This window comes from Lactuca saligna, chromosome 9 (assembly GCF_052625555.1).
Source record: "Lactuca saligna cultivar CGN05327 chromosome 9, ASM5262555v1, whole genome shotgun sequence".
Taxonomy (NCBI): Eukaryota; Viridiplantae; Streptophyta; class Magnoliopsida; order Asterales; family Asteraceae; genus Lactuca; species Lactuca saligna.
The window spans coordinates 142,318,583-142,390,671 of NC_136425.1; the positions used below are offsets into that span (position 1 = coordinate 142,318,583).

At 41.0% G+C, this 72,089-nt stretch overlaps 1 pseudogene across 1 annotated transcript; it reads left to right on the top strand.

The window, feature by feature from the left end:
* The first annotated feature begins 39,595 nt into the window (after window positions 1-39,595).
* On the top strand, window positions 39,596-41,484 carry LOC145013912 (scarecrow-like protein 18 pseudogene; annotated as a pseudogene). Its single transcript, XR_013665313.1, has 2 exons — window positions 39,596-39,696; window positions 39,816-41,484. The product of XR_013665313.1 is annotated as a scarecrow-like protein 18 pseudogene (transcript).
* The last annotated feature ends 30,605 nt before the right edge of the window (window positions 41,485-72,089 follow it).

The following is a 72,089-nucleotide window of genomic DNA, read 5'->3' on the forward strand; positions in this document are numbered from 1 at the left end:
CTTACGTCTCAAAAGGTGCGACTTTGATGACGGTATAATAACTATTATTATAGGAAAAATCAACCAAAGGTAGATGAGTGTCGCATATGTTTTCAGAGTCTATCACATAAGCACGAAGCATCTTTTCCAAAGTCTGGATGGTCCTTTCATTCTGACCACTGTGTTGTGGTTGATATGTTGTGCTCATATCCGATCATGTTCCTAAGGACCATTGTAACATTTTCCATAATTGTAAGGTGAATCTAATATCTCTATCTAAGATAACAAATATAGGTAGTCCGTGAAATTTGACAATTTCCTTGAGATGAGTTCTGGTTAGCTTCTCTATCTTGTCGGTTTCTTTGATTAACAGGAAGTGGGTGAAATTATTTAAAAGATCGACCACTACCCACATAGTGTCATAACGACTTGATGTCTTGGGTAATTTTGTTATGAAGTCCATTTCGTTCTGCTCTCACTTTTATTTAGGTATTTTGGGTTATTTCAAGAATCCCAAAGGTTTCTGATACTCTTCTTTGACTTTTGAACAAGTCAAGCATTTACCTACATAAGTGGCAATTTTGGCTTTTATATTTTTCCACCAATATAGTCTATTCAAGTCAAGATACAACTTGTCAGAGCCTAAATGGATATAATCCCCCAACTTATGTGCCTCATTCATGACTAAGTTGCTTAAGTCACAAAATTTTAATGTCGAAATTTGGTTCATGAAGTATCATGTTTCATCATCCTTATGTTCGAATTGCTTATCCATACCTCGTCGGGTCTTGTTTAGAATGTTTTCTTCCTTCATATATTCCAGTTGCGCATCTAAAATTTATGTAGTGAGGTTTGAATGGATTGTCATTCTTAATTCCCGTAGTCGATGGGGTTCTGTTTATTCTTTCCTGCTCAAGGCATATGCTATAACATTTTCCTTGATGAGATGATAACAAATTTCACATTTGTAATCGTTCAACATCTCAATCCATCTTTATCACCTCATGTTGAGTTCTATCTGATTAAAGATGTATTAAATACTTTTGTGGTTGGTGAATGTGGTACACTTAGTGACATATAGGTAGTGTCTCTAAATTTTTAAGAAAATAGCTATGGCTCCCAACTTGAGATCATGGGTAGTGTTGTTGTCTTTTGTGCCTTGAAATGTTTGGAATCATAAGAAATGACATTTTCTTTTTTCATATGAAAAAGTCATCTATTCCCGGTGGAAGTGATAAAATTGGTGCACTACACAATATTTCTTTAATCACTAAAACATAGAATCTTTTTTATGTTACTAGTAAAACTTGTTGTCTTTATATGTTAATATGGTGAGGCGTTTGTCTATTTTGGAGAAGTTCTCCATCAATCTCTAATAATATCCCGCAATACCTAAGAATCGGTGCACTTCAGTCTATGTGATTGTTGCTTCCTAATACTTAATTACTTCTATCTTTGATGGATCGACATGAATTCCTTTATTGTTGAACACATGCTGTAGGAAATGTACTTCTCTAATCCAAAACTTTCCTTTACAGAAACTTCTCTTTTTGCAGCAGTTCCAAGATTATTTGCAAGTGGTGAACTTTTTCTTCCTTGGTATGTGAGTATATTAGTATATTTACAATGAATACTACCATAAATTGTCTAAGTATGGTTTGCATATATGGTTCATGATATCCATAAAAACTATTGGTGCATTAGTTAGTCTAAACGACATAACCAGGACTCGTAATAATCATAACGAGTCCTAAATGTAGTTTTTGGAATGTCTTCTTCAAGCATTCTAAATTGGTGGTATTCATATATTAGATCAATATTCGAATAGTCGTTGCATCCTTAAAGTTGATCGAACTGGTCATTGATTCTTTGGAGTAGGTATTGGTTCAGGATGTTCCTCTTGTTTAACGCATGAAAATCAATGCCTATTCTGAAGGATCCATCCTTTTTTTGAAAAAAAAAACAGTGCACCCTAATTTGAGAAGCTTGGACTGATATTTGTCAAGAAGTTCCTAAAGTTAGATAGATAACTATTGCATTTCGGATGGTGCTAACCAATAAGGAGACTTTGCTGTTGGTGGTAACCCTGTGTCACACCCCGACTGTCGGCGGAAACACCGAGTGGTGCAACATCATTCTTCGTATCACAGTTATATAACATATATTAAACAATACTAAAGAAAATACATAGCTTTATTGATAATTGAAAGTCACATAACTGTTTTTCTGGATTCTATTACACAATATCCGACTATGGAATACTTCTTAATGAACAGAATGATAATAGTAAAACTTCTCCTGTTCGAATACATACCAACTTTTCAAGATCCTGAAAACACATACATTTTAAAATACATCAACATAAAGTTGGTGAGTCCACAGGTTTTGACTCTATATAAAAATAACACATTTTCCAAGTTCAAAAGTATAGTTTTGAAGGTATCATTTTTGACTCTTCAACATTTAGTATATATATCAGGTATAATATTCTACTTATCAAATAAGTGTTATACCTACACGTTCTTTGAACCTATAGTATAAGTAGGGGGAAACTTATACATAACATTAATACTTGTATACAAAAAAGTTTAATGTTTCTAACAAATTACTACCATGATCCTGTAATCGCTGCTACGACACAATACCTCTGATAAAACACACTCATGATTTCCATGAGAAACAATACACTCATGATATCCATGAGAAACAACACTGTACGCTTCATCGACTCCATAACAATAAAAAGTAAAAGGATAGTTCGTCACTTGTTTATGGTTGACTGTATCTAACAATCGCAAGTGGGGTTGTCAACCCGTATACTAATTATACATGACTTCCTCGCTCACACGGGATTAACGGTTACAGTTCAAAGGATTTCCGCTAAGATCCCCAATCTTAGTTGATGAATATGAATACTCATGTAGACTTCGACGACTTCCTATAGCTCTAACAACAAAAACATTTGCGTGTTTAAAACCCTAAGTTACTAGACTTTCCTTTTAAACATTACTCCTAAATTCATAACATTTAGGCAGTATAACAACTATAACTTGAAGTAAAACCAGGTTTTATCTTGACATAAAACCAATAACAACAAAAACATATAACATAACAAGTTTTATATTGACATAAAACCAACAATAACAATGTACATACTTTTTAACATATAGAACTTCCGAATATAACTTAAGAACAATATCGCGCACAACATATATAGAATCTTAAGTATAACTCAAGATCTACATTAATATATTTCTATATCAATAGCATGCTAACAAGCTGACAATAGTTGTATATATTCAAAATATTATATTTAGAACAACTATATCTCGATTAATATAACTATCTATATTGATACTAATATACCATCATATATACCTAATAGTAATGTATATAAAATATTTATCATGTGTTTCCCCCCGAAAATATTAGAAATGGGGCGGTGAAACTCACCCTAGTAGCGTGATTTGATGAAGGTGTGGGCTTTGAACAACCATTCTCAAACAGCAATGTACCAGGATAGATGACTCACAAATTTGGCTTTGACTTGTTCCGGAGCTTCTGATTTGGAGGAACATGAAATGAACTTCTACAGGGCTTTGGTAGGAACCAGGTGTTTGTCAAGGACTCGAAAAGTCCTTGTTTGTTTTCCTGGTAGTGTAGACAAACCCTAGAACCGGTTCTTCAATTGGACCATCAGCAAGCAGTTCAGCTTCCGGAAGAACATAACTAATTTTCGCCACAAAATTTTTTGTTACGTATAGGTGCACAAGCTCATACTTGTGTCTGCAGAATTCCGCGACATAATCTTTGAGAAAGTGCATATTTGTGTGATACACACCCATACTTATGTCATCTCATTGAATCCGTCTGAAGTAGGCATCCAGTGTAAGAATGTCGTTATGATTCATTGAGGGAAATCCGCATCAGAAATGGTCTGGGGGATAGGCTTGTTTCAGAGGACATGAAATTTGAATAGTGGGCAGCTTAGATCAAATTTTACCAAGATTTTTCTTCCGAAACCATCAACTTTAGTAATTCTCTTCCTCGTCCACACTTCCTTGAGAGGTTGTTCGTGCTTAGAGTAGAATCTTGTAAGTCTTTCTCGCTCAGTCCGGAGGATTACTTCCGGATCATCTCATGGGTGAAGAGGAGCAAACTTGGTGTAGAATTTGCTATAGGGAGAGAGAGGAAGATCCAGTTGTTCAGAATCATTGGTGGGAATATCGTAATACATGAGTGGGATACTCTCATGATCACGGATGATTCCTTCTCGACAAAGAGGAGAAATTCCACGTATCGGATTAGGGTTATCCTTGAGAGCTTGGATCTGGATACTGTCCTCCAGTGCTTTATTGATTTCCTCCTTAGATCATCCATGTTTTTTCTTTGGAGGAGGTCCGGACCAAGCAGCATGTTCGTCTGTTAGAGGCCTTTTTCCATTGTCTTTCCTTAACGTATCAATGACCAACTTCATATTTTCGTCTACAACAAATTCCGGAGTAGGGCTTGGAAGTGGTTCTTCATGAATTTCATCAGGGATCCGGAGTGGAGAGCCCTGGTCTACTGGAGCAATCTTTGGAGCTGGAATTGGAGGAAGAATTGAAGGCTTGGCTCAGAAGTCTGTGGCAGTGAGTTGAGATTTTGCTTTAGCCATTTAAATACCCATCCGAAGAGTGTTAGAAAGAGAAGATGGCGAGGAAGCAGTTGACCAAACTCTTTTTTCTTCATCAGTCATGACCTTTGGGAACATCATCTTCGGAGCCTTGAGACCAAGGACAACCTTTGTTACAAATTCTTCATCACTATCTTCGTCAAGGCGTATAGAAGGGGTGGAAATGAGCTTCAAGTCTTCTTCATCAGAGTCGATTTCATCCCGGAGTATGAACTCCGAGGTGGGCTTCTAGATTTGACTAGGACCTTCTCCCCCTCTTGCATCGGTTAGCCTCCGGACCGGTTTAAGCATCAGCGATTCACACATGCCGTCAAATTTTTCAAACACCTTTTGGAGTCCGATGTTGAGTTGTTTAGTGATTGCATCATAGGCTTCCGCAGTAGAGGCTTGAGCAGTATGGTGATCAAACAGATGCCCTAGGACGGCTAACATCTCACCAAACTTCCAATTCGGAACATCAACAATGTTCCATGTGGATCGAAGTAGTTTGATGAGAACTTGTTGAATAATCAGATTCATTTTATCCTTCTTCTTTATCTCCTTCTCCAGCCTCTGAATTTGTATTTCGTGACAAACATGTGTCTGCTTGATGAGATCGTTTATAGCAGACACCAAGGCATCATGAACTTTCAGCATGGTGGAGATTGTATCCAGGTAGTGTTCAACCGAGGCATCATACTTGGCTTCCACTTCCTCCATTGAGTGCTTGACCCGGAGAGAAATTAATTGATTCAATTGAGCTTTTCTTTCCACAACAGATGGTCCGAAATACTAGGATATAGACTAAAGGATGACATCGAGCGTGGAATCAATTTTGGAAATTTTCTGATCTATTTGATTATTAAGCTCGGTTACGGAGGTTTCAATGGAGGAAACCTTTGTCATGGTATCTGACACATTTGTTTGCATCTCAAGGTGAGAAAATGGATCGATGTTGTTACCAGCGGAAGATCTAGTGTCAGAATTGGGGTGAGGAGATTTTTCTTGATGAGAAGAGGGATCAATAGATGGACCAGGCTTTGTTGTAGCATCATCTTCCTAAACTCGAACGTTGGAGTTTGAATCGCCAACAGGAGTGGCTGAGGAGGAGGATCCGAAGTCATAGACAGACTTCGATGCTTATGCCTTTGAATGAAAACGGACTGAAGTCATGAAATTTGTGTGTGGAACAGTTTTGGCTTCATCATCTAGCATGACTTCTTCGGAGAGCTCTTCATCCCGATTGGTTTGGAAGACATCTTGGTGAGTAGTAACAGGCGGTAGTTCAGAAGTAAGTTCGTAGTCTGCATCGACATCAGTGGGAGGAACATAAGGCATATTGCTTTGGATGGACATGTTCCTCATGGAGATAAGAGTTGACTCCACTTGAGTTCTAGTGAGATCCGAATGCCTTGATGCGGCCCTATTAACAAAATCTTACCATTTAGTATCATTAGAACCTGGTCGTCATGTAATCCTTCTGAGTATCAGACCAGTTGAGGCATCAGAAATCGGAGGAACAGCTCCAACTTCAGAATGCTTGGGGTCTAAAACAGGGGTTCTGGAGTGTGTGCATGTAGAAGAAACAATGGGATTATCAAAAGAGACTCGTGGGTTTGTTCCAGGGGCAAGGAACTATGGTCAACACCAGCATCCCCTTTTTGGGAAGGAGAGGTTGGATTATGAGCAGACTCCCCGTGATAGTGTGCCTGTGATTTTAAAACATTAAGGGGTACCTCGGATTAGTGGGCAGGCGTGGTATGCGGACAGCCATAATCAGTAGGAGTATGATGGGTTCCTTCCTGTTGAGAGGAGGAACTAACTTTGGATTTCTTTTTAGGATTTGGTTCTGTGGGTGAAGTCTTTTGTTTGGCAGACTTTTTTACTTTGGCTTCGGACTTAGAAGGGTTGGCCTCTTCCGAAATCGGTTCAACAGGGACTGGGGCAGGTTGTGTTGGGTCAAACACAACCGAAGTCTCCATGTGAAATTTTAAATAAGTGGAATTGGAAAGAATAAGGACCAACATGTTGTCCAGAAGTCGTCTGATAGGACCAAAAGAGGATTGGTCCGGAATGTGATAAGACATAACATCTTTAAAAGTGACACATACCTCTAGAGGGATGGTGTTAACCGGAAGTGATTCATGAAGTTCTTTGAAGATTTGTTGGAGTGTTAGTGCCTAGAACCTAGGGCTCGAAATCTCGTTCTCCGTTTGCTTGATGGAAAATTTGCAAAAATCTTGCCATAGGACTTCCGGAAGATCCACTCCATTGTCGTGTCTGGAGTAGATGTTGTAGACGACGTTGAGCCAGTCTTTGCTTAGTGTGTTGGTTCCTCCATTGTTGCCAGAGAGCCCTAGGATGATCAGGTGCATTAGCACAGTCCAGAGACCGGAGACGGCAAATTTCTTGAAATCTTTGGCCCTATAATCTTGATTATACCCAATATAGGTTAAAAACGTATGGAAATCTTAAGTCGTTGGTTCTTAAACCTTGAAGCCTATTGGATTTTCTTTCACACCGATCGCCTTAAGGAAGGTCGATTTGTAGATTGGAACTGTTCTATCACCGATAATTGTGGTTTCTAGTGCACCGTCTTCAAGTCTGATACTTGTGAAGGCACGATGAAGATAATGAATTTATAGTGGAGGTTCAGGGGTACTAGTGAGGGGAATGAAAATGGGGTGATTTATGATAAACTCTATTATTTCCCTGATGTATTCATCGTAATCCATGGGATTTAGGGAAAACAGTTGAGTGGTGTCTCTCAGAAACGGTTCTGAGGCGGCAAATGATGATGAACCTGTGACAACCCGAAATTTCCATTCTGAACAAATCATATCAAGCCAATAGAAGTTAGAACAGTTACAGTGAAATACCAGACTTTGAGTATAAGTTTGAGTATTTCAGGTTTAGCACTTAAGGAGATATCAAAAGAGTGGATGCACTAGGGTTTTGTGCAACACTGTTATTCCAATACTCTATGATATTAGAGTTCATTTCGAGAATAAAATATTTTCTGCCAAAAATCTCAGGACTATATATAGAAATCTGAACCATATTCATTCATTAGTTGCATTTCCAACTAGAGAAAAGCAGAATTCTCTCTCACAAATCTTCAGGTTTTTATCCCAAATCATGAGTACTTCTATTTAGTTATATTATATAGCTTAGATTGTAGTTTATAACATCAAAATCGGATCAAAACCCCAAGATTCGGGAGTTTACCGCCCAAGAACACTTGGAGAATAAACTATTTTTTAAAGGCCAAAAGAGTGCCCAATGTCCCTCAAAGCCTTGGAACTCAAACTAGAAGCCACCATTACATGTTTTAGACCACAAAACCATTTAGAATCAAAGCTAGAAGTGAGTTCATGGCCAAGGAAGTTCTTGGGCCGTGAACTCCATGTTTTTGTGCCAAAAATTCCATGGAAGCCTTTCTTAAGCCAAGGGACTAATTTTGATAAGTACCCTAATGGGTTTATAGCCTAGAAATCATAAAGAAACACAAGGAAAAAGGAGTTTACGAACAAGACAAGTTCTTGGGCTGTAAACCCCTATAAATGGGGCAAATGACACCCTAACTCCTTCCTTATGCCTAGAACCCAGTTTGGATAATATCCTTGAAACGTTAAGGACCTAAAGCACCCAAGAAACCATGTTCCCATAGAGTTTACGGCCGTAAGCTCATAAGGATTAGTCCTTAGGCCAAAAACTCTATAAAGGGGTGATATGGTGCCCCTAATGCTTCCACATGGCTAGAACTTATCATAGAACAAATCACCAATGAGCTAGGAACCTCAAAACACCATAAACACCCCCCAAGGGAGATTACGGCCGTAATCTCCAAGGGATATGGTCCCAGGGCCGTGAACATCAAGAAAGGCCATTTTAAGCCCTTAAACCCACCCAAACACTTGTTTAAGCCTAGAAGCACTTCACCACTTGAGTTGTAATAATGTTAAGCTTCATTTAGGGGCCCTATATAGAGTTTATGGCCACGAATTTGCTCCCCTGGGACGTAAACTCCAACATACTTGGTCTATTGATCATAAACACCCATAAGAGGCCTTGCACTCCTTTGTTGCAACCTATTAGCCTCCTAGCACTTGACCAAAAGTGTTTTCTTCGCGTTAGGATGTTTATACATGTTTAATTAGTGTTATAATCACTAATTGTTTATATACATATGTCTTCATATGTAATTAGGTTCACTGTGTGTGTCTAAAGTCTTCACTTGACACCAAGCACTTGCCCGATCCTTCCTTTCGATACAGTCCGTTCAATTCCAATCACTTACTACAAGTGAGTTCATACCCCTTAATCAACGTTTTAATTGTTTTTAAATGTTTTATGGGGGGATACAAGTAGAATCATGCTAGTTACTATATCAATCATATATGATTAGTAAGCAGCATTCAAATGATGGGCTACTCATTAGCCGTTTTACCAAACAGTTTACTTCAAATGTTTTTCATAAACACTTTATGTGTTTAAAACTCCTTATTACACTGTACATTTTACTTTGTATGTTTCATTTCAAACTCATTTACAATTGTGTTTCAAATAAATGTTTCTTTATATTAAACTATTTTATCAAACCCATGCCTTCAAACCGTTTTCTAGATTGACATCAAGTCAATCTTTTCTTAGATAATAATTATGTTCAAAGGTTTTACAAAACTTACTTTATGCTTTTATATTATAAATTGCATGCCTATATATGTATATTTATATAAGGAATGTTTAAAAGACTTAGGAAGGCTATCCACCCTATTTCCTTTTCGCGCTTGAGATGTGGTCTGGTGGGATATCGGGTACCCGTCCGAAGGTCGTTTAAATATTAGTTATATATCATATGTACATATATAGTCATAAAGGTTCTTCCAGTTCATTCAATACCCTGGGGTAGCAAGGGTATACGCCCATGTTCATACGTACCAGTTATATTACTAGTAAGCTACCATAGGGGTAGTTTATGAAGATACTAGGACTATTACTAGAACGCGATATCATACAATGAGTCAGTTCATTCATGAGTCAATACTTGCTAGATAGAGAGAACATACATTACAGCTAGTACACACATTACATTATTATACATGCTAGATAGAGAGAGAACACACGTTACAGCTAGCACACGCAGAACATTACAGTACATTACTATACTATTACATAGATATGTTTTTACATGATTACGCTTACATGAGTACGTTTACATATATATACGTTTACATGAATGCGGTTACATATACGTTGATAGGACAGACATCACTAGGTTCTATAGCATATAACAAGTTTAGGATCTAACTATACCGATGAATTGCAACGCATTGTGATAGTTATATCGGGTATACATGATCATAGTAATGTGGACGCTCACGGCTTGTATACATGTAGGCGTCGTGGGTAGGTCTCAAAATCCCTTTGATAGAGGAGCGTGTAGCCTGGGATCTAGACATCACATTATACCTTATCCCTCAAATAAGGCAGTTGAGTACCGATGTTATTTATTTCAAATGCTACAGTACATAGAAGAATTACCCTAGACTTAAGGTAATTGGTACGGCTGTAGTTCGGCACTACACCATAGTACTATTTCATTTTCCCATTACATTCACTTCGTGAACACACACACAACGCACGAAAATGTAGAAACTATATTTTTGGTTAATGATAGTCATGCTTGGGAAAATACACACTCTTACAAGAGACACACACAGACACTAGATGAATTGGTAGAAGGCTACATATAGATCAGATAAGTCTTGGTAGAAGACTCCCCGTTATAAAAGTATAAATCATAGGGATTTCTAGGGTTTTTCAAACGTTTACATTTGTTTTACAAACATTTTCAATACTTACAATTCATATACATACAAATTCTTACATACAAATTAAGCCACTAAAATACTTATGATCTCACCAGCTTTAAAGTTGATACTCTCTTTCAAAATAACGTGTATCCTCAGGTCAAACATAGACAGGTACCGATGCAAGATTTAGAGAAGATGGAGCTCGTTCAAGACTCATCTTTCATTTTGATTTATGCTTTAGTGTTTATCAAAATTTGACAGAACATACTTGTATAATAATTATATTATTAATGCAATGGATGATGTTGTTGCTTGTTTACTACTTTTTATTGTTGTGATATTGTACATGACGTCCTCCGCCCCAGAACGTTTCTGCCATTCTTGGTTTTAGGGTGTGACAGAACCCTTGGAACCCTTGCCTGTTTTCTTTCTTGCAATGGATTTCTTTGGGGCAGAAGCAGTTTGAGTGGGTTTTTGTGGAGACGCCATTGTTGCAGGAGATGAGAGCTTGGAGAACACGAAGAACACAAGAAGATTTGAATGTTTAGAACATTTTGAGCTCGTAAAAGGAAAAAAGGGGTGTTTGTGGTATATATATATGTAAGTGAAATGGGTCGGGTTAGGAAAAGTAATGATGAGGATTTGAATTCGAAACGGGCCGCATTTAATGAATGTCGCTTTTGAGGGCTAAGTTAACCTGGGAGGGGTAAGGTTAGGGTGTATGTAGCTTGAAATGGTAATCCCAAAGCGGAAATACGATGTTTGCTTTATGAAGATGTGCAAGCGTGTACACGAAAATCAAGGAATATTGGATAAGGATCCTCTTCAAAAGTAACCGTTATGAGAATGTTTCGCCTTATGAACCTTTGGTATTCTTGATGAATGATTCCGGATAGGTTGAAAATCTATTGGGTAAAAAAGTTGAATTTTGGACCAACAATTTGAAAATTTTCTAGAGAAAAAGTAATCCGGAGTGAGTTTATTGATCAAGATTTTGAAAAATTAGCGGTGAAAATATTTTGATATTAGATTCCAAAGTGAAAATTTTTATTGCAGACTCTGGAGTGAAATTTCGATGGTTGGTTTTTTGTGTTCTGAAATAACTTGAAGATTTTCGAAAAAGATTTGAGGGGCAGTCTGGAACAAGATTTGGGAAAAAAATTCGGAGTCAACTTTTGTGAAAATTTCGGAGTGGAAAGCTCATTACCTTTCCAGAATGGAATACCAGGATGACCTTATGGAGAAATTCCAAGATGAAACATTTTCATTAGACTTATGAGGACTTGGAACAACATATAATTAGGATGAGCTGGACAACTTAAAAATCACATGATGGTTAGAAACAAAATAATAAAATGGTCTTGTGTATTCCGAGAGAAAGTAGTTCCGAGACAAGGATTACTTATTTTTTTTACTGAAGAGACGGAACTAGATTTCTTTCGATTACTTCTTCAAAGAGAACAGATCTCTTGAAAGAACTGAGGATCTGGCATCATTGTACCCATCTTGTTCAGAATACCATTAAATTTGCTTTCGTCTAATGCCTTGGTAAAGACATTAGCAATCTCATCGTCAAATGGAAAAAATGAGTTCATTGTTTCCATTCAAAACATGGTCTTTTATGAAATGGTACCGTATATCGATGTGCTTCGTCATGGAGTGCTGAATTGGATTGTGTGAAATTGCAATAGCACTTTGAGAATCACAATAAACGGGAATGCGTTGAAAGTGGTAACCATAATCCAAGAGTTGAGACTTCATCCGTAGAACTTGAGAGGTACAACTAGCAGCAACAATGTATTCAGACTGGGTTGTAGAAGGAGAAATGCAGTTATGTTTCTTGGATAACCAACTGACCAATCATCCACCTAGGAATTGACATCCAACTGATGTGCTTTTCCTATCCAGTTGTATTCCGCCATAGTTTGAATCTAAGTAAGCTTAAAGTAGAAAACTTTCATTTACTGGGTACCATATTCCGAGATTCTTAGTACCTTTAAGGTACCTGAAAATTTGCTTTACTGCCAAAAGATGAGACATCTTCGGATTGACCTGAAATCTGGCACATAAACATGTAGAAAACATGATGTTCGGACGACTTGCTGTGAGATAGCGCAGAGATCCAATCAGTCCTCCGTACTTCTTTTCATCAACTGCAACACCTGAGGGATCGGCGAAGATCTTGTGACCGAAGCCCATAGGTACTTTGGCTGAGGCACAGGTTTCCATTGAGTATTTCTTGAGGTGTTCCAAATCGTACTTCTCTTGATGAATGAAGATGCCTTTGTTAGTCTCTTTGACTTGGAGGCCAAGAAAGAAGCTTAACTCCCGATTCATGCACATTTGGAATCGATTGATCATCAATTTAGCAAAGTCAGCAACCATAGATGAATCTGTAGATCCAAAAATGATGTCGTCCACATAGATTTGTACCAGCATGAGATGCTTTCCATTTGTTCTTCGAAACAAAGTAGGATCTAGAATTCCTCTTTGGAAACCGGAGCGCTTGAGAAAATCAGTGAGGGTCTCGTACCATGCGCGAGGAGCCTGTTTGAGTCCGTAGACAGCCTTCCGAAGTTAGTAACAGTAGGTTAAAAAGGCGAGATTAACAAAATTGGGGGGGGGGGGGGGCTATTGAAGGTATACTTCAGTGTCAAGTTCACCATTTAGAAAAGCACTTTTAACGTCCATTTGGTAAACTTTGAAGCCTTTATGAGCAGCATAAGCAAGGAAGATTCTGATAGCTTCAAGTCTTGCAACAAGAGCAAAGGTCTCATCGTAGTCAAGCCCTTCAATCTGAGTGAAGCCTTTGGCCACTAGTCTTGCTTTATTTTGGATAATAACTCCTGCATCATCTAGCTTGTTGTGAAATACCCATCTTGTACCAACAATGGGATGGTTTGGAAGAGGAGGTACGAGAGTCCATACTTCATTTCATTCAATTTCTGTCAGTTCTTCTTGCATGGCTATAATCCAGCCAGCATGCTCTAATGCTTCCTTGATGGATTTGGGTTCAACCATGGATATGAATGCTGACAAATGACATTCATTTTGGACACTTGCAGCAGAACGAGTCTGTACACCAGCATTGAGGTTTCCAATCACTTAGTTCAGAGGATGATCTTTGGTCCAGACATGTAATCTTGGGAGTTTTTGAGCAGCAGAGAAGCCGATATCGACAATAGGGTTGAGTTGCTCCCCCTAAATGGTCTGAACTTGAGGATGATGCTCTTTTGAGCTTTTGAACCAGAGCGGTTAACATCATCATCAGAAGGGAACTCAAAGAAATTTTCATTGTCATCAATGTTGATCGGATTGGAGTCATCGAAGTCAGCAACTACATCTTGAAATCCATCTATATTTGATTCAATGGAAGGTTGAGCATTCTCCCCCTCAACCTGTGAAGGTTGAAATGGTTTGGAATCAAATGGAGGTAGGCTCGTAATCAGACCGGAGATGTTGTGTGAGACAGGAGCTTTCGAATGAGAAATTGAATTGGGAGTAGGCCTCGTTCAAGATTCTGAATCAACAGCGGTTTCGAAAGGACCAAATAGAGTTTCAAAGCCTACTTCATGAATTACTTGAATTTTTAGACATTCCGGAGGAGGAGCATTAGACTCCATAATGTGGGTGGTGACATGGGTGGGACTAGAATTCCGAACAAAGTTTTCATCAAAGGTAACATCAAAACTTTCTTCAATAACTCAAGTACGTCGATTGAGGACTCGATAAGCCTTTGATTTTGAGGAATAACCAAGGAAAATAGCTTCGTCAGATTTGGGTTGAAACTTGGTAGGCTGATCGCGATTATTCTTGATGAAGCATATGTATCCGAACACATGAAGAAATGAAATTGTTCGCTTACGTCCATTCATGGCTTCGTATAGAGTTTTATTGAGGCGCCGATTGATGATACTCCTATTCTGAGTGAAGCATGCAGTAGAAACGACTTCAAACCAAAGATAGAGTGGAAGATTTGCAAAATTGAGCATTGATCGAGCAGCTTCAACTAAAGTTTTGTTCCTTCGTTCAACTACACCATTTTGTTGATGGGTGTAAAGAGCAGAAAAATTGTGGTCTATTCCCTTCTCTGTAAGAAAATTTTCAATGGTGGAGCTTGTGAATTCCGAACCATTGTCACTTCGGATTCTCATCACTGGAAGTTTGATGAGAACTTGTATTCCTTTGATAAAAATTATGAGTTCTAAGGTTGTTTCTGACTTTAGCCTGAGGAAGAAAACCCAAGTGAATCTAGCGAAATCATCCACAATTACAAGAATGTACTTTTTGTGATGTAAACTTTCCAATGTTGAGCGGCCATACAAATCAATGTGTAGAAGTTCTAAAGGTTCGAAGATTGATTTCTCAATTATGACTGGATGACCTTTATTTTACTGCTTACCACACTCACATGCAGCACATAAGTGATCATTTAGAATTTGAGGAGTGGGAGACCTCTCACCATTTCGCCTGAAACAAGATCATTCATGTATCTGAAGTTCAAGTGAGCAAGCCTTTGACGCCATAACCAGCTGACGTCGAGAATAGCTTTGGAGAGTAAGCACAACTGGGGCTTGCCAATGATCATGTTGATGTCAAGAGGGTACATATTTTTGTTGCGGTTGGACTTGATCAAGCATTCTTTTCTATCTTCAGTCATGATATAACTATGATGTTTGCAGAATTCAACTTGATGATTTACATTAGTGAGTTGAGCAACACTTATCAAGTTGTGATTTAGATCAGCTACATATGCCACGTTTGAAATCGAAAAGTTTCCATTTGTAAGAATGCAACAACCTCGGATTTGGGAATTGGAAATGTTGCCATAACTTACATATCCAACGTTTATTGCAAGTTTCAGATCTCGCAGAAAGTCCTCTTGCCCCGTCATGTGCATGGAGCAAGCATTATCAATATACCATATTGTCTCTTGCTCCAAAGCACAAAGTGCATGAAAAATTAGTGAATAGTGGAGTTTTTATGCTCCGAGTTAGATTTTGGGACAAGAGCATGAGTCTTGGGCTTTTGAGGTGACTTATGAGCAACTAAGGGTTTTGAAGGCTGATTCCGAGATTCCTTGGGAAACAAGCAGAATGACAAGGTTCTTTTATCTATCCGGTAATTATATTCAATAACACTGATTTCCAGAATAGTTTTCTTTGGAACAGGACCTTCGGGAGTGGAGGGTCCAACTGAAACTTTTCGAACTACAGCTTCATCAACACGGGTTTTAATCTTCCACACAAAATTCTGCTTTGAGGGTTTTGAGGAAAATGTCTTCTTTATATCTTTTTGATTTCTTGATGACACAGTGGTTTTTGAAGACTATGGTTTAAAAATTGTGCCATCAGATTTAGCAATGAAAACAGATGACACAGTCCGAGGAGATGTCTTCTAAACCGAAGTGGTTTCCAAATGATTTTTGGACCTAGTGGAATTGACTACATCATTTGGTTTTATAGGATCAGTGGAAGGTCTCTTGACGATCTTAGTAGGAGTAAGGTGGTTGTGACTATGGACCGAGGATTGAGAATTCAGAGATTCACTCTTATTGGAGTTATCAAGGAACCTTGCATTTTGTCTAGACTTAACCTCGGTATTGTAAGCATTTTGAGCTTCCACTCTGGAATCTACTACATCCTTCCTATTGAGCATTGGTTTCTTCTTGGGTTGCAATGAAGATTTTGAGGTTTGCCCTATAGAAGGATTACTAAATTTTGGATTAATGGGAACCAACTTGGTTTTTGAAGAAACTATGGATTCTGATTCACACAAATCAAAGGAGACACAGCTTGAAGTTTCAATTTTATCATCTAAGAATGCCAATACACACTTAGAGGTAGCATTTTCAGCTGTCATCTGAATGATTTTCTCAACAACACAGTTGAGGATAATGTCTTGGAACATAACCTACACAATTTGAAAGACTGTGGTGAAATTTCGTGGTCCGACTCAGGTCCAGGTTTGTCAGAGGTGGAAGAGGCGTGGAATCAGGATACGTGACAACAATTGGCTGAAACTCAGGAATTAAGGAAGCAAAGTGATCTTCTTTTTGGTGAAGAGGTGACAAGGAAGAAACAGTGGTGTCCAAATTTTTGATGTTCGGAACCTCTCCTATGAATGTCAGATTTTGCAATTTCTTCAAAGGACTAACAACTGGCTTAGGAAACTCGCTTCCAAGGCTAGGTGCTTTGGACCATGGATGAAGAAAATTATGAGTCATCCAAATATCCGCTTCAAGCATGTCTAAGGAATTATGCAATGCATCTATCTTAGCAATAAGACATTTGTTATCAGAGATCAAAACATTTCGTTCAGAATAGGTGATTGCACATTTATCTTTCAAAATGATACATTCATTGTTTGACATTACAAGTTCATGCTCTAAAGACTCGATTTTCAACTTTTTATCCTCAAAACGTAACCTAAGACGATTTAACTTGATTTCCTTTATCACACCGCGACTGTCGGCGGAAACACCGGGTGGTGTAACGTCATTCTTCGTGTCACAGTCATATAACATACATTGAACAGTATTAAAGAAAATACATACCTTTATTGATAATTCAAAGTTACATAACTGTTTTTTTAGAATCTATTACATAATATCCGACTATGGCATATTTCTTAATGAACAGAAATATAATAATAAAACTTCTCCTGTTCGAATACATACCAGCTTTTCAAGATCCTGAAAACACATACATTTTAAAATACGTCAACATAAAGTTGGTGAGTCCACAGGTTTTGACTCTATATAACAATAACACATTTTCCAAGTTCAAAAGTATAGTTTTGAAAGTATCATTTTGACTCTTCAACATTTAGTATATATATCAGGTATAATATTCTACTTATCAAATAAGTGCTATACCTAAACGTTCTTTGAATCTAGAGTATAAGTAGGGGGAAACTTATACATAACAATAATACTTGTATACAACAAAGTATAATGTTTCTAACAAATTGCTACCATGAGCCTGTAACCGCTGCTACAATACAATACCTCTGATAAAACACACTCATGATTTCCATGAGAAACAATACACTCATAATTTCTATGAGAAACAACATCGTATGCTTCGTCGACACCGAAATAATAACAAGTAAAAGGATAGTTTGTCACTTGTTTATGGTTTACTGAAATTAACAACCATAAGTGTGGTTGTCAACCCGTATACTAATTATACATGATTTCCTCGCTTACACGGGATTAACGATTACAGTTCAAAGGATTTCTGCTAAGATACCCAATCTTAGTTGATGAATATAATTACTCATGTAGACTTCTACGACCTCCTATAGCCCTAACAACAAAAGCATTTTCGTGTCTAAAACCCTAAGTTACTAGACTTTGCTTTTAAACAGTACTCCTAACTTCATAACATTTAGGCAGTATAACAACTATAACTTGAAGTAAAACCAAGTTTTATCTTGACATAAAACCAATAACAACAACAACAACACATAACATAACAAGTTTTATATTGACATAAAACCAACAATAACAACGTACATATTTTTTAACATATAGAATTTCCGAATATAACTTCGGAACTATATCGCACACAACATATATAGAATCTTAAGTATAACTCAAGATTTACATTAATATATTTTTATAACAATAGCATGCTAACAAGTTGACAATAGTTGTATATATTTAAAATATTATATTTAGAGCAGCTATATCTCAATTAATATAACTATCTATATTGATACAAATAAACCATCATATAGACCTAATAGTAACGTGTATACAATATATAGCATGTGTTTTCCCCTGAAAATATTAGAAAGTGGGGCTGTGAAACTCACCCTAGTAGCGTGATTTTATGTAATCTAAGCAGAAACAGTTTGCGATACGAGGTCGTCAGGGCTCGGGATGCAAGATGGCTTCAGCTAGGGAGAGAGGAGAAAGGGAAGTGGTGTAAGGAATAGCTGAGGTCGGACCTGCTATTTATAGTAAGGATTTTAGACTCTCACATCGTGATTTATATAAAACTCATGTCGTGAGTCATGCACGCTCATCCCGTAGACATGCCATTTGCATCCCTAGCTTCGGAGGGTGGCCATGTGACTCCTACAGTCGTGAGTTATCCGTGCTCATGTCGTGAGTTTGGATCTTATCCCTTCGTAGCCTCGTCACAAACCTTCTAGATTCCAAGATGTGGCAAAATAACACCTCACGTCGTGAAAAAACCCTTGTTCGCGTCGTGAGTTTAGTCAGATTAGGGTTTATGATAGCCGAATCTTCAGAAGGTCATAACTTTCGGATACGAACTCTATTTTTGATGTTCTTTATATCCACACGTAGGTATTTACAAGTACTACAACTATATTTTAGACTCCAATGGCTAATTCTAAGTCGATTTTAAATTCCTCTTATTATAGAGTTATATAGTGTTCGGTTTATCACAACTTCCTTATGCGAAGTTAGATTCAGATGTTCTCTATATCTATGGAATCGTATGGACATATACTTTGAGTTGTATTACAAAGAAATTTCGTATTTGTATTAGAATTTATCATGAACTACATAGTACGTTTATCACATTACTAGTTTACAAAATTATATGATTGGTATAATCACATGTGATTGTCTATTGACCTATTTTGACGGGTGTTACATCCTTCTTCTCATTGGCTTCTATGGCTGACTCATAGGCTTTGAAAATGATGTTCATGTCTAATTAGATCTAAGTTAGATATGGTTCACAAATAGATAAATCAAAATTATTTTTAGTAATCATAATTTTTACCTGTTGAATGATGCTTCTCCCTGGTGATCGTTTGTAGCCATGTAGCAGTAGTTGGATTCAACATCTTCATCTTCCCTTTCAAATCCGGATGACCAGTAGCCTTCATCATAATCTATTTCTTGACAAGCCATCATGAGACACATGTTTCTTCCAACTGTTGACTCATCATCATCCCTAGATGACCAGTAGCCTTCCACATCTCTCGACACCGTTGTTACAAATGCTTTTTCACTTTTAGCCACCTCTTGAGCTTTTCGGATGTAGTAGGTAGAATCATTGATTTTTGGTTTCTGTTAAGCATCAGCAAGACAATCTTTGGCAAAATGGTTTGCATGTCCACACTTGTGACACACAATTTTTGGTTTGTCCGATTTGGAACTCTGGGAGGATTCCGGAGCAGAGTTTGGCATAAAGAGTTTTGGTTTGTATTGTAACACCCGGATTGCCAGGTATATTATTTTATTCATTTATTTTGAGTTTGGGGAGGAACTCGGAGAGTTGATGCTTAGAATTGCGAGTAGGACCGCGGGTTCTTATCCGGATTGATGATCGGACTCGACAAGTCGACTCGTGGACTCGGCAAGTCCATGATGTTAAGTGAAACCCTAATTTCTTGGGTTTGGGATCTATTTAAAGGGTCTTATAGCCTTCAGTTGCGGCTACCAGACCCTAGAGAGAAACCCTAAGAGAGCTAGAACGTTTGTGAGGGAGGAGAGGCCATTTTTTATCCTTGTTTTGGTGTTCTTGCAAGAAGAAGGTGACCAAGACAAGAGGGAGCTGAAGAGGGTGCTATTTTGTAGATTTCGGAGCCTAGGGACTTCATATTTGACATATAGATTCGATCCTTCTTCAGTTTTGGCGTTAACCTTCGGAGTTAGGGTTTTCTAGACCCTTTAGAGGCTTGATTGGATGAGCATTTGGTCCCTTCTCGTATTGAGGCTTTGGATCAGCACCCAAAGAGGTCCAGAGACCTTAACCCATTGATCTTTATGATTGATATTAGGAGACATGAGCTTAGGATGTCATATTTGAGGTTATTTCTCCAAACAGAGCCTTTGGGCCTTTTCATGAGCATCAAGATCTGAACTTTACATAATTATCATGCTTGGGAATGTTAGATCTATGGATTAGAGGAACAGATCTGACCTCAGGAGGTCATTTAAGTATGAGCATGACTTGAACTCGCCGAGTCCAAGGACAGACTCGACGAGTAGGGGTAGGTTTCCCCGAGAACCACATAGTTGGTGACTCACTAAGTTGGGGAAGTGACTCGGTGAGTCATTGGGGATTTAGAGGACTTGAGTTCATGACTGAACTCGCCGAGTCACATTTGTGCACTCGATGAGTCTGGTCAAAGGTTTGACCGTTGACTTTTGTTGACTTTTAGGGTTTGGTCAACAATTGGACTTGTGGACTGTTTGAAGGGTAAAATGGTCTTTTAGCCTTCTTAGAGGAGATGTGAGGATCTAGTGTAGCCTAGAGAGTCGTTATTGATTGAGATGATCATTTATGTGTTTAGGCAGAGGCTAGATCAGTGTTTATGCGAGCGAGATATTACCAAGACATCTGAGGTGAGTCTTCTCACTGTACTTTACCTTGAGTAGGTAACCAGAGTTATGTGATAGAGTATCTTGTATGCTATCTATGTGATGTGTTGCACTGCATTATTTCTATGTGATTTATGTCGTGTGTATATCAGATTATATCAGAGTTAGAACCAGAAGGTTCACAAAGTTAGGACCAGAAGGTCCGCAGAGTTAGGGCCCAAGGGCCCACAGAGTTACAGCCTCGAGTGGCTAGTATGTGCTATGTGTGGTATTTTGGGGAACTCACTAAGCTTCGTGCTTACAGTGTTTTGTGTTATGTGTTTCAGGTACTAGTGAGGATCGCGGGAAGGCGCCGGCATGATCAGTACACACACGCGGAGTTTTATTTATATGTTATGATCTTGGGATTTTTACATATGTTCGAATATATGAAACAATGAGTTTTATAATATTGTGAAATAAAGTGTTTTTAAAATGTGAATTTTTTTTTGAAATTTTACGGTGTTACATATATGTGGAAGGATTTTCTGAAGTTGATTTATGTTCCGGGGCTGAGTGTGGTTAAGGATTGTTATGGTGAGCAGCTTGAAATCTATTTTGGTATGGATTGAAGGAAGGGTGGAAGGGACGTTTGTTTTTCATGAAGATAAGAGAAAACTCCTATTGAAAACAGAGTTCAGAGCCCATAGATTCTTAATCATCTGTATGATAGATTTGTGTGGGCGAAATAGGTATGGATTAAACAGATGGAACAATGGATTTGAAGGAATCTAGAGTAGATAGGTTTGGAATGGTTGAATCAAAAGAATTGACTAGGGCAAGAGGTCCTCCGAAAAGTTCCCTTAAGGTTTGTGCAACATTAAATTCACACCCTTGAAGCTCATCAAAGAGTTGATAGAGCTTCAACTTTTTCAAGGAACCATTGCTTTACAGACAGGATTTCACATTTCCTTATCCTTTTCCTAGACTGTTTATGAATTTAAGATTGTACTCCAGTGGAGTTCGGACAATCCCATGAGTAGTCATGTTGTTGATCAAGATTCGGTAATGGTTTGAGGATGGGGCCACTGGTTCTCCAGGAGTGGTTGTGAAAGTATCAAAGTCATTGATGACTGAAGTAAGGCGCTTGTCTTTCATATTTTTTGAACCTTCAATCAGGTCCTGAAGAGTGTCGCAAATCTCTTTGGCTGATTTTCACAACTTGATGTGCTCGAAGAGTGAGGGAGGAACACCAAACACCATTTCTGAGAAAGCAACATGATCAGCATGCAGCTTCTCAATATCATATGTGGTTAGAGGAGCTAGACGATTTTCATCTTGACCCATAAGCTAAGCAGCAGCATCTCTTACAGTGGTTCTTACAGTAACATGAGGACCTTCTTTGATGGATCTCTAGATTTCTTCACCTTTATCTTTGGCCAATAGAAATCTTTCCTGACTAACTTTCCATTGATCATATTCTTCCACAACTAGTAATGGGGCACGTGTAGTGTAACGTCCCAAAAATACAGGCCAAAATTTTTGTTTTTAATTAAGTGATTTGAAAACGTGTTTGTAACAAAATATCACACGATCATAATATTTGATAAAACATGTCTCGTGGCCATAAACCAAAACATAAAACATGAAAATGTCAGAGTACAAAATCCCAGAATGACTCTTGGTACGGAAATAAAAAGAGCGTGTGTGATACGCCGCTACCGCGCCAGCTCCTTCCCCTTGACAGAAGAGGTACCTGAAACAACAACTGAAAACCATAAGCACGAAGCTTAGTGAGTTCCCCCACTGTACCACATACCATATAATCACATAGCATACATACTATCAGGCAGTTCTGGGGTACCCGACCTACCCGGTACGGCCATTCTGGGGTGACGCCCTAGCCGTGTCAAGCCATTATGGGGTGCTAGCTACCCATGTCAAGCCGTTCTGGGGTGCTGACTACCCTTCGTTCCTAACAACCGAACCTCGGGGACTGCTCCCTTCCTACTACCACTAACATATATAACAGATCATACTGGCATATAAACATATCATCACATACTATCAGACATACCTGGGGTGCCTGACCTACCCTTCGCTCCTAATGACCGAACTCTACTACTATCACATATCATGCCATCATATAACATATCAGGTAGTAGAAAACCTAGATGATATCACAAAGACAATCATCTAACATACACCTCCTACTGGTGGGCCGCCATTGTGGTCGTAGACCCACCGCTACTGGAAGGTAACTCACCTCGAAAGTAGCTGCTGAAGTCTGCTTGCTAAGCGCCTGACTGCTGAATCGCAAATCCTCCGGATATAAATCATAAACATAGGTTAGCCTCTCATACACACCCTTAGGTCAGATGACTGACCCACCCCTGGTCCAAGGTCAACTCCTTGGTCAAGGTCAACTTCCAGTTGACTGGACTCACCAAGTCATGGCACCGACTCACCGAGTTTTTCTCCCACTAACCCGGTCCCACTCTACAAGTTCCTTTTCCCATTCACTGGGTCGCCCTTAACTCGCTACTTGGGACGATAGCACCGACTCGCGATCCGACTCGCCGAGTCCATGCGAGCAGACCTCCCACTCGCTTCCAAATCCTCATCCAAGCATCCTTCATGAGGATTTGGGCTTCTGGGACTATTGTAACATGTTAGATTGCTAATTCTACATGCAAACATGAAGGGTTTGACTTCCAACACTTAAACCCCTCGTACTCAGTAACAATTCATACGACTCGCCGAGTTTGAAGAACAACTCGTCGAGTACCAGGCAATCTCCGTAGGACTCGCCGAGTTGTTCATCCAACTCGCCGAGTCTAAGGCCATCTTCATGGAACTCGCCGAGTTCCACTTTGGGACTCGCCGAGTCCCTTCACCCATTTCCCATATAGGCCAAATCTGAGACATGCAATGCTTCAAAACCACAGATCTATGGTCCTAGGGCATGTTTAACATGTAAAGTTGCAAACTTTACGTGCATGCATGGCCCTATAAGCTCAAAAATGCAATTCCAAACTCTTTAAGAGGTCATAGACTCAATGGGGACCTCAATCACTTCAACCATACGAACTTTATGCTTCTCATACATCCAATAAGTCTAGATCTGAAGTCCTTTCGGATCATTAAGCACAACACATGGAGTTTGGTGTTTTAGGGCTTGAAAACCACCAAATTGGGACAAAAATGGTATCTAATGACCTAAAGATCAAGGTAGGAACTTTTCTACCTGAATGGAAGCCTCTTGCAGTGTAGATTCCGGATCTACCTCTTCTCTTTGCACACCACAACCTCTTTCTTCTTCTTCTATGCTCCAAATCTTCTTCACAAAGCCAAAATCACTCTCAAGAACAAAATGGGGGCTAGGGTTTCGCTCTTCAGCTCTCTGGAAGTGTTAGGGACAAAGGAGGCCGAGTTAGTGTGCTTAAATAGGGTGTTAATACTTGGGTTAGGGTTTTTGCCCAAACAGGGCCTACTCGTCGAGTCTGGGAACCGACTCGCCGAGTCCAAGGCTCAGACCTCGTGTCTCATCCCGCTCCTACTCGGCGAGTCGGTCCTTCAACTCGCTGAGTCCAAGGCAAAAATGCATGAATTATGAATTTTAATTACAAGAAATACGTATCGGGAACCAGGTGCTACATGTAGGGCCACCCACACTATTTGCGATTTGGGTGGAAATCATTTGCTGAGGATTAGAAGCAGCCATTGAAGTTGATATATCTTCAAGCTAAAGTGGTATATAGAAGAGCTTTTATCCTTATCACAGAAATGGTTGAAATACCAGGGTAAATTCAAACCAACTATAATATGATCTTATGGCTTCAAAGGACAACCACTCAAGCTCAGATACCAATTGAGAGAACAAGAATGATCTGATGCGCAGGGACAAGGTTTGAGAATTCAAACCTTGAGTGAGTGCTTAAGATCAATGTCTGCTTACTAATATATGTTCAAGTCAAGCCTAGAAAGACCAGTCAAGTCTTAGATAATGTTTTCAACAAATGATCAAGTCATTAAATGAAGAATTAGAATAAATGATCAAAGTAAAGCTAATAAATGAAGAACAAGAAGAATTTTTTGAAAGAAGTTTAAAATAACTTAGTAAAAGCCAAAAGTTGAGTGAATGATCTATACTTGATTTCTGCACTGAAAGCTCCTATAAATAAGAGAGGAGGTTACATCAAATTAACTCGAGAATTTACATTGGACTGGACACTAGAAATGTTTCTGAGATTCTAATTGTCTAATATTACGAAAAAACTAGGTCCTATGAAAGGTTACATCAATACAAAGACAAAGTTCATAAATGCATAAAGACAAAACACGGTGATTCCGGATCAGCACCCATTCCGGACATGAGAGTCATTCCGAAATGTCTTCACTTCAGTTTCTCTTCTTCTTTTCTTTTGGTTCGGACAGATTCCGGATCACTCTCCATATTTAACTCTGGACCATCATTCATTTCGGAATATCTCCACTTCGGAATTTGAGCTTAGGATTACTAAGGGTTCACTTTCAAGTTCCAACAGAAACATCTCTCCCTTTCTTTGAGATTTTAATAGCACCGCCTTTGTTTTCTTCTCAATTATTTCCGATCCTTCATCGTCAAAAGAAACCTTCAGTCCTGTACCTACAACAATTGAGAAACTCTTACTAGGTTGTGTTGCAGGCCTTCTACATAAGCTACCTTTCGTATAGAGAATTCTCCATTCGTGATCATCCCATATCCTTTGATCTCTCTTGTGGCGTTATTTCCAAACTCGACTTTGCCACCATCCTTCAATGTTCGGAATTCCTTAAGCTCTTCCCTCCTCCCTCTCATGTGACATGAACAACCACTATCGATGTACCATTCTGAGTCGTATTGTTCTTCACGAATATCCTATAAAATTCAGAGAGATTTAGGAACCCAAAGTTGCTTGGGTCTTAATGTTATTGATTTATCTACTAAATAAGATCTCTTTATTAACATAGAATTCTCTCCTTTCATTATTTTGAAAACATTAATCCTTTCATCATTGGTATTTCTTTTAAAAGGAATTTTTGTTTGTTTTGAAGTGATTTGTTGCTTGACAACCTTTTTAGCAATTTTCTTTTCCTCCTTTTTCAACTGAGCTTTGGAATCCTTGGAAGAAATTTTGGGTTTTGAAACTAGTTTTCCTTTGCCTTTAAAATCTTTTGGTGCATTGGTAGTTTTTGAAAAATTGGATTTAGGAGAAAATTTTGGTTTAGCCTTTTCAAATGGTTTCGAAACTTGAGGTTTTGCATAATTTTCTGGTTTCGCAACAGGTTTTGTAACTGGACGTTTCGCCACGTGTTTCGGAACAGAATTTTGTTTTGAACTCTGAACAGGAGTAGATTTTACATTTGGAATCGGAGATCATACTGAATGAACTGAATTATAATTAGAATTATGAATTTTCCAAAATTGTTTCCTAGCTAGTTGATTTTTCTTATATCAACTGTTCATTTGCTTTTTCTTAGCTATCATATCTTCAGCAGAAAAATGAACATTAGCTACAATTTTCCTTTCGGATCTTAGGACAAGACGGTTTGTAAGAGGTTTCACATGGGACGTCTTTTGTGCCAATAGGACTTGCCTGATTGCTACAGGGATTGGCGGAATTGATGGGATTTGAGACATATCTAACTTTCGTCTTCCAAGAGGTCAGTTCGGAAAGACCTCTTGTCTTATCTGCATTGTCTATAGGACCATCCCAGAAAAATTCGAGACAACCATTAGCATTATCTTCATTAATGATGGTTGTAAGTTCTGGAGTTTCTTTTGTGTCCAGTCTAGTTGTTATGACCACTTGGTTCGGAACTGTTTTGAATTTCGGAAAATGGTAGCATTTTCTTTTAAAACACCTAAACCTTTGTTTTAACAGTCCAAACATATTCAATAGAGTTTTTAGAAATTAACTTTTTCTTTACTTCAGATTCATTTTGAACAAAAGTCGAACAATCAATCTCATCCTATATGGAAATTTCACTCATGTCGCTCTCATCAAATTCAGAAACATTGTTAGCATCAAACGTGTTTTCTGAATTTAATTTTTTGCACGAGTCAAATTTTTACACAGTATCAGATTTTATTTTCTCTTTATCTTTTTCATCCAAAACTTGTTTTAACATGTTCTTATGGTCCTTGGATTGTATGTAGGCTTCAATTTTCTCAAGTCCAACTCGGTATGCGTCTGAAACCTCTTCGGAAGAGACTATGGACTCGCATTTATAGCAATCTGCATCGATTTCAACATCTTTCAATTCAAGAAAGGGTAAAATCATTTTTGTATATCTTTTTTACTAAACACAATCGAGGTGCAGTTGGGTAATCTTAAAATATAATCATTACACAATCAAACAAAAAATATTTTGTTGTTTCAAAAGCTCTAAATTGTCTCGTTTCAAATAAATCACATCATCCCTAGTCCTAGTATACTCTAACTCTAGCTTCTCTATCCATATTCGTCTCTCTTCACTTTTACTTGTTATCTGAAACGACCCAAAAATACGACCCAAAAATTTTTGTTTGTAATATAATCAAAACTGTCATCAGAGTATCATATAATAAAACCATGCGTGACGTATTCCAAAACATGATAAAATACTGTGCGGAAAGCTGTATCATACTACATCAAATCAAACAACTAAATCAATCCCAGGCTAAAGCTGAGGCGGTAGTGTGTGCGATGCCGTCATCCCGAGCTCTTCCCTTTGCTTGCGGAAGTACCTGAAACCAAAACTGAAACTGTAAGCACGAAGCTTAGTGAGCTCCCCCAAACTACCACATACCATACAATAACATATAAACACATATTGGGCCTTGCCCACTGCATCGGGCCGAAGCCCGGAAACTGCATCGGACCGAAGTCCGGAACTGACTGCGACCTTGTCCCCTGCATCGGACCGAAGTCCAGAATTACTGCATCGGACCGAAGTCCGGAACTGACTGCATCGGACCGAAGTCCGGAACTGACTGGGACCTTGTCCCCTGCATCGGACCGAAGTCCGGAACTAACTGCATCGGACCGAAGTCCGGAACTGACTGGGACCTTGTCCCCTGCATCGGACCGAAGTCCGGAACTAACTGCATCGGACCGAAGTCCGAAACTGTCTGACTGAACATGGCATGGCATAACACATCAACTAGAATAACACATATACGACATGCTACATCGGGCCGTGGCCCGGAACACATAATACTTAACACATAAAACATAGCACACAACCCTGTTCGAACCACGAAGGCATCGAACATACTAACTGCTGCATCGGACCTAAATCCGGAAACTACTGCTAACTGAACGGGCCGGCATTGTGGCCTTAGACCCGTTCCTACTGGAAGGAAACTCACCTCGTAAGCTGGCTGCTGAGTGTGTGGCTCGGAAAGCTAACGGCGGCTGCTCCTGAATCTCCTCGGCTACAAGTCCATAAACACACTCAATCAAATACTAAACACTGCGCTTGGGGTAAAATGACTCTTTTACCCTTGGTCAAAGTCAACTCTCTTTTGGGCTGACTTGCCGAGTTGGCCACCCAACTCGTCGAGTCCTACTCTCACTTTTCACTTCTGCTCACTGCTACTCGTCGAGTCTGGCATCGACTCGACGAGTACCCACTTGATCCAAGAACTCAGACAATCTTCATCTGACTCGCCGAGTCATATGAACAGACTCGACGAGTGGTTCTTGATCCCCAAGAAGATTGCCTTGGACTCGCCGAGTTGATGAACAAACTCGTCGAGTCCCTCCATCACTGAGTCCACTCTCAACTCGCTGAGTCCACTCTCTAACTCACCTCGTACACTCGACACTGATAAAAACTGAAGGACTCGTGACTCGCGACCCGACTCGTCGAGTCGTTCTTCCGACTCGCCGAGTCGCCGCCATGCAACTGATTTCTACTTGATTTTGTTTGAATCCAATGCATACAATCGATAGATCTGAGTCCAATAAGCTGTTTTACCACGTAAAGTTTCCAACTTTACGTGCACAACCTCATGAATAAGGGAAACAAGGCTAAAAGATGCATAAAATGAGTAGATCCATGGCTAATATGCAATGTAACTCCAAAAAGACAGTGGATCTGGGCTCTACAACACCCCAACATTCAGATCCAAGGGTATTTCGACTTATTAAGACATTCATGCAAACATAAGGCTTGGGACAAACATCAAATAGCTCTTAGAAGAGCTCTAATGGAAGTTTAAAGCATATAACAAGAAGGCGACACCGAAAATACCTCAATAAACTCATATTTGCCCTTGGATCTTTGCACTACAACTCGTTTCCTTTCTTCTTTCTTCTTCTCCTTCTTCACACCTTCACAAAATGGCACCAAATCACTTATAAGCTCTCAAGGGAGGATTAGGGTTCTCTCACTGAGTTCTCTGGGTGAAAGTGGCGAGAATGAGGCTATAATGTGGTTTAAATAGTGGGCAAACCCGGGGATTTAGGGTTTCACCCAGACGGACGGACTCGCCGAGTCCGGGATATGGACTCGCCGAGTCCCCGGCTCCCGCGTGCACAAAATACGCGACTCAACTCGGCGAGTCAGGCTAGAACTCGCCGAGTCCCTCTTGAAAACTTAGACAATTAACAATTAATTAACATACCGGGAACGGGTCGTTACAAATCTCCCCCACTTGTCTCAGACTTCGTCCTCGAAGTCTGCTTCGGCTGGATCTGCGAATAACTCCAGGTAGTGCGCTCTCATCTCCTCCTCAGCCTCCCACGTCCATTCAGATCCCTTCCGGTGCTGCCACTGCACCTTCACTAGCTGTATGACCTTGTTCCTCAAGGTCTTGATCTTCCGATCCAGAATCGCGACCGGTCTCTCAATATAATTCAGGCTGCTATCAACCTGAATATCCTCTAGGGGAACGACTGCTGACTCATCCACCAAACACTTTCTCAACTGCGACACGTGGAAGGTGTTGTGTATCTGACTAAGCTCCTCAGGGAGATCTAACCGATAAGCAACCCGACCCACCCGGGCCAAAACCCTGAAGGGACCAATAAATCTGGGGCCCAATTTGCCCCTCTTCCGGAACCTGATGACCCCTTTCCAAGGTGAGACCTTCAGAAGAACCATATCTCCCACCTGGAACTCCAAGTCTGAACGCCTCCTGTCGGCGTAGCTCTTCTGTCGACTCTGCGCAGTCTGCAGCCTACTACGGACCTGCTGGATCAACTCCGTCGTCTTGAGCACCACTTCGGTGCTCCTTATGACTCGCTGACCGACCTCACCCCAACAAATCGGGGTCCTGCACTTCCTGCCATATAACATCTCAAAAGGAGGTCGATCAATGCTCGCATGATAACTGTTGTTATACGAGAATTCCGCTAATGGAAGATACGTATCCCAACTGCCCCCAAAGTCTAGAACACATGCCCTAAGCATGTCCTCGAGAGTCTGAATCGTCCTCTCGCTCTGCCCGTCAGTCTGAGGATGGAAAGTGGTACTAAAATGAACACGAGTACCCATCTCGTCGTGGAACCGCTTCCAGAATCTGGAGGTGAAACGGACATCTCGGTCTGACACCACCGATACCGGCACTCCATGACGTGCCACTATCTCCCGCACATAGATGTCGGCTAACTTTTCCGCCGATATACTCTCCTGGATCGGGATAAAATGGGCACTCTTCGTCAACCGATCCACCACTACCCATATCGAATCCACTCCACGTGCGGTCCTGGGAAGTTTGGTGACAAAATCCATGGTGATATCCTCCCATTTCCACACGGGAATGTCTAACGGCTGCATCTTGCCGTGAGGTCTCTGGTGCTCCGCCTTGACCTTCCGACAGGTCAAACATCTCTCCACATACCAAGCGACATCTCGCTTCATGCAGGGCCACCAATAATCCGATCGAAGATCTCGATACATCTTCGTTGCCCCTGGGTGGATAGAAAACTGAGACTTATGAGCCTCGTCCATCAATACTTGCCGTACTCCACCCCAGTACGGTACCCATATCCTACCATGAAGTGTCAACAAACCACGACTGTCGTAATCAAATGAAGCTACTCGGCCCACTATCCTTTCACACTTCTGCCTCTCCTCCTTGAGACCCTCCATCTGAGCCTCCTTGATCCGCTCCAACAAGGGAGTGATCACTGTCATCCTCATACACAGATCTCTGATAGGGGCCGTCGACACCTTGCGGCTCAGGGCGTCGGCCACCACATTGGCCTTCCCTGGATGATAAAGGATCTCACAGTCATAGTCCTTCAGCACGTCTAACCATCTCCTCTGTCTCATGTTCAAACTCGGCTGATCCATAAGATATCGCAAACTCTTGTGATCCGTGTAAATAGTACAGCGGACCCCATAAAGGTAATGTCTCCAAATCTTGAGGGCGAACACAACTGCCCCCAGTTCCAAATCGTGGGTAGGATAATTAGCCTCGTGAGGCTTCAACTGTCTCGAGGAATAAGCTACCACATGGCCTCGCTGCATCAATACTGCTCCCATACCTGTGATCGAAGCATCACAGTAGACTACGAAATCCTCTACGCCCTCTGGCAAAGTAAGGATCGGAGCCTCGCACAATCTTTGCCTGAGAGTCTCGAACGCCGCCTGCTGCTCAGGCCCCCAACGAAAAACCACCGACTTCTTGGTTAGTCGGGTGAGCGGCACCACTATCTTGGAGAAGTCCTGGATAAATCTCCGATAATACCCTGCCAATCCTAGGAAGCTCCGAATCTCATATGGAGACCTCGGGACCTCCCACTGCATCACGGCCTCAATCTTGGCCGGATCTACCAGAATACCCTTCTGGTTGACGAGATGGCCAAGAAACTGCACCTCACGCAACCAGAACTCACACTTGGAGAACTTTACGAAAAGTCTCTCCCTCCTCAAAGTCTCCAACACCTCCCGTAGGTGCTCCTCGTGCTGCCCCTGTGTCTTGGAATATACCAAGATGTCATCTATGAATACTATCACCGACCGATCCAGCATCGGTCTGCACACGCGGTTCATGAGATCCATGAACGCGGCTGGGGCATTGGTGAGCCCAAAAGGCATCACCACGAACTCATAATGACCATACCGGGTCCTGAAAGCAGTCTTCTGTACATCCTCATCTCTAACCCTCATCTGATGATAACCGGAGCGTAGATCGATCTTGGAGAACCAAGACGCTCCCTGAAGCTGATCAAACAAGTCATCTATCCTCGGAAGTGGGTAACGGTTCTTCACCGTTACTTTATTCAACTCCCGATAATCAATGCACATACGATGCGACCCATCCTTCTTCCTCACAAATAAGATCGGCGCTCCCCAAGGCGAACTGCTCGGCCGAATGAAACCCTTGTCTAACAGCTCCTGAAGCTGCGTAGACAACTCCTGCATCTCAGGGGGAGCTAGCCGATATGGTGCTTTGGCTATCGGAGCCGCACCAGGAACTAGATCGATCCTGAACTCAACCTGTCTCTCTGGAGGTATCCCCGGCAAATCCTCGGGAAACACATCCGGGTAGTCACGAACAACAGGAACATCATCAATCGCCATCTTGCCCTTCTCCCGGGCATCCAAGACATAGGCTACAAAACCGGCGCAACCCTGCTGGACATAGCGCCTCGCCCTCGCGGCGGAACAAAAGATCGGTCCTCGTTGGGGCCTCTCGCCCTGAATCACTATCTCTCCCCCACTGGGAGTGCGAACCCTCACTAGCTGTAGCTCACAATCAATCACCGCCCCATTGGGGCTCAGCCAATCCATGCCCACAATAACTTTATTCCCACGTAGGGGAATAGGAACCAGGTCCACTGGAAACTGCTCATCAAATATCTGAAGGGAACACCCTCTAAGTACTCTGCCGACCCTCACGGTCCTATCATCTGCTATCTCAACCTCTAGTGAGCAATCCAGCTCCTCGGGAGCTCTGCTAAGTCTCTTGCTAAGCGCAAGCGATACAAATGATCGGGTAGCCCCCGAATCGAACAATACCAAAGCGGGGATGCCGTTCACCGAGAACGACCCTAAATAAAACATATCATCAAGTAATATTCAAGCAATATAATAACAAAAGATGAAGGAAAGATTCATACCCGTCACCACATCAGGAGTCACTCGCGCCTCCTCTGCTGTCATCTGAAATGCCCTGCTCTTCGCCACCGGCGCATCAGCTCGGCCCTGCCGGCCATCCGTAATCCTCAGGGTGGCAGGGGCAGGTGCAACCACCTTCCCTACTGCAGCTAAACTGGGACACTGGGACCTTTTGTGTCCCCTCTGATTGCACTGAAAGCAAATCAGATCTGATGCTGAAACCGCAGTAGCAGGGGCCGTACAATCCCTGCTCATATGCCCAACCCGACCGCACTTGTAGCAGCCGGAACTCCCTGCCTTGCACGCCCCCTCGTGCATCCTCCGACACTTGCCACACCGACCGTGGCTCTGCTGACTCCTGGACCTGTGATCTGAAACCTTGGGCTTTTTGCCCGCACTACCTGAACCCGAAACCGCCTCCGGTTTCCTCTTCCTCTCCATCTCGAGATCAATGTTCCTCTCCCTGGCTCTAGCAATCATGTCGTCCAGCGTTTTACAACTAGACCGGCTCACAAACATGCGGATATCACTCCGCAACATCTCATGATAACGGGCCTTCTTCATCTCCTCATCGGCTGCATACTGAGGAACAAGAAGAGCCCTCTCCCTGAACTTGGCGGTGATCTCCGCCACTGTCTCGGTAGTCTGGGTAAGATCCTGGAACTCCCTGGCTAGCTGCTGCACCTCAATGACCGGTGCAAACTCCACCCTGAACCTGGTAGAGAAATCAGTCCAGGTCATAGCATCCAACGCCGCATCATCCCCGATGGCGTGTCCAACCTCCTCCCACCAATCCCGTGCCCTGTCCTTCAGAAGACAGGACGCCAATCTGACCTTGTCCCTTTTGGGACATCTGCTGGTACGGAATGCGTTGGCCACATCCGCCAACCACCTGGTACTCGCTATGGGGTCCCACGACCCATGATAGTCTGGAGCTCTGCACGCCCTGAACTCCCTAAATGTAAGAGTGCGCGACCCCATCACGGCCGCCATCTCAGCCCGAAAAGTACTCAATCGCTCATCCATCAGCTCTAAAATACCCTCCTTGATCGAACCGAAGATCACAGGAGTCTGCTCTAGTATGATGCGGGTAACCTCGGAAGAAAGGAACTCCGTAGTCTGCTCATCCATCTGCCCGGCCTCCGGGCCTGATCCCGATCCTGATCCCCCTCCTACATCTGAACTGCCGGCTGCTGGCCTCGGATGCAAAACTACCATTCTGAAACATATCATAACAACATCAGAACACTGAAATATTTCAAGGGATCATGATACGACTACTAGCTTCCTGGTCTTGTCTTGGCCTTCCTTAATTCGAGTACGGATCCTTTGCTTTCAGTAGTATGGGCCCCTACTACCCTCCACATCTATCCGTACTTTCCTATAGAACCGCCTTGACTCCACCAAGTCACTTCTACTACTGCCATTCTCTGATACTCTCATCCTATGCTTGCCCTAGGGAAACTTCAAGCTCGACACAACTGGTCCTCAGCTGCTGAAGGTTTCCTCATAACGCCAATTAGCCATTACCTAAACACCATCACATGGGATGAGGATCAGATAATCCTTCGAGTAAAAGACCCGTCCCTATAACGGTTGGACTCAAACAAGAGCTGCGCAGTAGGGCCAGTTCCAGTACTCTGAGATTATTCAATCCTAGTCACATGTGGTGTGACGTGTTCACCTAATGGCTAACTCCCATCACTCGGAACCCCACTAAGCACAAAGCAAGCAGCATCCGGACACGGAAAACAGACTCAAGCAAACTATTCTCATAACACGATTCTGCACTAGCATAAGATGCTAAGCTCGTACTATCAGGCATAACCTAACCAGGCTATCCTACTGCTGTCTACTCAATTCTAGCATGCAATACTCATAAAGCTGTAACACATAAACAGGCACATAAGGCATTCTCCTAGATCCTTAGCCCTATACTAGCATGCTGTTCTACTGAAACTGAAACTGGACAATAATTTGTATGGGTAATTTGGGAGTACTTACTTGAGCTCGGCTGACCGCATGCACACACCTCTATCTTGTTAAAACAATTCTTTCTTTCTAAGTATTTTCAAAATTCTGTTTGTAAAACATTTTTATTTATTAAAATCTTTTATTTCCCTTAGTTTGAGTTCAGATACACCCGAAAGTGTATCCGAATCCCTCAAACCAGGGCTCTGATACCAACTTGAAACGACCCAAAAAATTTTGTTTTTAATATAATCAAAACTGTCATCAGAGTATCATATAATAAAACCATGCGTGACGTATTCCAAAACATGATAAAATACTGTGCGGAAAGCTGTATCATACTACATCAAATCAAACAACTAAATCAATCCCAGGCTAAAGCTGAGGCGGTAGTGTGTGCGATGCCGTCATCCCGAGCTCTTCCCTTTTCTTGCGGAAGTACCTGAAACCAAAACTGAAACTGTAAGCACGAAGCTTAGTGAGCTCCCCCAAACTACCACATACCATACAATAACATATAAACACATATTGGGCCTTGCCCACTGCATCGGGCCGAAGCTCGGAAACTGCATCGGATCGAAGTCCGGAACTGACTGGGACCTTGTCCCCTGCATCGGACCGAAGTCCAGAATTACTGCATCGGACCGAAGTCCGGAACTGACTGCATCGGACTGAAGTCCGGAACTGACTGGGACCTTGTCCCCTGCATCGGACCGAAGTCCGGAACTAACTGCATCGGACCGAAGTCCGGAACTGACTGGGACCTTGTCCCCTGCATCGGACCGAAGTCCGGAACTAACTGCATCGGACCGAAGTCCGGAACTGTCTGACTGAACATGGCATGGCATAACACATCAACTAGCATAACACATATACGACATGCTACATCGGGCCGTGGCCCGGAACACATAATACTTAACACATAAAACATAGCACACAACCCTGTTCGAACCACGAAGGCATCGAACATACTAATTGTTGCATCGGACCTAAATCCGGAAACTACTGCTAACTGAACGGGTCGGCATTGTGGCCTTAGACCCGTTCCTACTGGAAGGAAACTCACCTCGTAAGCTGGCTGCTGAGTGTGTGGCTCGGAAAGCTAACGGCGGCTGCTCCTGAATCTCCTCAGCTACAAGTCCATAAACACACTCAATCAAATACTAAACACTGCGCTTGGGGTAAAATGACTCTTTTACCCTTGGTCAAAGTCAACTCTCTTTTGGGCTGACTCGCCGAGTTGGCCACCCAACTCGTCGAGTCCTACTCTCACTTTTCACTTCTGCTCACTGCTACTCGTCGAGTCTGGCATCGACTCGACGAGTACCCACTTGATCCAAGAACTCAGATAATCTTCATCTGACTCGCCGAGGCGTATGAACAGACTCGACGAGTGGTTCTTGATCCCCAAGAAGATTGCCTTGGACTCGCCGAGTTGATGAACAAACTCGTCGAGTCCCTCCATCACTGAGTCCACTCTCAACTCGCTGAGTCCACTCTCTAACTCACCTCGTACACTCGACACTGATAAAAACTGAAGGACTCGTGACTCGCGACCCGACTCGTCGAGTCGTTCTTCCGACTCGCCGAGTCGCCGCCATGCAACTGATTTCTACTTGATTTTGTTTGAATCCAATGCATACAATCGATAGATCTGAGTCCAATAAGCTGTTTTACCACGTAAAGTTTCCAACTTTACGTGCACAACCTCATGAATAAGGGAAACAAGGCTAAAAGATGCATAAAATGAGTAGATCCATGGCTAATATGCAATGTAACTCCAAAAAGACAGTGGATCTGGGCTCTACAACACCCCAACATTCAGATCCAAGGGTATTTCGACTTATTAAGACATTCATGCAAACATAAGGCTTGGGACAAACATCAAATAGCTCTTAGAAGAGCTCTAATGGAAGTTTAAAGCATATAACAAGAAGGGGACTCCGAAAATACCTCAATAAACTCAGATTTGCCCTTGGATCTTTGCACTACAACTCGTTTCCTTGCTTCTTTCTTCTTCTCCTTCTTCACACCTTCACAAAATGGCACCAAATCACTTATAAGCTCTCAAAGGAGGATTAGGGTTCTCTCACTGAGTTCTCTGGGTGAAAGTGGCGAGAATGAGGCTATAATGTGGTTTAAATAGTGGGCAAACTCGGGGATTTAGGGTTTCACCCAGACGGGCGGACTCGCCGAGTCCGGGATATGGACTCGCCGAGTCCCCGGCTCCCGCGTGCACAAAATACGCGACCCAACTCGGCGAGTCAGGCTAGAACTCGCTGAGTCCCTCTTGAAAACTTAGACAATTAACAATTAATTAACATACCGGGAACGGGTCGTTACATTATCCTGCTGATTTGATCAGTTAGGTTTGAATTGTTTAGATGAGTTCTCTTTAAACTATCACTAATACTAGAGAAAGTATAATTCAAATCATCTAGTTTAAATTTATAGCGTGTAGAAGGAATATTAAGAGATTGAAGAATAAAGTGTACATCGTTGATGACATTTTCACACTCCTTCACCTATTCTGAAACCGCCCTCGTTGTGAAACAACTTTCAGTAGGACGACCTGCATCAGTTGTGAATTCCTTCTGCTCCGAGACTTCGATCTGCACCATCAGACATTTCCCAACATACTCCTGCACATCAGCCTTTACAGCAAAGTATTCACCATGCGTCGGCTTTCGGACTTCTACATCTTCTGAATCAGTTGACCATACCTCAACTCTTTCAAACTCATCCATATCCTCCTGGACAATTAAAGCAGGTTTCACATTCTCTACATTCTTTCTCTTCCTTAACTCTTCTATCTACTGAAGATAGTAAGCTTTATTCTTTTCTTCTTCCTTCTTCTCCCTCATCTTTCTCAACATACATTCCTTGGTAAAATGGTTATTGCCATGACATTAGTTGCAATCGTAACCAGAATCATCATGCAACTTTTTCTCTTGATTTTCCTCATCCTTTTGAGAGCCTTTGTAGCTCTCATCCCTAGGCTTCTTAGAATTGAAGTTTTATGACATGTTTCTGCACTTGAATCAACTAAAGTTCTTTTTAATGTACTTTCAGGGATAGGAAACTATTATTGCATATTCTTCCTTGGTGGGTTTGGATCATGACTCTTCTTCTGAAAGCTTTTTCCCTTCACAACCAGGGCCAATGAACCCATACTGGAGACGAGTTTTGCATCTTTCGTCACTTCATCTTCACGAGATCTCAGAATCCCTACCAGCATCGCTAAGGAATAGCTCTTAAATTATTCATGAGCTTTCACAATTGATACCATAGCTTTCTATTCAGGCCTCAAACCATTCATGAAAGTAACTTTCTACTCAATCCATTCATGCTTAAGATTGTGTTTAAGCATCCTACTAAACCGATTGAAGGTTTGATCTAGTTTCACTTCTAGGTTTTGAACGGAAGCACTAAGCTCCGAAATAAGTAATGTTTGAACATAATGTTGAAGAACTGCATCGCTTGAATAAAGGTCTTTCAACCTGTCCCATATTTCCTTCCCAGTTTCACATGAACTTACCAAACGAAACGTGTCTGGAGGCAAGGCAAACCTGATTATCCTCATAACCTTTATGTTCCTCAGCAACTTTTCCTTTTCGTCTTGTGCAACGTCCTTAACAGTAAGAAGTTTGTTTGTATTCAGCTCGAGTCTTAATGGTTTTTCTTGTACCAGAATGCAAGTCTAAACTATCACTGCCTCCCATATTAGGGTTCCATTATCCTCAAGACCAAGGACGTAGTCTTCAAAGTGTAGCGCCCACACTTCATAGTCTTGTGGGAATAGGATTGGGATCCTGGTTGTCAAGCCAATGCAGCTAGAAATATTGAAAGATAGAGTCTGTGGACCTTCTGGATTTATCTTTGACAATATTATCGAAACTGTAATGAATCAGATGTGTGAAATACTAATCAAGATTTGGATAAAAATGAAGACCCGGATCTAACATCTACAATCGATGAAAATGATAGAGACGGCTAGAGCAGATCTGACAACTACTCAAAACCCTAGTAAGCTCGACAGAATATATGCGTATGTATTACACAATCTCCTGTTCTGATACCAATTATAGAAACAATGAAATAATGATCGATAGATTGAAAACAGTTTAAAGGAATCAAACAATAAGAACAAAGATTGAATACGATTGAAAGGGTGTTGAATGCTTTATTTTCAATATCTTAGAAGAGTTCGAATAGAACTTCTCTGTAAGATACGTATGGCAACTAAAACATTAACCCTAAAACGATACATGCATGATTTATTTATAGTTTAACCCTAACACCATAAGGGCAGATGGACATGCCCAATCCGTTAATAATAAAGACTAGATACATACATAACAAAATTGACACAACCCACTAAATATCCCAACAAACATTGATGACAAATTGGGGTGACGACAATGGCGCGTGTAGTTTTATGTTTTATTTTATGTTGCGTAGATGTTTTGTGTAACAAATAACTTTGACATTATACTTTGTATTAGTTTTTTTTTTTCATAATTCTGTTGTTTTCTGCATTTTTTAATTGTTTATGCTTTTACCGTGTTCTTCGTATGCTAGAAAAATAATATTTAAAAAAATAAATTAATAGTATTGATAACTTTGTTAGTGGCAACAATTAGCAATAGAGACGAGACCAATAGGGGCGATGTATGGATGAAACCATTACGGGCTAAGAAATTCAATAGGGCAACACCGACATATTAATGGTGTCATCGGAATATATGTGACAAAGTATTAGGGGGAAGCATATTAGCAGGGAGATGTCACCACTAAGGGGCGACAATTTAGTGGCACATCCGTTGCCCCATGTTTTCAAAAATTATATATAAGAATTTGGATACTTTATTAAACATACAACTTTATATATCATGAGGGTGGAAAAGGTATACTGATGCTACATTTCCCTTTAAGCTGTTTTATGCTAGCTGATTTGTATGTATGCCTTTAGCTTCCACACACGCTATTCCCTGTCGCAATCATTCTTCTTCTTCATCTTTTTCAGGTGTTTTACTTCCACTGCCCCATGGAATCACAGTTACGGTGGATCTAAGTTTGAAGGAAGCTAATTAGGTTTATCAAATCAGAGCAACAGGTTATAGACCTAAGAACCAGCATAAGATTAATTCAACGAAGTTTCTTTAGATGTTGGGTTCATCTTCTTGTTCACCTCATCATCGTCATCATCAAGAACAACATCAGGAAGAAGTTCATTTACAAGCAGATCTATCCCGACAGCAACCACCAGAAATGGTCGAACATTTACGGCAGCACCACAACCACGAGATCCAACAAGTCCACCATCAAGAAGTTGAGATGATGAGCAGGTTGAGTAGTTACAACCCACCATCAGTCTACTTGCGTCATCTTCTCTTAAGCTGTGCACACTCCATTTCCCGCTCTGACTACACCGCCGCCCACCGTATTACCACCATCCTCTCCTCCAATTCTTCACCTTACGGCGATTCATCTGAAAGATTAATCCACTCTTTTACTAAAGCCCTCTCCTTACGCCTTCTTTTCCACCTTCAACCACTACCGAGTACACCTAGTAGCATTCGCTCTAGTTACTCCTCTAATTACCTTGATCAAAATGATGATGCTATTCTTCAGTCGTCATATTTGTCGCTGAATCAAATAACACCCTTTATTAGATTTAGTCAGCTCACTGCTAATCAAGCAATCTTGGATGCTATCGATCAAAACCATTGTCTTCAACAACAACATCCTCATGACATTCATATACTCGATTTTGACATCATGCACGGTGTCCAATGGCCGCCTTTAATGCAAGCCATCGTAGACCGCCACCAGCCACCAACCCTCCGCATCACAGCCACAGGTACTAACCTTGATATCCTCCATAGAACCGGAAACCGTCTCTCCAAATTCGCCCAGTCACTCGGCCTTAGATTTCGATTCTTTCCCCTCCTACTGCCTCAAACAAACGTCAACCACTCCGTCGACGATGTAATCGACCACCTATCCGCGGTTCACCTCCTCCCAAACGAAATCCTAGCCGTCAACTGCGTCCTCTACCTCCACCGTTTCCTAATAGACCGAGAGAAACTCTGCTTGTTATTAAGAAAGATAAAAGCCATGAACCCTAAAGTGGTTACTTTAGCGGAAAAAGAAGCAAACCACAACCATCCAATATTTATATCAAGATTCGAGGAGGCTTTGAACTATTATTCCGCCATCTATGACTCACTGGAGGCAACACTGCCTCCTAACAGCCGGGAAAGGATGGAGGTGGAGCAGGTATGGTTTGGCAGAGAGATTACCGATATAGTGGCGACGGAGGGAGAGAAAAGAAGAGAGAGACACGAGAGATTCCTATCATGGGAGACGATAATGAGGATCGCTGGATTCCGGAACATTGCGTTAAGCCCATTTGCTCTTTCACAAGCCAAGCTGCTTTTGCGACTTCATTACCCTTCTGAAGGTTACAATCTTCAGGTTGTAAATGATTCTTTCTTCTTGGGTTGGCAAAAGCAACCCCTTTTCTCTGTTTCATCTTGGCATTAATTAAGTAATACATCTTCATCATATATAATCTAAACCCAATAAATATCTATATTTGCATAATTTGTTCTACACGTGTATAGATGAGGCAACCCTAACCAAGTAACTATACAACCCTAGTTACCTCACAGCAGCATGTCTGCATGAAATAGAAATATATATGAATGTTTCACTTATTTTCATGTGTGTATGCATATATTCTATTGTAAGTTTATGTCTTGCTATACACACACGTACACGACCTGCGGTTTATAGCATATAAAATGGGGAGATTCAGTAAACCTAATCCACTGCTGAACCTTTTTCACAAGGCAACAAATCGGTTATAAAAATGCAAATTAATTGTTTATTAGTATTTAATAGGGATAAATATAATAACTTTTGTAGTTAAGATGGCCTCCTGTAACTTTTTTAATTAATCTTAAGGCAACCGGTATGGTCGAGCAATCCCGACGTGAAGGCTGAGTGACGTACGAGATACCGGTATGCTCTATTTTTTTTATTAAAAGCTACTAACAAGAATGTACACACATTATAGCCATATGGGTACCTAAGTCTACATTATTATATAGGGAAATTAAGAAATTTAAAAAGACATCCTTTTGATAAAAATAATCTACATTATTATATAGGGAAATTAAGAAATTTAAAAAGACATCCTTTTGATAAAAATAATCAATTTTATATGTTTTGTGTGCATTTTTTAGTGAAGTATGAGATACCGGAGAAGTATTCTGGAAAAAAAAATTGTTTTTAAAATACTAAATCATTTGTTAAAAATTGTTTTTAAAATACTAAATCATTTCTTCTGTGTTTAGTTGTTTGTGTATTTATGGTTTTATATGGTTTTTGAATAATAAACTTATGGTTTTATATGGTTTTTGAAAAATAAACTGTACGTTTTAATCAATACAATAATTTTCAAATGGACCCTACTTTTTCTTCGTTTCACATACAATTTCCGCGATTTGATTGCGATATGACATTGCTCTGGTTTTGGTTGAACTCTCTATTCACAACAAAAAACGTACCCTTTATCGACGACAAAAATCGTCGCAATTGATGCCACGTGTCCCCGTTATTACCTTTAGCGGCAACATGTCGTCGCTAAAGGGTCATCGATATACCTCGTAGCTAATACTCATTTGTTGTCGCAAATGGTGTCGTCTATAAATCTCATCATCGCTAAATGGTTATTATCGTCGCTATTGACATCGTCTCTATTACCTATAGCTACTCTTCCCAGAATCAGGTGTCGTCGCAATTGGTCAATGTCATCCCTAAAGATGTCGCTGGTAATGGTTTTTTTTAAAACAATTTATTTATTATATTAGTTTGTATATGTATTATAAAATGCAACTTTAATAAAAATACATACCACATTACATCAAACATCAAATATACCACATTACATAAAACATCAAATATACCACATTACTTAAACTATCTAATAAATCACAAATAAACATCTAATATATTATTCATAAACTATCTAATAAATCCAAAATAACATCATCCATAACATAAAACAAGAAGTATTATGTGTTTGCATCTTCTTCATCGTTGTTTTCCTCGTCGTTGACTTGGTTATTAAACGAACGGATGACATCTCCAATGCCCGTCACAAACGCCGGGTTTTGAACAAAAGCATTCACATCAACATACCACAATTAAATCACAAGCACATTAAGTCATTAACAATTTAACAAATTATCAAATCATCAAACCACCAAATGAATTTAGTCGGTAACAAATTAAAAAATATTAAACCACCAAATCAATTAAGTCGGTAACAATTTAAAAAAACAATTTGACAAACTACCAAACTACCAAAAATTACTATAAATGCATCAAGTTCTTAACAATATAGCAAAGCTACCAAATTCTTTAAAAATTAAAGAAGTACATGTGTTGGTTGCGGTGCTTGTGACTGTGACTGCTATTGGGATTGAGCACTTTTACCCACTGTTGAAGAAGGTTTAGGCTCAATGCCTCTCACATGCCCCCTTTGAGTACCCAACACCTTCTCAAATATTGCGATCCAATCAATGGTGTCTGGATCACCATCGGAGTCGTCTATGTGATGAGTTTGTAGAGCAACCTCAGCAGCTAATGCATTCTATATTTCACAAAGATTGTTAATATACGTTACAAATAACACACCAAAAAAACAAACAATCTACTTCATTTTTAAGTAATAATAACTTACATATTCGTCTTCAACCAAAGGATCAAAAACTTCTCCTTTTTTATTCACATGCCCGCGATGAAATGCTTCAAGTTTATTCAAATTCAGTTTAAGATTAAAAAATATGTTATACTTTAATAAACATTAAAAATATATTATAACTGAATAAGCATTACTGTAACTTACGTTCTTGAAACAAGCATTACCGTAGCTTCACATCCCTCCATGATTTTTAACTACTTGCTTCTTTCGGCATTCTTTGTTTCCAGCGGATCGTTCTTGATGCTTTTATGTTAAGAAGTGGTCAATAGCAACATTCCAACACTGCAGATCCATACCCGCAGGGGCTTGAGCCCTTGCTGCCTCCACATTCCCTTCAAAACCAGTCAAAAGAGTTTTTGCAACATTTTTGCGGCCTCTATATTGCGCACATATCTGATTGTTAAGTGACACCCAATAAACTGTAGCCATAAGATCATTTATAATCGCTCCAAAATCAAACCATGTATATAAAAAAATAGAGAAATTAAAAATAAATCAAAATTAAACATATTAATATATAACTTTATAAATACTTTACCGAAAGATATTGGAACATGCCAACCCTTTCGGCTTCAGAAACGTCAGTCCATGTGTCCTTATCGAAACCGATGTCACGCCACATATAGCTCCCAACCTCCCAAATGAAACATTTGTATACTTCCCCAATCGACATGTGAGTATTTATGTCAAATACTATCTTCAGAGGCCGTCTGCCATTAGCTGCAAATAACTTGTACATTTTTTTGGTTACTGCCATGCCTCTTCGTTTTGGAGGCACCGCTGCATAAAAAAAATATTAGTCAAAATAATTTTTTATATACATACAATATGAAATACAATGAATTAGAATAAATCTTAATTACAATCGATTTAGTGATCACCAAAACCTCCACCGAACGGATGTGGTGGCTCGTCACCATCGTCACCTCCATAGCCCATCACAGCAGCCATGAGATGGAGTAATGCAATCCAAAAAAATGACTTCCTGAAAAATTATAACACTATATATATATATATATATATATATATATATATATATATATATATATATATATATATATATATATATATATATATATATATATAATATGATATGATTACAACTAATACAAACCTTATTTTACTACTTAAATGTGAAGATTTTTTAATCATTTTCTCCCTCGGATACTTCAGTGTATAGGGACACATCACTATCATAATCGGAATCATCCTCATCATAATTAGTCTCGCAATCAGATACATTATTGATGATACCCGTTGGTGGACCAACTTCTATATTGTTGGGCTGTTAAAGTGTTGTGTCAAATGTTTTGTAGTCTCATTTATTCCTGTTTGGGCCTGTCCATCCGTGATTATTGCTTTCTAGGGTTAGACTATAAATATTGTGTGTATGTAACATTAGGGTTAACGATTGTATCGCCCTACCTAGCTTTTACAGAGAAGTTCACGTTGAACACTTCTAAAGCTATTCAATATAAGCATTCAGCGCTATTTGATCTTTATTGTTCTTGTTATTTATTCACATCGCTTATAGAATCTATCGATCAAAGTTTTTATTGTTTCAACAGTTGATATCAAAGTGGGAGATAATGTAACTTAGTCACTACTCTTTTGTCGAGTTCGATTAGGGTTTTTGATTTTTTCTTGGATATATTATTTTCGTTTCTATCGATTGTAGACGTCAGATCTAGATCTTTGATTTTTTTACCCTAAAACTCGAAGTTTCGTTTTACACATCTGATTCTATATCTGTGTGTTGTGAATCTTTAACATCATGCAGAACGAATATCCTCATACATTATTGTTCAATCTTTCTAGTAGTATTGGATCCACAACCAGGATTCCAATCCTTTTTCATCAGGATTATCAAGTCTGGACGTTGCACTTCGAAGACTATGTTCTAGGTATTGAAGAACATGGTTCAACAATATGGCAAGTAATGACTGAGGAGACTTTTTTGCACAGTGCAACCAGGAAGTTCATCAAAATTCAGGCTGACTATAATGCACTTCTTTTTTAACACACTAATGTTCCTCAGGATGAGAAGGATAAGTTTTTAAGCAACATAAAGGCGATGAGAATTATCCGGTTTGCTCTTCCACCGGATACCTTTCATCTCGTAAGTTCATGTACCACTACTAAAGAAGTATGGGATAGACTGAAGGAGTTGTATTTTGGAGATGCAGATCTAGAAAACTCTTTGCAAACAACTCTTCTAACTGAGTTTGGTTCATTAATTCAGAAACCTGATGAAAAGCTTGATCAAATGTTCAATTTCTTTAACCACTTGCTGAGTAGGATGCTTAAATATAATCTTGAGAGAAGGGTCATTGAATAGAAAGTGATGTTTATGAATGGCCTTAAGTCATAATGGAAAGCGATTGTGTTTACTGTGAAGGTACATGAACAGTTCAAGAGTTATTCTTTGGCGAAGCTTGTGGGAATTTTGAGATCCCATGAGGATGAGGTTACGAAGGAGGTAAAGATTGTCCTTGGTGTAAGTTCCCTAGCATTGGTAGCAAAGGGAAAGAAGAAGACTGAAGAAGATTCGGAATCTAATCTATCTGATAGTGAAATATCCACCGAAGACAAGGCATTACTAGTTTCCAACCCTAAAAAGTTCTACAAGAAAAACATCTCTCGCTTTTGGAACAAATACAAGAAGGGTAGAAATTCCAATTCTAAAAAGGCTAGAGATGAGGGTTTCAAGAACTCTCAAACTGATGAAGAGAAAAAGGAGAAAGGGTTTTAGGTGATTCTGGCTATGAATGTAATTATTTTCATTGTAAGAACTGTTAGATTAGGTGTCTAAGCCCATAACTATAATTGGTATGTACTTGACCCGATAGTAGCATGGTCCATTTAGATTGCATTCATCAAAGTAATTTGATAGGGTGGACATTTGAGAAAGAGGTTATTTATGGTTTAAGTATAATATATTAATTGAGAAATCATATTATTTAATTAGTATTGACCAAGAATTAATTTCGAATTAATTTAGTGATCAAAAAAGACTAATTGAATTAACGGGGACTGATTATGTAAATCAATCATACATATGGATTGGGCCAATGATCCATGATTGATTTGTTGATGGGATAAGCTTATGATTTAATCCATGAAGTGGTAGTCCAAATCAATTGGATCATAAACCTAAGTGTGTGAATTAGGGTTACATGTGACTCTTAGAATTCTACACTATAAATATGTACCCTGGTGTCCAAAATTGGTGACCCCATGCATAAGAAGGCATAACCAATTTTGAGTCTCCTTAACCTCTTCTATATTCATCCAATTCCTCTTAGTGTTTTGTGAACAATTTGAGGTATCACACTTGAGGTGCTAATCTTTCTTAAGGCCAAGTTCTACAAGCTACTACACAAGGTAATATTCTAACTAGTTTTTATGATTCAAATATCACCTTGCATGCTAGTTTAGGCTTCCTGCTTTGAAAAATGTTTATTGCATGTATAATTAGATAAAACTTAGATCCAAAGCATTAGGGTTGTATGTGCACCATAGGAATGTTAGAGTACATAGAACCTATCAGTGGTATCAAAGCCATTGGTGTTTTCTATTATATTGATGCAATTGTGTAATTTTCAAAAGCTGAAAATTTACAATTTTGGATTCTGCCAAGGCCTACTCGGCGAGTCCATCATTGAACTCAAAGAGTAGGTGCCTTATGCAGATGAACTCGTCGAGTTCATAAGTGCACTCGACGAGTTGGATCGTCAGTGAGCATAATTTTTGAGTATTTGGCATGTTTTGGATTAGGATCATTACCACAAACTGTTTTGGTTCATAAAATTCGATTTTAATGATATGGTAATGATTATCCCCATCCAATAACATGATGATTGTCAAATTTTAAGATAATTACTTGATTTTATGAAACACTAATTATTTGTAAAATTTAAAGCTAAGTTGATATATGATTAGTATTAGGTCAAACTGTTAGATGATAAATTATATGATTAATTGTGTTAGTTAAATTTGATCTAAATGGTTCATGAAGAGTTTCATAACTTGTCCTCAAGTTATGCAATGTGAAAAGTCTCATTCATGAAACATTAAAACTTTAAGTTATAGAATTCCAAAAGTCTTGAATAGTTACATAACTTGTCCTCAAGTTATGGAACTTGGAAAGTCACATTTAAGTAACATAAATTCAATAACTCAAGGGGTTTTGAAAAGTTTTAAAACTTGTCTTCATGTTTTGGAATTTGAGAAGTCTCATTTATGAAACTTTAATTCCAATCCATAGAATTTAAAAGTTTAAAATTCAACTCTATGCTATTATAATATTAAAGTTAATACTTATATACATATATATATATATATATATATATATATATATATATATATATATATATATATATATATATACAAGACAACTTACCATTAGTGGGCCTCATTCACGAAGCTAGTCTATAAGGGGTGTTTATGGAAGCCACCTATAATATGACTACCATTGGGTATCTACTCTTACCCACCGCACTCTTGACTAGTGGAGGGTCGTTATCCGAATGGGTAGGATAGGACATAAATGCTCATTAATAAGTATAATAATATTACAAAGTAACTAAACTTTTATAAATTCCCAAATCTTAGATACTTTAGGAAAAACGTGAAGATGGTGCTACTCCATGGAAATTGCACTTTGCACCTTGCTAAGTCGTTAGTTGAGCGTGTGTGGTTAACCAGTCACATCCAAAATTTTTATGCCAAATTTAAACTTTTTCAATCATAAATAAAACCAAATAATATTTTTTTACAAAACGTTTTCAAATCATTATTTATCAGAGTGTCCCAATAACTAGATCGAAAGGATGAGGAGCGGTACGGTCAGGCCTTCGCTTTGCCATGATCTCCTGAAGTACCTGAAACAATAACTGAAAACTGTAAGCCCGAGGGCTTAGTGAGCTACTCCCAAAATACCAATACCACGCTGATAATACCATATCAGTAACAGACAATATCTAATCCTATCCCGAGCCTTCGGCATGACTGGACTGCCATGTGGGCCTACAGTCTCCCCGGACCGCTCATAGGGTATGTTGGCCTTCAGCACAAAGCAGGACCGCCTCAACCCAACCAACATGCAAATAACCATGTGCGCATAACTATCATATATTGGCATATACAAACATCAAACATATCTGACTTACTGATCATCAATCTTATAAATCTCTCGTAACTAGAGTACCGACCTAGCAGGTCACTAACATACCAAGCCCTACAGATCATAAGATCATAGTATACTGTCTATCCTGATTCCGATCTAGATCATAACCACATGTAGCACATCACAACAATAACAACTTGAGGGTCGGCCTTGGTGCCGTAGACCCTATTGATATAATGAGAATAACTCACCCTGCAGATGTTGACTCGGTAGATGAACTCCAACTCTCGGATCGCTGACAAAAACTCCACCATCTATTACCATAATATAATTATACCCATAAGTTCTCAACCTTTCAAGGTACCCTAAAAGCCACGAATCAAACCCTGGTTAAAATCAAGGTCATCAGTCAAGGTCAACAGTCCATGTTGACCCTAACTCGCCGACTACCCTCGGCTACTCGCCGAGTTCCTTGAAGTACTTGCCCACTCGTCGAGTCACGGAGTGACTCGTCGAGTTCCTTTGGTTTACGATTGAACTCTAAGGCCACTCGTCGAGTTTCCTTCCTGCAACTCGACGGTTACACGTGCATACATAAATTGGGTAAAAATCATCCGACTCACTGAGTGGTTCATATCACTCATCGAGTTCCTTGGCAATCTACATCGGACTCGCCAAGTTGTTCATCCAACTCGTCGAGTCCAGGCCTATCTTCATATGACTCGTCGAGTTGATCTTGCGATTCGCCGAGTTCCTTCAGTCCATAAGCCATACAGAATGTTTTGAAGCCATGTAGTGGCTCCAAATTACAGATCCAAGCTTCTAAGGCATGCATTTCATGTAAAGTTGCAAACTTTACATGCATGCATGGCTACAAAGGCACTAAATATCAAATCCAAGCTTACAATGGGGTTTCATACTTAAGGAAGGTTTCATACATGACCAAGTTCATAGCTTTCTAACTTTAGAACCCAAGAAGGGTCCAGATCTGAAGTTACAACTTTAGATCGAGCTCATATCCACATTATTATCTCAAACATGCCATAAAAGCCCTAAATCTCAACCAAATGAGGTCTAGGAGGAAAATGAATTAAATGTGACAATTTGATACCTTCAAATGATGCCAACTGAGGTAGATTTTCTGATTCCCACACCTTCCTTGCTCCTAATCTCTTGTCCTCGAAGCTCTTCCTTTCCAAAAACTCCTTTCTAAAGCTTAAGACACACAAGGATGAGCACCACACGAATTAGGGTTTCTCAATGGACTACCAAGAGGATAAAGGGCGCTTATGCTTCTTTAAATAGGGTGCAAAACCCCGGGATTTAGGGTTTCATCTGCCAGCTCCTACTCATCGAGTCCCTTTATGGACTCGGCTAGTAGGACACTAAATGCGCGATCCCACCTTGTTGCTAGTCGACGAGTAGGTCAACTAACTTGTCAAGTAGATCTTGAAACCAAAGAAACTTTCATTTACATCCATACCTGAGAATCGGGGCATTACAATTCTCCCCCACTTGAACTAGACTTCGCCCTCGAAGTCTGCTGGAGTAAACAATGTCGGGTAGTGCTCGCGCATCTTCGCCTCCGGCTCCCATGTCCACTCGGATCCCCTCCGATGTTCCCACTACACCTTCAGCAAAGGTATTTCTTTGTTCCCTAAAATCTTCTTCTTCTTCTCCAAGATGGCCACAGGTCTTTCCACGTAATTCAGGCGCTCATCAACCTGAATATCATCCAATGATACTACAGCCTCCTGGTTCATAACACACGTTCGCAATTGTGAAACATGGAACGTGCTGTGAATTCGGTTGAGCTCCTCCGATAGCTCTAGCCTATAAGCCATTTTGCCAACCCTGCAATGATCCTGAATGGCCCAATATAATGCAGACCCAATTTTCCCCTCTTCCTGAAACGGATCAAACCCTTCCAGGGCGAGACCTTTAGAAGTACCATGTCACCAACCTGAAATTCCAAATCGGATCAGTGTCTATCAGCGTAACTCTTTTGCGGACTCTGAGCGGTCTGCATCCGTTGTCTGATCTGCTAGATCTTTTCGATAGTCTGCAAGAGTACCTCTGTCCGACCCATCACTCTATATCCAACCTCACCCCAACAAACTGGGGTTCTACATCTTCTACCATACAACAGCTCAAAAGGCGGGGCGCCAATACTAGAATGATAGTTGTTGTTGTATGCAAACTCTGCAAGCGGTAGGTGGGAATCCCAACTCCCACCAAAGTCAATGACGCACGCCCTCAACATATCCTCGAGGGTCTGAATGGTTCACTCACTCTGTCCATCGGTCTGCGGATGGAACGATGTACTAAAGTGCAACCGCATACCCAGTTCCTCATGGAACTTCTGCCAAAAACGGGAAGTAAGCCTGACATCTCAATCGGAAACGATGGACACCGGAACTCCATGGCAAAAGACAATCTCGCTGACGTACATGTCGGCCAATTTCTCAGCCGACGAACTCTCCCGTATGGCCAAGAAATGGGCACTCTTGGTCAACCGATAAACGATGACCCATACAGAGGCTGCAGCTTACCATGCGGCCTCTGATGCTCGGCCTTGACCATCCTACAGGTCAGGAACCTCTTGACAAACCAAGCGATTTCTTGCTTCATACCGGGCCACCAGTAACTCAAAATCAGATCACAGTACATCTTGGTGGCCCCCGGTTGTATAGAAAAGTGAGACTTATGAGCCTTCTCTATCACTGTTTTCCAGGCCCTTCCAGTCAACGGAACCCAAACCCGACCGTGGTGGGTTAATAATCCGCAGCTATCCTAAACAAATCGGGCACTCTCTCCCTTAATACTCACCAATTTCCATCTCTGTGGTCTCATACCTTCTACCTAAGTATCCTTAATCAAGCTGATAAGCGGGGAATCCACCGTTATCCTTATACACCTTGTCGGGGTAGAAGGCCCATCTGACTTGCGGCTCAAAGCGTCCACAACCACATTCACTTTACCAGGATGGTAAAGGATCTCACAATCATAGTCCTTGACAACATCCAACCACCTGTGATGCCTTATGTTCAGGTTCGACTGATCCATGATGTGTCTCAAGCTTTTGTGATCCATGTAAATAGTGCAATGGACCCCGTATAGATAATGCCTCCAAATCTTGAGAGCGAAAACCACTGCTCCCAACTCAAGATCGTGCGTAGGATATCTCGTCTCATGCGGCTTCAGTTGCCGCGATGCATAGGCTATCACTCGTCCGCTCTGCATGAGGACTGCCCCCAAGCCTGTGATGGATGCATCACAAAATACTACAAAATCCTCAACTCCCTCAGGGAGCATCAACACCAGCACCTCACATAAACACTGTCGTAGGGTCTCAAACGCCCTCTGCTGCTTAGGGCTCCACCGGAAATCCACCCCCTTCCTCGTTAGACGAGTGAGGGGTAGAGCAATGTTGGAGAAATCTCTAATAAATCTTCGGTAGTACCCTACTAATCCCAAGAAACTCCTGATGTCCGAGGGAGATTTCGGAATCTCCCACTGCATAACCACCTCGACTTTGGCCGGGTCGACCAAAATTCCCTCCTAGTTAATGAGATGTACAAGGAACTGGACCTCTTGTAACCAAAACTAACACTTCGAGAACTTGGCATACAGCCATTCTAGCCGTAGAACCTTCAGCAGCTCCCTGAGGTGCTCCTCGTGCTGGTCTCGGGTCTTGGAATACACCAAGATATCCTCTATGAACACAATGATCGAGCGATCGAGCATGGGTCTGCAGACTCAGTTCATCAAATCCATGAACACTATCGGCACGTTGGTGAGCCCAAACGGCATCACCATGAACTCGTAATGACCATAACGAGTCTGAAATGTGGTCTTCTCCACGTCTTCCTCCCTCACTCTGACCTGGTGATATTCGGATCTCAAATCGATCTTGGAAAACCAAGATGCACCCTACAGCTGATCAAAAATATCATTTATCATCGGGAGTGGATAACATTCTTCACCATTAACTTGTTCAACTCCCTATATTCTGTACACATCCTGTGAGAACTATCCTTCTTCCTAACGAAGAGGATTGGTGCTCCCCAAGGAGAACTACTCGGGCGAATAAACTGCTTACGCAGTAGCTCCTACAACTGAGATGCCAACTCCTGCGCCTTAGCAATAGGGGCCGCACTCGGTACTAGATCAATCATGAATGCTACTTGCCTCTCCGGAGGCACTCCAAGTAACTCCTATGGAAACACATCAGCAAATTCTCTAACCACTGGAACCTCTGAAACTGAAGCATGATCTCCAATCCGCGTATCCATCACATACGCTAAATAACCAGCACACCATGCTGAATAAACTTCCGAGATCTGGTGGCTAAACAAAACCTTGCTCCTACTCGGGTGCCCTCACCATACACCACCAGTTCTCCCCCACTTGGGGTTCGAACTACCACTCGATGTCCCTCACAGTCGATCATAGCGCCAAACCGACTGAGCCAATCCATCCCTACGATGACACATACTTCCCCCATGGGGATAGGAATCAAATCTATCAGGAAGGATACCCTAAAAATCTCCAAATCGAATCCCCAGTATATCGAAGAAGTAGAAACCCCATGTTCGTTGGCGATCAAAACTCGCAACGGACACTCAAGCTCATCTATCGACACACTAAATTCTCTACTGAAAGTCTGAGATACAAATGACAGACTCACCCCTGAGTCGAATAGAACCAAAGCAAGCAAAGAGTTTACTAAAAACGTACCTAATCGTTGGTACACCTGATAAGCATACCACAAATATAATAACTGAAACAGAAAAATAGAAACATACCAGCAACCACATCCGGTGCTGCCTTGGCCTCCTCGGCCATAAGCTGGAAGGTGCACCCATGAGCCTTCGGAGGCTCCACCTTGACTGGCCTCCCATCCCCAATCCTCAAATTAGCCGATGCAGATCCCTACGCTGACTTGGCGGCGAGCTGCGGACAGTTGGTCTTCATGTGACCAACCTGATGACAATGGTAACAAATCCTCATATCTGTTGGAGAGGCGGACTTGCGACAGTTCCTGGCATAGTGCCCCTCCTTGCCACATTTGTGGCAACCACATCCTACTCGACAAACCCCAGAATGACCCATGCCACACTTTCCACAAGTGCGACTTTGCTGACCCTCGGTCCAAGTATCAGCGGTCTTGGACCACTTAGGTGCTGGCTGAGACTATGTTGGAACTTGACGCTGCTCCTTCAACTGCAGCTCTATCTTTAACTCACGCAGCCTCGTGGCTTCCTGATGATCCAAAAGAGTCTCACAAAGACGCGTAGCAACCAACTGTCGAATATCCGTCTTGAGCATAATCAGATAACGAGTCATCTGAGACTGCTCTGAAGCAAACTACGAGCAAAACATAGCCCTCTCTGTGAACATACGAGTGATCTCCATCACTGCCTCCCTATCCTGCCTCAATGTCAAAAACTCCTGAGCAAGTCGCTCCCACTCAATGCATGGAACGTAGTGGGTGCGGAACATATCCTGAAACTACTCCCAAGTAACAGCAACCCGCAGATCATCAATGTACGACCTTGTCATCAATCTCCACCAATCCTTTGCCCCAAGCCTCAGCAGGTTCAGGGCACACCTGACCTTCTGGTCAGCAGGACATGAAAACGTGAAGAAACAGCCCTCCACGTTAGATAACCACCTCATAGCTCTGATCGCATCCTGCATACCATCAAACATCGGGAGCTTCATGTTATCTAAATCCCAATACTGGAAAGCCCTGTCGGCTCCTCCTCCAACCCCTGCCGCAATTACAGCCGATATGGCTGCAGTGGCAGCTGTCTCTGCTAGAGTTGCATACCGCTCATCAAAGTACTCAACCATCACGGTCTTAATCGACCCAAACATCTCTGGCAGATGCACTCGGAATGCCGCAACAATCTCATCGTGCAGAATCTCCCAGATCCTGGCATCCAACTCCTATGTCCTTATCTGTACCACGGGCTCAGGTGCTACTGACACCTCCAACCCTCCGTCTCCCGACTCTGATCCCAATCCTGACCCTGAACTGGATCCAGTAGCAAAACATCTCGTTACCACCATACTGAAAAATATAACTGTTGGGCTTTGTAGATTGCGTCTTTTGGGCTCGACTGATTATGCTATTCTGTATTCCGGTTTGGGCCTGTCCAACCGTGAACCTTTTATGTTTTGTATATATGTTTTCGCTTGCATGCATATTAGGTTAAGGTTTTAGAGATCTGAGAATAGCGATACATCTAGACGACAACAGGTTTCTTTGATCGTTCTTGTAACCTTCCAATCCTCTACAGTTAATGTTCTTAATCGAGCTCTTCTGAGGATTTTGTTTAATCATTCGACACGTTTGATTCAATCTTGTCTCGTTCTTATTATTGTGTTTTTATCGTCTTTGTTTACTTACTTGTTCAAGATCTAATCGATCTTTATAGATTAAAAGATTGTTAAATCTCATCAATTGGTATCAGAGCGGGAGGCTGTGTAATTGATACACATCTTTTCTGTGAAAAAGATTTCCATTAGGGTTTTTCCGCAATCATCAATATTTATTGAGCCATCATCTCTTTATTGATGTATCTTGATATTTATTACTTTGCCCTAATCTGCTTTATTACAAGTCTGATCTTTGAACAGGTTTTTACGATCATAATGGACGCGACACAATCAAACCTTATTAATATTTCCAACAGCATTGGTTCGACGACAAAGATTCCGATCTTATACACCCATGACTATGAAGTATGGGCACATCACTTCGAAGACTACGTTATTGGATTGGAGGATAATGGGTATCTCATTTGGGAAGCCATCACCAATGGACCATTTTCTCATTCTGCAACGTCCAGAATCATCAAGACACAAAAAGAGTACAATGATCTGCTAAAGGACGTGAAAGATATTGCACAAGATGAAAAGGATAAGTTCCAGTGCAATATCAAGGCATTAAGGTTGATCAGGTTCGCCCTTCAGTCCGATACATTCAGATGGGTTAGCTCATGCACGACGGCAAAGGATGTTTGGGATAGACTTCACGAACTATATTCTACAGACGAGGATCTTGAACATTCTATTCAAACTTTGCTCCTATCTGAGTTTGGAGAATTCAGGCAAGGGGTTGAAGAAACTGTGACCCAGACGTTCGATCGCTTCAATCATCTTCTCAGCAAGATGATCAAACACGATATTGAAAGGAAGCTTATTGAACAGAAGGTTACATTCCTGAATGGTCTGAGGTCTGAATGGAGAGCAGTGATTTCCACAGTTAAAGCCCATGAGCAGTTTAAATCATACTCTTTGGCGAAACTGGTGGGTATTCTCAAGTCCCAAGAGAAGATTGTGCTGCAAGAAAAGAACGTCGTTTCCAGTCTCGGTTCGTTGGCTCTCCTATCTAAAAGTAAAGCTGCGATGGAAAATGAAGATCTCAACCTGGAGGAATATGATCTCACATCTGAGGATTATGCCATGATGGTGTCCAATCCCAAGAGGTTCATAAAGAAGAGATTCCCCAGCAACAAAAACCAAAGTTGGCAGGGGAGTTACAGCTCTGAAAAAGTGATTAATGAACCGAAAGCTGAGGAGCACAAAAAGGAACCGAAGGTGGATGGCGATTCTGGAGTAAGCTGTTTCCACTGTGGTGGGAAGAATCACTATGCTAAGGACTGTGTCCTTAAGAAGATGGCTGAAAAAGATGATGGGAATGACGAGGAAGCCGTGTTGCAGAAAAGACTGGATGAGTTGAGAAAGAAGAAGTCTGCCGTTAACCCTTCTATTAATGCTCTTATTGTGCAGGGTTCGGTTAAAGGTGATGAATTCGGCAGCACGGAAGTTTGGTCTACCGACTCAGAAGACGAGGAAGTGAGGCAGCCTACCCATGGAAAGGCCTACGTGACTAAGGAAGAAAGTAGTGGTGGAAAGTGCTTCATGGTAACTGACGTATCTCAAATAAGGGGATATAACACCGATGGAGGAAGTGATGGACCGAAGGCAAAGGAGGACATGTGCTTTACGGCCAAACCGCTCAGCCAGCAGTTCAATGAGCTCGATGAACTGATAAAGAAGGTACAATCTGTTTTTATTTCATGCAAAGTACCATCATCCTCTTATGAGAAAGAACTAAAAAACGTCAATACAAGAATTTCACATCTAGATAGTAGCTTAACTCAAACTCGAGTCACAAATTCTAACCTAACTGATCAATTGAGCAGGGTGGCGTCGAAGAGTGAGGAGCGGAGAATGTGGATAGAGTTAAAGGATTCAGACTTAGTCAAAGTTAAAGATGAAAACATTTATTTGCAAAGAGACAATTTAAAATTGTTAAAACAACGAAATGTTTTTAGTTTAATTGCTAAACGTTTGTATTCTAATATTACTCAGCTTCATTTGGATTGTGAAATAGGCCAAAAGATCCACCGCATGATCTTGCCCTTCCTAGAGTTTAAGGAAGATGAAATCGATGCCGAAGCCTATAATTGTGAGAGTGTGACATCGTCTGATGATGTCAATCCAACCTACATGTATGGACTGGACAAAATTGAGTCCTTCATTAAATCCAAAGACCACAAGAACATGCTTAAAAATCTTTTGGATGAAAATGACAGACTTAAACTGAGAACCGAAACCATGCAAAAATTTGACTCTTTAAACGCCAACGTAAGCTCAGAAAACAAAATTGATGTTGAAAATGCATCTGAGCTTAACGAGGACGATAACATGAGCGAAATTTCTGTAGAGGACACGGTTGACTGCTCAGAATTTATTAAAACCGAGCCTGAAAATCACAAGAATCTAATTTCTGAAAATTCAGTGGAGTTCGCTCGGTTGTCCCATCAAAAGTCCCCAAAATTAGTTGAGAAAGCTGTTGTGTATCAAAAGGTCAGGACTACTCCAAATCAAGTATACAAGGTAACAGGAGTAACCGAACATCAAACAGCTGAACTTGTAGCCATTGTAAACGAAGACAATGCTGATGGCTGTGATGAGTACTTCTGGGAAGCTCCAATTGATAATGCAGACGAAACCATTGGTTTATCTGAAAGAACTTCCTGGAAGAGCAAAGGAAGATACATACCTGAACCCTTGAATAAGCCGAACAACTTTGATGAGCCGAGCACCAGTGGTACAAAAGATATTCCTCAGAAGAATGATCACTCGGCAAAAGAAGACATTCCCTCGGCTCCTTCAGCTCAAAGTAAAACTCCTACAGTTCAAAAGGAACCACCCAAGGAGTCACCAAAAACGAAAGCAAATGTTCATCATCAACCTTCTCAGATGAGGAATAGGAAGATAGAAAGGAACAATAGATACAGGAAGAACCTTTCTGAAAGGAAACAATTTTGGCATTCCCAGAATGCATATTTCTCTCATCAAGACAAGAATCTAAAGTATGAAAACAATCCTGTAGGAAAGCTTGAAAGTCACAAAAACCAAAAGCCAAGGTTCGGTTCACAAGAAGATATCAACCGAAAGCCAAGGTTCGGTTCACAAGAAGATATCAACCGAAAGCCAAGGTTCGGTTCACAAGAAGATATCAACCGAAGGCAAAAGTTCGGTTCTGAAAAGGACTTCAACCGAAACCAAAGGTTCGGTTCCAAAGACAGTTCCAACCGAACGCAAAGGTTCGGTTCTGAAGTCAAAAGAGAACAAAACTCTAAGGTCATTCCCTCCAATGATCAAAAGCAAAAGGGTCACCTAGAGTCTCAAGCCAAACCCTCTTGTTCAAATTCTTCTCGTTCTTCTAATTCCTCTTCTCGGTCTCATAATTCTTCTACTCCCACCGATTCGTCTCCATCTTACTCTAAAGCTGATTTCTCTTGTTTTCAAAAATCTCATTCGTCAACTGAGCAAAAGTGGAAGAAAAAGGTCAATGAATCCCAACCAGAATCCAAACCTAATTTACCCAATCCTAACAAAATAAAAGTTTTTACCATTAAAAGGAAAGATGCAACAACTCTTATAAAACGAACTTATCTTGTTGATGTCTCTCTTATTGTTCCCGTTCCCATGCAAAGCTCACGTGGACCCAAGAAATTTTGGGTTCCTAAATCTGTCTAATTTTTGCAGGTTATAAGTGACGAGCAGTTCGACGAAGAATGGTACATAGATAGTGGATGCTCACGTCACATGACAGGGAGGAAAGAGGAGCTTAGGGAATACAGATCTCTTGCAAATGGTGGCAACGTCAAGTTTGGAAACAATTCTTTTGGCACCATAAAGGGATACGGGATGATAACAAATGGAGACTTTACTATAAGGAAGGTGGCTTATGTGGAAGGACTCCAACACAACCTCATTAGTGTATCTCAGCTTGTTGGAGGTACAGGTCTCAAAGTCTCGTTCGATGATGAAGGTTCTGAAATCATAGAGAAAAAGACAAAGAAAGTGATTCTCAAGTCAGAGCGAAAGGGTGAAATGTTTCCCTTAAACCTTAAACCCATCAAAGGAAACCCGGCTATATGCTTGTTGTCAAAAGCTCAATCCGACGAAAGTTGGTTGTGGCACCGAAGATTATCTCATCTCAATTTTAAAGATATCAACCGACTTGTCACTGGAGGTCATGTTAGGGGTCTTCCATTACTCAAGTTCGACAGAGATCATTTGTGTGCTGCATGCGAAATGGGAAAGCAGAGTCGTCAAAGTCACCCATCTATAATCAACACAAAAGTTGTTGAATCACTCGAATTACTTCATATCGATTTGTGTGGTCCTTCATCTATCGAAAGCATCGGTGGTAGCAAGTATATTCTTGTTATTGTTGATGACTTTTCACGATTTACATGGGTATTCTTTCTAAAGCTCAAATCTGAAGCGACTCAAAAGCTGAAAGTGTTTATCAAGCAAATTGAAATACAGCTCAAGAAGGTTGTCCGCAACATCAGGAGCGACAATGGTCTTGAATTCAAGAACAGGGAGTTTGAAGAGTTTCTTGCAGAAAAGGGAATAAGTCACAATTTCTCAGCTCCCTACACACCGCAACAGAACGGAATAGTCGAAAGACGAAACCGATCTTTGTGTGAAGCTGCCCGAACTATGCTAAGTTTCGCTTCCTTACCTCTTTATTTTTGGGCTGACGCTATTTCGGCTGCTTGTTTTACACAGAACAGGTCCTATCTCAACAAGCGATTCACGCTCACTCCATATGAGATACTAAACAACAGAAAGCCCAATGTGAAATTTTTCCATGTGTTCGGCTCAAGGTGTTTCATCTTTAACTCTAAAGAACACCGCAACAAGTTTGATGTTAAAGCCGACGAGGGAATATTTTTGGGTTACTCGCTCACATCCAAGGCATACAGGGTCCTAAACAAGCGTTCGAGAAAGATTGAAGAGACATACTATGTGACCTTTGACGACAACTATGTCAAGAAGCTACAGGCTAAAGAAGACATCACTGGGGAAATCTTTCCTCTAAATGGCCAGGTTACAGTCTCGGTCGCCAACTTATTCGAGACATTAATGGACATCTTTGACGAACCGGAGAACGCTTCACTTTCCGAAGCAGGTGCAGCAGACAACAAAGTTGATCACATGGAGCAGATTGTCGAAGACACTGCAAGGAGAATGCATGAAGAAGCATCAATCTCTAACGACTCTCCTTCCAACGACGCTCAAGTCGAGGGGGAGCCAAGTGCTCAAGTCGAGGGGGAGCCTAGCGCTCAAGTCCAGGGGGAGCCAAGTTCTACAACTTCAACCAAAGAGGTCTCAACACCAGAAAGCTCAGAATCACACGAAACACCTGAACCTCATGTCTTTCAAAGCTCATCAACTGAGGGGGAACATAATGATATGACACTCGGTTACGATAGCCAATCTGAGCCAGACGAAATAATTAATGCTGAACTAGACCCAACCTTTGATCCAAATTACCCTCCTCTTATCAAATGGACCAGAGATCATCCTGTTTCTCAAGTAATTGGAGATGTCTCTGAAAAGGTCTTGACCCAATCACAACTGAAAGCAAAACAGACTTCCTTATTTTCAAAGGTTGAGTTTTGCATGTTCAACTCATTCGTATCAAAAGTTGAACCAAAGACAGTTAATACTGCCCTCGATCACTCTGATTGGGTTCAAGCAATGCAAGACGAGCTGAACGAATTTGAAAGGAACAAAGTCTGGCGCCTCATTCCAACTCCTCCAGATGCTTCGGTTGTTGGTCTCAAATGGGTATTTAGGAACAAAATGGACAAGGAAGGTAATGTTATACGGAACAAGGCTCGTCTGGTGGTAAAGGGATACTGTCAGGAGGAAGGGATAGACTATGAAGAGACTTTCGCTCCAGTAGCTCGGCTAGAATCTGTTAGAATATTTCTGGCTTATGCTGCTCACAAGAACTTTGAGGTTTTCCAAATGGACGTCAAGTGTGCATTTCTCAATGGAGAACTCGAAGAAACGGTGTACGTGGAGCAACCTCCTGGGTTCGTGAACGAAAGGCATCCAAATCATTGCTATATTCTGGATAAAGCTGTGTACGGCCTTAAGCAAGCTCCGAGAGCCTGGTATGAAACGCTTACAAAATTTTTAAAGATGTCTAAATTCAAACAATGTTCGGTTGACCCAACCTTCTTTCGCAAAAAGGAAGGTAACCACCTTATGATAGTTCAAATTTATGTCGATGACATCATCTTTGGTTCCACGAATCCTAGCTTAACAGCTGAATTCAGAAAGCTGATGGAGACTAAGTTTGAAATGAGCTCAATGGGTCCTATTAATTTTTTTCTCGGTTTAAACATAAGACAGGGACCCGAAGGCATCTTTATTAATCAGGAAGCCTACACGAAGACTCTCCTAGCAAAGTTTGGAATGATGGGAGACTCAAAAGTCAAAGTCCCAATGGCATTCGGCACCAAGCTTACCCCATCCCTAGACAAACCGGCTGTTGATATCACGCTCTATCGTCAAATGATTGGCTCATTAATGTATCTAACCGCTAGCAGACCTGATATCATGTTTTCTGTTTGTTACTGTGCTCGATTTCAGGCAAACCCACGCGAACCTCACATGCTTGCAGTGAAGAACATCCTACGCTACCTCAAGCGAACCACCTCCTTAGGTCTATGGTATCCATCCAACTCAGGCTTCTTTGTTCAAGCCTATTCTGATGCTGACCTTGGAGGATGTGGACTCGACCGTAAAAGCACAACTGGTGGCTGTCAATTTCTTGACGGGAAGTTAGTCAGCTGGCAATCCAAGAAACAAACGTGCGTGTCGCTATCTACTGCCGAAGCGGAATACATTGCAGCTGCATCATGCACGTCACAAGTGATTTGGATCCAAAGTCAACTTCGAGACTACGGACTCAATATGAAGAAGATCCCACTATATTGTGACTCTGAAAGTGCAATTAGGATCTGTCATAACCCAGTGCAACACTCCAAAACCAAACACATAGCACTGAGGTATCACTTCATCAAAGATCACGTGGAAGATGGAAACGTTGAAGTTCACTTCGTAAGAACCACTGATCAACTGGCTGACGTCTTTACAAAAGCTCTTCCTGGAGCATCATTCAATAAAATATTGCAAGGACTAGGTATGATGGAATCAGAGTCAGTACCTCACGCTACCTCTCAAACTCAAACATAAGAACCGAAACCCACCGAACGTTCGGGTTCGGTTCAACTATCTGACCCACTCATTTCTTCAAAGGTAGTTTTTCAATGTTGTATATTACTTGTACAATTCTGTTTTTCCTCGTTTGATTCAAATATACATATATATATATATATATATATATATATATATATATATATATATATATATATATATATATATATTCTTGTTTTCTTACATTTCCAGGATCTTCAAAATTTTCTAGAACCGAAACCAACCAAAGGTTCGGGTTCGGTTTTTCAGAATTTTCTAGAACCGAAATCAACCGAAGGTTCGGGTTCGGTTTTTCAAAACTTTTCTCAACCGAAACCAACCGAAGGTTCGGGTTCGGTTTTTCAAATCTTTTCTCAACCGAAACCAACCGAAGGTTCGGGTTCGGTTTATCTCAAAAATTCCAAAAAAAAATTTCTTATGTGTTAGTGTTCGTTTATGGGGATACATTTGATGATATACCTAAATGTCCCTAGAAGCATGCTGCTGTATGTGTCTCAAGCCTCATAAGATTTTGAATAATGGCCTTCATGATCTGGTATACACAAACCTTGTCTTCCCAATAAGGCCAATTCATTTATTCTAATCGTGAGCTACCTCACTCTTTTCTCACATGAGTTAAGAGTTTCCTGCTTGGTCCTTCTTTTCGCAGTAGAGGTACTTTGTTCTCTTACACCATCTCTACATTACTTCTCCACTACACTCATTCCATCATGGTAACCCTTGAGACTCTCAGAAATTACCACTGAGGTTTATGGTTACACAACATCTGTGTTTATGATCTTAGTATTGTGTCACTACGAACTAAGTGAAACCCAAAATTACACACCTAACGAATTGACGGTGAACAATTAAATTGCTCAAGTTCGCACTAAAGAATTGATGAAAGTACCCTATTAAAATCTCCAATTTTATGTGATTCCTATGAAATTGTTACAAACCCATAACATTTCTTCCCTTGGGATCTAGTTCTTATTTTTCTTTCTGAGATTTTATTTTCAAGCTAGTCGTTTTTAGCCTAATTAAAAGAAGCCTTTCAACATTTCTTTATAACTGGTTGATCGTACTTTTAACGGACATTCTTTTAAACCTTAAGTTCTTTCTTGTCCTGTGGCATTTAATGCGCGTGGTTAAACAGTAACGGCTTGTCCCTATGAAACGGCGCTTATTGGGCGGCGTGGTCCTAGGAACCTGACACTCTCTCTCCTACGTGATCATCGCACGTCCCAACTGTCATCCATAAGAGATTTGACACGATTTTTCTCTCTCTTATCACCCACTATAAATAGCCCGTTACACCTCCTTTTACCTCTTTACCACTTTCAAAATTTCCGAAACGCAAACACTCCCATACAGTTTCCTGTTCATCATCTTCTTCTCACCTGCATCAATGGCTGACTCCTCTTCAGTTCATGCTACCTCACAAATTCTTCCCATTCGCCCACAGCAATGTTTGGTCATTGATCTTAACCCAATGGCATACGACTCCTACATGTCGCCGGTCATAGAGTGCTTAAAGTATTCCCAACTCGTTCCAGCACTTTCCAGAATCGAATCGGTGCCGATGGCGGCCCTATCGCAGGTCTACGCGACTGCATATTACGACAAGGCTGTCGACCGGGTATTTTTCGAGATTGGAGACCACAAAACCTCCGTCTCTCGCCCGCGTTTCTGCACTTTGCTCGGATTTGCTACTGACCATTCCAGAGTTCATCCGGAGTCGATACAGATTGGTCATCTGTATAACATGTTTTACAACATGGGATACACAGAAGTTCTTACCTCCGTTGCAAAATTCAAAAAGTCATGCTTGCCGCCACAATGGAACGGTTTATTTACAGTCCTTTTCAAGGGATTGTCGGAGAGAAGTTCAGGTTCAGATGGTGCAAGTCGTCTGTTCCTCACCATCATGTACGGAGTTTACAACGGGATCAACCTGGATTATGGGTTTGTTCTATGGCAGCAACTTATTCAAAGCCTCTCCTCTTCATCCCGACACTCTGAAGTCTTGTTGGCCCGATTCTGGATACTGATAACTAAATGGGCTATGGACAGATTCGATGTTCCCACTGTTGAAGGTGCATCGATGTCTTCTGTTGGTACTTTCCATACCAAGAAGATCATCATCTCAGATGCATCAAAATTCTCCTTTATTGGCTCTATCCCGGAGTCAATGTATGGTGATGTGCCTTCGGATAGCAGGTTGATTCGGAAGCTCAAGGAGCTAAGGCCATCTGGTCCAAGGGATCTGACCCCGGATATGCTCAGGTCTATTCATGATGCAGATAAACTGGTGAGCAGAGGTAAAAAGGCAGAAAAAGGAAAGCAAGCCTCCAAAGCTTCAAAGGGACCTTCTTCTAAAAAGAGGAAACAGCCAAAAGCCGCACCATCCCCACCACCGAAGAAGAGGAAGACCCAACCGAAGCGAAAGCTTGTTATACCCTCTTCTTCGAGTGACTCTGAGGGTGAGAGTTCAGGTTCTGACGACTCTCAAGGGGATGCATCTCCTCAACGAGGCAATACACCACCTCGGTCCCCTACCCCAGAGATTGAACTACCCATTTCCCCAATTCCTTCCCCTCCACCAATCTTTACAACTACAACCGAATCACCACATGTAACCGAACCTCCTCAACCCAAAACCCACACAACCGAAACTACTCATACTCAACCACCAACCGAAACTATACCATCACCCACTCAACCTGCTCCTACCAAACCCTCAACACCCCCAACCTCTCCACCCTCTTCATCTCATGAAAATGCATCTGAGGGTGAAAACCCTTATCTTGGGGGAGAAAACATGATCTTTGATTCGGTCTACTATAGTCCGTTTCAAGTTCAAAGTGACGAGGAGGATGATGCTCCAGTAACCAAGAAACATCTTAAAGAGCTCAACGAGAAGATTGACCTACTTCTCGCCTCCTCGTCTAACCAACAGTCCACTTTGTCTGAAGCTGCCCTTCAGAAGATTGTTGATGCCTTCTCAAGGGCTCAACATGATTCAGCGGCCTCAGTAACTGCTGCAATTCAGGCATCTACCAGGGCATGTGAGGCAGCGACCAAAAAAGCCGATAAACTATTTTCTGATGCCTCTACCCTGCTGTAGTCCCTGCAGGAAAGTGCAGATGCCACAAAGGCATCTTTGGAACCAATTGTCCAACAATTGGTCAATTTTGTCTCATCAGAGTTGCCTTCGTTCGCAACTCTACGTCAAACCATAAGCGACGACAACTCGGCTTTTACTGCCTCCATTGAAGCTCGCCTCGCCAATCTACAAGAAGATCTGGCAACCGAGCGTTCGTTAATGGACGATCTGGAAATCAAAACAACTGCACTTGAGGTCAAGACCACACAACTCTATCAATCCCAACAACAACTGGAAGATCTTCGATCTGAACGGGAGGTGGTCAAGATGTGTGTTTCGGATGTCCACGCTGTTATATCCAACATTCTAGAAGCACACGATCCAATCTTAAACTTTTCGGTGAGGCGTTCCCTTGCTGAAAAGCTCTCTCCAGCCATCGATCTTCTTAACAAAGTAGAAGGCCTCCCAAGTTTTGTGTCCATTCCGAAACAAGGGGGAGATGAGAAGACAGGATCAAAACCACCTCCTTCCTCTAAAGCTACTCACACGACCGAACCATCTCCAACTGATCAAACTTTAGGTTCGGGTGTGAAGAACAAAGGCAAAAACATAGCTGAGGACGAAGATGAAGAAGGCGACAAGGAGACCATTGCAGACATTTTAAAACGAAAGAACAGTCGCAAGGTTGGTGAAGATGCCAGTCGTGTGGCGCGTGAGGCTGCCGAAGCCGAACGCAAACAAAAAGAAGCCCACGATCTCCTTGAGAGCCGAAAGACTCTCTTCCCTGCATGGACCAAGGAACGCTTAATCAAAGAGGCCATTGAAACTCCCAGCATCTTATGGCTCGAGCCGGTTATATCGTTCGACTGCAACAACACTGTCGACTCGCAGTTCGATATTCCGCTGACTCGAAAGGCGTTCATCTTCCACGTCTTCTCTAACATCTTTGAAGTCCCTCACCTGAACGCTGAGCTTGACAGGGAGCTCATTGACTTCTATCTGGCGGCTGCTCGTCCACAATTCCTTACATGGAGCGCCCAGAAGATTGTAAACGTTCGGGTGCTAAAACCTTATACTGAGGGACGTTTTATAAACGTTCGGTTCAAATTGATTCGGGGATCTGCAAAAACTGCTCATCTTATCTCCCTAGCAGATCTACCGAATCTAAATCCTCATGATTGGATCATCCTGTATAATATCCTTTTGACTAATGAAGCTGAATATGGTCCCATTCTAGACCATGTCAAAAGGATGTTAATCTGCTACATCATGGAGGTTGCCCTAATGGATCAGGAGGTCGCCACAGTCTTCAAGAAGAAACCCAAAATTGCTCCTGTGGGATCGGCCAGTGATCTCAATCAAATGCTACTGGGCAGGATCGACCCAAGACGTAACACGGTTATGTTCACTCGAGCGGAAGGACAGAAATGTCTCTTCGCTTTAGCTGACAAGCATCTTTACACCACAACCTGTTTGGAGCATGTGTTGTTCATTGTCAAACGGTGTAAAGAGAACTCGGCCAATGATGTCAAGTATTTTGAAGATATGATTAACTGGTACATCCGGTTTAGACAGACTATTCTTTCAATCACCAAATGTCTGTTTAGTACCGTGAAGAAGGTACCGGTTTCAGCTGCTAGCCCAAGTAATTAGTGAAGGTCTCGCTCCAAATTGACGCAAAGGGGGAGATTGTTGGGCTTTGTAGATTGCGTCTTTTGGGCTCGACTGATTATGCTATTCTGTATTCCGGTTTGGGCCTGTCCAACCGTGAACCTTTTATGTTTTGTATATATGTTTTCGATTGCATGCATATTAGGTTAAGGTTTTAGAGATCTGAGAATAGCGATACATCTAGACGACAACAGGTTTCTTTGATCGTTCTTGTAACCTTCCAATCCTCTACATTTGATGTTCTTAATCGAGCTCTTTTGAGGATTTTGTTTAATCATTCGACACGTTTGATTCAATCTTGTCTCGTTCTTATTATTGTGTTTTTATCGTCTTTGTTTACTTACTTGTTCAAGATCTAATCGATCTTTATAGATTAAAAGATTGTTAAATCTCATCAATAACCAAGACGTCAGATAAATGACATAATATCGAGAGACCAATTCCCACAACCCTAGGGGTTGTGACTTCCTTGGTACGCGTATGGGTCATGTGCTTTCAGTAGTACGGGCCCATACTACCTTCCACACCTACCCATATTTGTCTCAAGTATCATCACAACGCCCTAACACTATCATCAAAATAATATGCAATCAACCCTCACTCCTGGGGGAATATCAGCTATCTCGCAACTGGTCTTATAGCTTCTCACAACTCACAAATCCATGAAACTTTCACCAACCCTGCCGCACTAGTGTATGCTAGCCACACATAATGTTGGACCCAATAGACTTTCGAATATCCAATAATACACTAAGGTCAAATCAGACATTCTCAGGCTATAAGATCTTGATTATACACAGTCGTGATGCATACACTAAACATCTACAGTTATGATGTCAATTCCATATACAAGAAACCCTAGACTAGTAGGAATCCTATAATCAGACAAATCTTGTCATGCGATTCCTGAAGACTCCTAGCCTAGCACTAGCATGTTATTCTATCATATCATAATATCAAATAACTGTATGGTATTTTGGGGTTTACTTACAGGCTCCGACTGATCGTACCCTATGCATCCTCCATCCTTAATTTAAAAACCATTTGACTATTTATTCTGAAAATCCCCCTGATTTGAGACTGGATTCACACGAGTGTTCCTCCAATTCACTCAAACCAAGGCTCTGATACCAACTTGTCATATCCAAAAAATTTATGCCAAATTAAATTTTTTTTAATCATAAATAAAACCAAATAATATTTTTTTACAAAACGTTTTAAAATCATTATTCATCAGAGTGTCCCAATAACTAGATCGAAAGGATAAGGAGCGGTACGGTCACGCCTTCGCCTTTTCATGATCTCCTGAAGTACCTGAAACAATAACTGAAAACTGTAACCCCGAGGGCTTAGTGAACTACCCCAAAAATACCAATACCATGCAGATAATACCATATCAGTAACAGACAATCAATAACATGCATACTGGGCCATCGGCCAGACTGGACCGCCCTGTAGGGCCTTCAGTCTATCTGATCCTATTCCAAGCCTTCAGCATGACTGGACCGCCACGTGGGCCTACAGTCTCCCTGGACCGCTCATAGGGTATGTTGGCCTTCAGCACAAATCAGGACCGCCTCAACCCAACCAACAAGCAAATAACCATGTGGTCATAACTATCATATAATGGCATATACAAATATCAAACATATCTGACTCGCTGATCATCAATCTTATAAATCTCTTGTAACTAGAGTACCGACCTAGCACGTCACTAACATACCAATCCCTAAGATCATAATATACCGTCTATCCTGATTTCGATCTAACAGATCATAACCAGATGTAGCACATCATAACAATAACAACTTAAGGGTTAGCCTTGGTGTCGTAGAACCTATTGATATAGTGAGAATAACTCACCTTGCAGATGTCGACTCAGTAGATGAACTCCAACTCTCGGATTGCTGACAAAAACTCCACCACCTATTACCATAATATAATTATACCCATAAGTTCTCAACCTTTCAAGGTACCCCAAAAGCCACTAATCAAACCCTGGACAAAATCAAGGTCATCAGTCAAGGTCAACAGTCCATGTTGACCCTAATTCACCGAGTACCCTCGGCTACTCGCCGAGTTCCTTGAAGTACTTGCCCACTCACCGAGTTCCTTTGGTTTACAATTGAACTCTAAGGCCACTCATCGAGTTTCCTTCTTGCAACTCGATAGTTACACATGTATGCATAAATTAAGGAAAACTAATCCGACTCGCCAAGTGGTTCATACCACTCGTCGAGTTCCTTGGCAATCTACATCGGACTCACCGAGTTGTTCATCCAACTCATTGAGTCTAGGCCTATCTTCATATGACTCCCCTAGTTACTTCGACTGATCCAAGCTTCTAAGGCATGCATTTCACGTAAAGTTGCAAACTTTACGTGCATGCATGGCTACAAAGGCTCTAAATGTCAAATCCAAGCTTACAATGGGGTTTCATACTCAAGGAAGGTTTCATACATGACCAAGTTCGTAGCTTTCTGACTCTAGAACCCAAGAAGGGTCCAGATCTGAAGTTACAACTTCAGATCTAGCTCATATCCCACATTATTATCTCAAACATGCCATAAAAGCCCTAAATCTCAACCAAATGAGGTCTAGGAGGAAAATGAAGTAAAGGTGGCAACTTGATACCTTCGAATGATGCCAACTGAGGTAGATTTTCTGATTCTCACACCTTCCTTGCTCCTAATCTCTTGTCCTCCAAGCTCTTCCATTCCAAAAATTCATTTTTAAAGCTTAAGGCACACAAGGATGAACACCACACAAATTAGGGTTTCTCAATGGACTGCCAAGAGGCTAAAGGGGGCTTATGCTTCTTTAAATATGGTGCAAAACCCCAGGATTTTGGGTTTCATCTACCAGCTCCTACTCGTCGAGTCCCTTTATGGACTCGGTGAGTAGGCCACTAAATGCGCGATCCCACCTCATTGCTACTCGACGAGTAGGTCAACCAACTCGTCGAGTAGATCTTGAAACCAAATAAACTTTCATTTACATCCATACCTAAGAATCGAGGGATTACATAACCGGTACACTAATATAGGACTAGCAAGTGCGACAAAGGTTAGCTTGATGTTAATCATGCATCAATGGAGCGTGTATGGTTAACCGGAAAATTGATCAAGTGATTTGTAACATCAAGTGTACCAAGCACATTGGCATGGTTATTCACACCTTTTTTGTGTTCTTTGGTATCCCACTCACAACCTTATTTGGTTCTAGGTGTTTCATTTTTAACTTAGAGAAACAATGGAACAAATTCGACGCGAAGGCTGACGAAGGTATATTCTTGGGATATTCAATGACCTCCAAGGCATATCGGGTTCTCAACAAATGTTCAAAAAAGATAGAAGAAACCTACTATGTCACATTCGACGACACCTACTTGAAGAGGACTCAGAGGAATGATAGTCAATTGAAGGAGATCTTTCCTAAACCAAGTCCTGCTACGATTCCACTCTCCACTCTTTACGAAGAATTCATGCTACTATATAATGAGCCAGAGAAGGCTATATCATCTAAATCAAAATCAGCTGACAGCAAAGTCGATGAATTAAAGAAAATAATTGACGATGCTGCAAAACATATATGCACCAAGAGCCACCAAGTGTGAATGTCCCTAAAGCTACGAACACTACATTCCAATGGGAGAATTCTAAATCAACTTCCAATGCAAGTTTTCAGGGGGAGCATCCTACTCCACTAGAGATCCACAAAAGTCTACTCCAGGGGGAGAATCCGACACCTGACTTAGAGACAACCACATCATTCGAGGGGGAGAAAGATAATATGAATGATGATTCAGATGTACCAAATGATGATTCTGATATACAGTCGGAATTTGAGGACATTAATGTTGAATTGGAACCAACTTATGATCCTAATTATCCTCCTCTGACTAAATAGACTAGAGATAATCCAAAAATACAAGTCATAGGCGAATCGTCTTCAAGAGTGCTTACGAGAGCACAACAAAAGGTGAAGAAAACTACGTTATTCTCTAAAGAGGAATATTCCATGTTTAATTCGTTCATCTCCAAAGTCAAACCCAAAAATGTTCAGATTTCTCTAGATCATTCACACTGGGTACAAGTAATGCAGGAGGAGCTCAATGAGTTTGAATGAAGCAAAGTCTGGAGACTGATTCCCACTTCAAAGGATGCATCAGTTGTAGGGTTAAAGTGGGTGTTTCATAACAAGCTTGATAAAGAGGGAAACGTTATACAAAACAATGTGCGAATAGTTATGAAGAGGTATTGTCAAGAAGAAGGCATTGACTAAGAAGTGACCTTCGCACCAGTTTATGTGGAGAAACCACTAGGGTTTATAAACAAGAAGTACCCCCAACCACTGCTATATTTTGGACAAAGCGGTCTATGGTTTGAAGAAAGCTCCTAGAGCCTGGTATGAAACTCTAATTCTCTTATTAAAACAGGCTAAATTAAATAGGGATCGGTTGACCCAACCTTCTTTCGCAAGAAAGATGGTGACCACTTGATGATTGTCCAAATTTATGTTGATTACATCATCTTCAAATCTACTAACCCCAACTTAACAGCTGAATTCTGAAAGTTGATGGAAACTAAATTTGAGATGATCTCCATGGGTCTGATTAACTTTTTCCTTGGTTTGAACATAAGACAGAGTCAAAAAGGTATATTTATCAACCAGGAGGCCTACATAAAGACCTTGCTCACTAAGTTTGGAATGGTGAGAGATTTGTGAGGGTTCCAATGGCATTCAGAACGAAACTAATACCATCTCTGGAAAAACCAGCTACTGATATGACTCTTTATCGTCAGATGATAGGATCATCTATGTACTTAACAACTAGTCGACCAGACATTATGTTTTCCATTTGTTATTGTGCTAGGTTCCAAGCAAATCCTCACCAACCCCACATGAGATCTGTCAAGAATATTTTCAGGTATTTAAAACGAACCTCCTTGCTAGGCATATGATATCCATCAAGCTGAGGTTTCTTCGTACAAGTATTTTCAGATGCTGATCTTGGAGGATGTGG